At 41.0% G+C, this 72,089-nt stretch overlaps 1 protein-coding gene across 1 annotated transcript; it reads right to left on the bottom strand.

Annotated features, from left to right (window-relative positions):
• Positions 1 to 30,507: 30,507 nt before the first annotated feature.
• On the bottom strand, positions 30,508 to 69,317 carry LOC142152000 (hydroxylysine kinase-like). Its single transcript, XM_075208176.1, has 4 exons — positions 68,975 to 69,317; positions 54,893 to 55,035; positions 45,248 to 45,431; positions 30,508 to 31,370 (listed from the first exon to the last, which is right to left on the bottom strand). The coding sequence occupies exons 1-4, from the start codon at positions 69,315 to 69,317 to the stop codon at positions 30,901 to 30,903; spliced, it is 1,140 nt and encodes a 379-aa protein (XP_075064277.1). The 3' UTR covers positions 30,508 to 30,900.
• Positions 69,318 to 72,089: the final 2,772 nt, after the last annotated feature.

The following is a 72,089-nucleotide window of genomic DNA, read 5'->3' as shown; positions in this document are numbered from 1 at the left end:
TGGATGGGGAATGCACTCAGCACTCTATTTCGGCTGGCGGAATGGATGGGGAATGCACTAAGCACTCCATTCCTGCATACATGAAGTCAGTTTTAACAGATAACTGTAATCTATCGGAGTAATCTCCAATATATATATCTATGGAAGTATGTAGCAAAATTGGTCCCCATAATCCAGAGAACATAATTGTAGAGCCTACCAAAAGGCAGTATACAGGCCTAGAAAAGACAGGCATCTTTACTCAAGACCCAGCAAGCAGCACAGGGCGCTATATTAACACAAACGTACTAATGGAATTATATATATATATATATATATATATATATATATATATATATATATATCCAAATAAATGTTAAATTTAAAAAAAAAAAACCAAAATTTGTGTATGTATGTTGTGCGTATTTAGTTGTGCATTTTAAACGCGCACAATGCATTTAGAGCAGTTTAATAGTTGTTTAACTAACTGTTTTGGGCTTAAACATCACCCTGAGCTTCCATGATTTTGAGCAAGGAATTGAGACATGATTGACGTCAGTTTTCCGTAAATGGACAGAGGGAACGCCTACTCTTCTTAAGTTAAAATCCATAACGCCTACTCTTCTCAAGTGATATCTTATCTCCGCCCACTCCACGCCCACTCTCCTCCCATTTCCACCCCTTTCTTCTCAAGTGGTCAGCCAAGATCGCAAATGTATTTGCGATGGAGTTTGAGACACATATTCCTTTGTGCGACGGATATGCTCTGTTTGAGCAGCGTATCTGGTGTTTTACGCATCGTAAGTCCCTGTTTCGCGCATGCGCAGAGACGACTATCGGATTATCCGCATAAGAAGTCAGATCCGTACCTTGATGAATCGGGCCCCAGGTTTATTGCGACGCATTGGATGGAAGTGTCCAGTTAATCTAGAGACATGAACATTTTCTGCCAGTTTACAAGAATTTTCTCCCATATCCCCTCCATTTATTACATATTGTCGTCTATTTCTGTAGATTCTAGAGTCCAAGATCTTCTCAACAATAAATTCTTCTTCTCCTTCCACAATGAATGGTGGTGGGGCCAAAATTCTGCAAGGAAAGGGGCTATCATTAAAAGGTTTAAGGAAACATGAAATACCAGATGTATTTTCATAGAGACTGGAAGTGGAAAGCAACTTGGTTAATTGTGACAAAATGTTAAATAGTCAAATACAATTTTAACCCAATTACCAGAGAAGGTATCTGTAGTTTAACATTTTTAATGGACAGCCAGACTATGCCTCCAATCTGAAAATTGGGTACAGCTCTATGGTTTCTGCAGCTTGTTTATTATATGCTTGAGTTTCTCTCAGTCTCAATTAGCCTCTCTTGAGATTCCAGTAATATTGTAATTCCATCAGTCACAGTTGGAATTGGTGTGGAAACTGGAAGATTCAGAACAAATGTAAGATAGAATCCAAAGTCAGAATAGAATGGACTTTGGGAAGTTGTACTGTGTTCAGAGTTGTCATATGAAAATTTAACAGTGGCTAGAAAATCCATCCACTCGCCTTAGTTGTACCCAATAAAGCATCATAAGTGTTGTTCAAGTGTCTAATTAGTCCTTTAAATTTGACCATTAGATTGTGGATGAATAGAAGAGGACAAATTAACCTTCACACCAAGGACAGTGCAGAAACTCTTCCAAATCTTAGAAGTGAATTGAGAGAGGAAGGGCCAGATGCGGGCAATGTTGCGCAGTTGGAAGCGACAGGCTTTGACAAAGGATTGAATGTGGGGGGCAAAAGAGAGAGAGGAGACGAGGGTAACACGCATGCAGCGGAGTTGGGTGACAGAGGAGATGGTGGTGTTGTTAACAATGATAGAGAGGTCATGGTGGGAGAGGAGTCTAGGTGGAATAAGGACAATGAGTTCAGTTTTAGAGATGTTAATTTTGAGCAAGCACGAGGACATCCAGGAGGAGATGGCAGAGAGGCAGTCGGATACACAAGAGAGGAGGGTGGAGGAAAGATCGGGCGAGGAGATGTAGAGTGTAGAGTTGAATGTCGTCAGCATAAAGGTGATACTGAAGACGGAAGGAGGAGATGAGAGCACCAAGGGAGGAAGTATAGAGCGAAAAGAGTAGAGGGCCAAGAACATAGCCCTGAGGGACTTCTACAGGGAGAGGGGAGGGGATGGAGGAAGTTCCAGACATGGATACAGAGAAGGAGTGGTTAGCGAGGTATGAGGTGAACCAGGCGAGGACAGATCCAGAGAGGCCAAGAGAGAAGAGTTTGCAGCAGGAGGGGGTGGTCCACGGTGTCGAAGGCCACAGAGAGGTCGAGGAGGATGAGTAGGGAGAAGTGACCCCTGGACTAGGCTGATAGGAGATCATTAGTAACTATGGCCAGGGCAGTTTTGGTGGAGTGGAGGGGGCTGTAACCAGATTGGAGAGGGTCAAGGAGAGAATTGTCCGAGAGGTGTCTGGTGAGGCGGCTGCAGACAATCCGCTCAAGTAGCTTGGAGGCATAGGGGAGAAGTGAGATAGGGCGATAATTAGCAAGAGAGGTGGGGTCGAGATTAGGTTATTTGAGGATGGGGAGATAAGAGCATGTTTAAATGAGTAGGGGACTATGCCAGAGGAGAGTGATAGGTTGAAAATGTGTGCAAGGTAAGAGCAGGCAGTGGAGAGAGAGAGCAAAAAAGGGAGCGAGCTTCTTCACCCGATGTAGGGCAGAAAGAGCACCAGAGTTGGTGTTTGGAGGGAGGTGAAGTGTTGAGGGTGGCGGAAGAAGGATGAGAGGAGGAGATGTTCAGTCTGATGGCCTCAATTTTGGAAGAGAAAAAGGTGGCGAAGTCAGAAGCGGAGAGGGAAAAGCGGAACAGGAGGGGGGGAGAGAGGAGGGAGTTGAAGGTGGCAAAGAGGCTGCAGGGATTGGAGGACTGAGAAGAAATGAGGGACTTAAAGAAGGACTGTTTAGCAAGGGAGAGAGCAGAGCAGAATGAGGAGAGGATAAATTTAAAGTGAAGGAAATCAGCCAGGGAACAATATTTCCTCCAGAGGCGTACAGCAGTGCGAGAGCACATTTGGAGGAAGCGGGTGGGGGTGACAGCATCCAGGGCTGTAGTGAGGGAGTGGTTGTAGAGAGAGGACGCCTGGTCAGGGCAGACCAAGGAGGGAAGAGGTGATAGGAGAGTTTTGAGAGAGGAGGAGAAAGAGGTAGGGTCAATAGCATCAAGGTTGCGCCTAGTGAGGGTAGCTTTAGGTGAGGTGGGAGCAGGGGAGGAGAACAGAGTGAAGGAGAGGAGATGGTGGTCAGAAAGTGGGAAGGGAGAGTCGAAGAAGTCAGAGAGATTGCAGAGATGAGAGAAGACAAGGTCAAGCGAGTGACCAAGACAGTGGGTGGGGGAAGAGGTCCACTGAGTGAGGCATTGGGAGGTGGAAAGGGGGCGAGAAGTTTGATGGTGGCAGGGTCAGAGCAGAGTCACCAAGAATGATGTACGGAAGGTCAGAGGAAAGGTAATGGGGGAGCCAGACAGCGAAGTTGTCAAGGAAAAGGGAGGTGGGGCCAGGGAGACGGTAGATGACAGAGACACAGAGGTGGATGGGGGAGAAGAGACAGATGGATTGTACATCAAAGGAGGAGAAACAGAGGTAAAGTACAGTGGGAATGACCTGAAAGTGCAGCTAGGGGATAGGAGGAGGCCCACTCCACCTTGCGGAGGCTCATCCAGTCTGGTAGAGTGGGTAATAGAGAGGCCCCCATAGGAGAGAGCGGCAGGTGAGGTGGTATCAGAAGAAGTAAGCCAGGTTTCACTGATGGCAAAAAGGTTAAGAGAGTTGGAGATGAATAGGTCATGGATGGAGGAGAGTTTGTTACGGATGGACCTGGAGTTCCAAGGGCACATGAGAAGGGGAGATGTGGATGAGATTGTCAGGGTTTATGGAGCAAGGGGGAGGGTGAGAGATGAGGCAGTGAGAGTTGGGCCAATGAAAGTGGCGAGGGGAGAGGATGGGTATAGGAAATGAGCGGGGCGGCATGGTCAGAGACAGGGGAACAGGGAGCGAGAGAAAGGGGCAGAGGAGGGGTACAGGAGGAACACAGAGCTAAGGGCAGCAAACAGTGTCGGACTGGGACATAAAGGGCCCACCAGGGGAAGGCAGTGGTAGGGGCCCACTATAATGAGGTGTGGCCAACTGCAAGAGGGGGTGTGGTCAATTATTAAAGGGGATCTTGTCATCCCATGTACGACAACATATAGCATCATAGTGTGGTCTATAAAGAAAAAGCGGACCTTGCAAACAGGGCTGCCACCAGAAAATGCATTGCCCAGTACACAGAAACAGCAGGATTAGGATTAAGATTACTTTACTATTTATTATACACTATAAAATTCCAAACAAGACAAAACATTAAAATAAACCAGACAACAGTGCGTATATATGGAAACCCTGTCTTCTATTACATTGTAGTAATGTGATACATGAACACATACATATAAATATATATTAATATGTATGGCTATACAAAAAAAATCAGCTACCTTGCTTAGCAGGGTATGAAACTCTTAATATAAAACAGAACCAATCTCTTCAAAATAAATGCCAATATAATAACAGGTTTCAATTTAGAGCTCTTTGTTTATTGTAATTTAACCTATGGGCCCACAATTATTTCAATAATGAACACCCAATGATTGACCATGTGCACATTAAAATTATATTATTTTTAGAAATTATATAATTCTAGTACCAAGAATGGGTGTACTGGTAAATGGGAGCTTAAGATAAAAGTGAAAGTATTACTTATGTTTATAAAGGACCACAAACTACATAGGCATTATGACAGACAAGCTGCAGTAGTCCAATGATCACAGATTTTTCAGTGAGAAAGATAACAAGTTGATTGAGTTTTCACCCATAGTTGAAAAAATACTCTGTTCTATGTATAAATATCAGACTCTTCTGTGGTTAATGTCAAGATGCCTCTGTTCGATGGTAAATGAGGTTATTAACATCTTGTAGGATGTGCCCCATAAATGTCTCAAGATAATAACTCCTCACGCAACACGTGGGATTTTTTGTGTGAACTTCCCCTCACAGCTCATGTAGCAAATAGATAATGTTGTTCTTAGTGTTCGTGACAGCACTTCACAGGACTGGGGATTCTGCAGCTGCAACATTTCAGAACAGACTGCCGACAGTGCTCACCTGACAAGCTGGCAAACTCGCTGAGATTGATGCTGTAATGAAAATGGCACAGAAATATCCGATGTATGTTTAGTGGCTGCAGCCGACAAAATACTCAGCCGGATAACTCTGCCCCACCAATGAAGAGGGCGGGGCTATCAGGCACAGGGTCCCCCAGTGAATAGTCCGGTCCCCTGGCAGGCCAGTCCGACACTGGCAGCAAAAAGGGCAGACCATTGTGGACCAGAGCATATTTAGGACTAACAGAACAGAGTAAAACAGTAAATTAGGACTATGGAACAGAGTAAAACAGAGAGGCAGTGGCAAAAACAATATAAAGTGAAGTAAAAATTAAGATAAAAGTTAAGAGAAACTATGGTAAATTGAAATGAAACACATGGTAATAGCAGTAATGGAGGGCTGCAGAGAGTTGGTACCAGGTGTGGAGGAAGTGAAGCAACTGGGCCACAAACCAGCGGTGAGAAGGCAACAGCGTGGAGAGCCGCTTCCGTCGGGCGTGGAACAGCAGTAAAGGGGATGAAAAAAGTCCACAAGGGAATGTCAATGAAGTGCGATGAGATGAATGGAGAGACTGGGGGAGAAGTATGGATGACTGGGGGAGGGGGCGCTGAGGAGATTCTGGGTTGGGGGCCGGATGGTGAGGGATGGAGAGATCATGGGCTAAGTAGAAAATGAGTTGGGAGTCAGGAGGCAATGGTCATTAGAGGAGGGGGAATGGTGGAGGCACAAAAGTCAATAGTTCCAGGCACATCAGAGGAGGGTGAAAAGTCGGTGTAGGCATCAGAGTTGGCCAACAGCCAAGGGGAAGAACTTCAGGGCTCTTAGGGTAGGAGGGCAGGCAGACATGGTGCAGCAGAGAAGGCCTGTAGACCAAAGGACAGTAGCACAGGGTTGGCCACCTGGAGACCAGCGGTGGGGCGAAGATTTCTAGAACACGACTTGAAATCCAGTAAGCAGCCTGAGGTCCAGGGAGACTTCAGTAGTGAGTCCGCCTGAAGACCTGGGCTGTGAAGTGATGTGCGTCAGCCGAGACCTGGGGCAGCCGAGTGGGTCCGCCTGAAGTCCTGGGCTGTGAGGCGATGTGCGGCAGCCGAGACCTGGGACCCAACCAGAAGTAGGCCAAGGTGGGGAGGGGATCAGCACCCGAGACCAGGGATAGAGCCGGAAGTAGGCCGCAGTTACGGGCCTGGCAGTAAGACAAGAAGGAATCACCAGGCAGATGGAGAGGAGTCCTCTGGAGTTGGTAGTGCAGGGGCAAAGAACGCTGGAGGCCAACTCTGGATCGATGGAAGAGAGATTTAAAGACCTTTATCTTTTACGATCCATGCCATAAATTGGTATTGGGCACTCTACTGGAACTCTATATCCATAAATGCCTCTTGGGGCTAACATAAGAGTTTAGGACAATCAAAGAGATGCATTAATTTACCTCCCCTTTCAGGTTTTAACAAATGGCAGGACACAGAGTTCATCTGAGCCACACCAAGCTAATACTATGAATTAATTCACAAATACATATTTGCAGTTTTATATTATTAGAAATTGTCTAGCATATGACACCTTCCTCATCATGGGGGACTTTAATAGCCTTATAGACAATCCCTCTGGCCTTGCTGCCCTCAAACTTCTTTCCCTCTCCTCATTTATCTTGATAGACTTCCTCTCGCTTCCACTACAGTGTCCATTCCCATTATCGGGTATTTTCCAACCTTTGTATTGTCTCTGACTTCAATCATTCACCTTTCTCTCTCTCTCTCTCTCTGACCACCATCTCAGTACCTGCTACCATTGTTAACTTGGTTAACTCTCAAGATTTGCCATTACATACAAAGAAATTCATATACAATATCATACAAAACTCTTTCTTATATATTACTCTTGCTAAGTAACTGAACAGCTGTTCTTTGCAGATTGGATAATTACAGAACTTTGAGCCACTGAAAGCAATTTCTTAAGTCTTATACTGAATAAAGATCTGCTCTTCAGCTATGTTTGTATGTTTTTTTTTTATAAATACAATTTTTATGATTTTTTTATAATAATAAATGCATTTATATTAATGAGCCAGTTCTTGAATTTGATATCTCTGTCATAATAAGATCTATTGTTTTTAATTAGAAGGTTTAGCGTGGTTTCCGTATTTGTTAAAAAAAATTCTAGCGGGACTTGACAGTCTTTTTTACAGGTGCAATCACTTATGTACCTACCTACTACTTATTAGTAGCTCAGTGTCTGATTTCCCTAAAGAGTTGTCTGTAAAGCATTTCCTGACAAATGAGGGCTTCACCAATATAAGGAAGAAGGACCATAACCAACTTGCTATATTTGGGAGTGAGTCAATGTGGTCATACTCTTTAAAAAGATCTTCAACCACCAGTAATATTAAGCAACAATAGAGTAGAAATTTAGCAAAAAAGTTATAAAAATAGATGTTGTTTGCTTCCAGTTCATTTGAGGCCTTTCCCCTTGAATGATAGTACCAGTTATAGTGTTTCAAATAGGTCACAATGGGCTTGATTCATTAAGGAAAGTAAAGCAAAAAAATGAGTAACTTTGAACCTGAGCAAAACCATGTTGCACTGGAGGGGCAGGTAAATTTAAAATGTGAGAACAGATTTATAATTGGGGTAGAGCATGTCCTAGATCAACTTTTAATGCCAGTGTAAAAATAAAGCTATCAATTATTTGTGTCCTACATGAAAAAACAGCTATTATTTTCCTTTTGTGCAAAACAATAAACTCATTTGCATCCCTTGCACTGCAACATGGTTTTGCCAAGGTTCAAAGTGACTTATTTTTTTGCTTTACTTTCCTTAATGAATCAGGCCCATTATGTTTAAAAATTTATAAATTTGGTTAAAACCATATTTTAATATGTAATCTTGAAAATACTTTACATCATCAGCTACAAAAATAATACTAAATCTCACATTTTACAAAGTCCTTCACCACCTAATCTAAAATCTCTTTACATATTACTAAACCCTACACATTAGACATTATTTGTAAAAACACTGTTGCAGGACTATTCTTCAGATGCAGGGCATAGCACAGTGGTTTAGTGGTTAGCACCTCTAACTCACAGCACAGGGGTCATGAGTTTGATTCCCGACCATAGCCTTGTTGGTGTGGAGTTTGTATGTTCTCACAGTTTTTGCGTGAGTTTCTTCCCATAATTAAAAAATATAGGTTAATTGGCTGCTATCAAATTGACCCTAGTCTGTGTGTGATAGGAAATTTAAACTGTATGCTCTATTGGGGCAGGGACTGATGTGAGTGCATTCTCTGTACAGCGCTGCGGATTTAGTGGCGCTATATAAATAGCTGCTGATGATGGTAGTGCAGCAAGAGATAGTAATTTTGAAACTAAGATATTAAGGAGAAAGAGTGTGTCAAACCATAAAAACAAAGCCTTTTCAGTGGAACGCATTAGTATTGTGCTTTGTGATGCAGTTTACGGAAAAAGAAACAGTGAGCTGCGTTATCATACGAAAAAGGAGGGAATGTGTTTCTGCATCCATTTTGGAAAGAGAAGGAGTGTAATTTAATAGACCTACATGAGAAAAACATTATTCTACCAGGAAAATATACCAAACACTGCAATTCTTCAGGTGGATGTACTCTTGGATCCCAAATTTTTTCTTCAAACTCTGAGAGCCCCCTCGGAGTCCCAACAACAGAGTAAGTTAGTTAGACACATTCTTTCAGCAACTATCTGCCAAATAGCAGTGGGCAGGCTGCAGTTAACTTTCCCTTGCCTCCAGACTATAATTAATAGAGTCTGGCAGACGCAGCGATTGGAATTTGGAATATATTACCAGCATCATACTCGCAACTCATCTAGAGCTTTCGCCAAGATATGGGACCTGTGGCTTTCCTTTTTTCAGGCTCACTCATCATACACATAACTTAGTACTAGAGATGGGCGGGTCCGGTTCTCCGAGAACCGAACCCACCCGAACTTTGGGTATCCGAGTACCGAGCTGAGCAGCTCGGTACTCTCCCGCCCATTCCGAATCCAAATCGAGGCCGAACGTCATTGTGACGTCGTCGGATCTCGGGACTCGGTTCTCGCGATACTTCAACTTTATAAATACACGCCTCCACAGCAATCCATCGCCATTTGACAGAGGGAGAGAGCAGGGTGTAGTCATAGGCTAATTAGAGCAGGGACAGAGAATACCATATTGTTCTTGCAATTGCTCTAACCAAAATCGCTAGTGCAGAGAGGAGGATAGAGGTTTATTATTTTTTCTTCATATTTGGCACTCCCCAGCGCTTTTGGGGTGTCCCCCATAATTGTGCATTAATATTTCTGGCTGTCAAAAGTCATATCTGTCAGCAGTATCTACTAAATAATTTGTAGCACACCTCAGTGTTTTTGGGGTGTCCTCCCTAATTGTGCATTAATATTTCTGGCTGTCAAAAGTCATATCTGTCAGCAGTATCTACTCAATAATTTTTAGCACTCCTCAGTGTTTTTGGGGTGTCCTCCCTAATTGTGCATTAATATTTCTGGCTGTCAAAAGTCATATCTGTCAGCAGTATCTACTCAATAATTTTTAGCACTCCTCAGTGTTTTTGGGGTGTCCTCCCTAATTGTGCATTAATATTTCTGGCTGTCAAAAGTCATATCTGTCAGCAGTATCTACTCAATAATTTTTAGCACTCCTCAGTGTTTTTGGGGTGTCCTCCCTAATTGTGCATTAATATTTCTGGCTGTCAAAAGTCATATCTGTCAGCAGTATCTACTCAATAATTTTTAGCACTCCTCAGTGTTTTTGGGGTGTCCTCCCTAATTGTGCATTAATATTTCTGGCTGTCAAAAGTCATATCTGTCAGCAGTATCTACTCAATAATTTTTAGCACTCCTCAGTGTTTTTGGGGTGTCCTCCCTAATTGTGCATTAATATTTCTGGCTGTCAAAAGTCATATCTGTCAGCAGTATCTACTCAATAATTTTTAGCACTCCTCAGTGTTTTTGGGGTGTCCTCCCTAATTGTGCATTAATATTTCTGGCTGTCAAAAGTCATATCTGTCAGCAGTATCTACTCAATAATTTTTAGCACTCCTCAGTGTTTTTGGGGTGTCCTCCCTAATTGTGCATTAATATTTCTGGCTGTCAAAAGTCATATCTGTCAGCAGTATCTACTCAATAATTTTTAGCACTCCTCAGTGTTTTTGGGGTGTCCTCCCTAATTGTGCATTAATATTTCTGGCTGTCAAAAGTCATATCTGTCAGCAGTATCTACTCAATAATTTTTAGCACTCCTCAGTGTTTTTGGGGTGTCCTCCCTAATTGTGCATTAATATTTCTGGCTGTCAAAAGTCATATCTGTCAGCAGTATCTACTCAATAATTTTTAGCACTCCTCAGTGTTTTTGGGGTGTCCTCCCTAATTGTGCATTAATATTTCTGGCTGTCAAAAGTCATATCTGTCAGCAGTATCTACTCAATAATTTTTAGCACTCCCCAGTGGTTTGCGCTCAGAATGGATTCAAAGCAGTCCACATATGATCTAAATGAGCAACCAGGTTCTGTCACCAGTCCTGATGTTAGTGTTCCCAGTACGTCATCTGGCCAAGGCGATGTCAAACAACAGAGTGTTTTCAAATTAGTGCAAAAAACAAAAACCAAAAAAAAATTTACTGTATTGAAGCGAAAAAGAAGTGTAACTGAGCAAAAGTTAAGTGACGATAAAAAAAAAATTGCAAGCATGCCATTCTACACACGCAGTGGCAAAGAGAGAATGAGGCCTTCACCTTTGGCTATTAGTGGCAGATCCCAAAAAGTTACCCAGGCTACAATTGGTGCACAACTACTGTTACGCGTCAAAGCTGAGCTGCAAGATACCAGTGAGGCATTACAGGAGAATATTTGCTCTGATTCACAAATGACAACAATCCCTGTGGAGAGTCCATCCAACAGTGGGATGTCTAATCGTGAGCATTCTGCTGATGTGTGCCTTAATAGCCCGAGTGTAGCCGGTGATACCCAAATTGAGGATGCCACTTTGGAATTAGAAGAGGATGAGGGGGAGATTTGTGTAGGCGACGAGGGCGCTAATGAGGATGTTGATGAGGATGAGGTTGTTTGTGTAAGTCCTGCACCAGTGGCAGCAGTTCTGGCACGTGACAAGAAAAAGGCCATTGTCATGCCTGGGCATAAAACAAAAAAATCCACTTCTTATGTGTGGAATTATTTCTACCCAAATCCAGACAACAATTGTATAGCCATTTGTAGTGTATGTGAAGCCACAGTCAGTCGAGGGAGGGACCTTAACCATCTTGGAACCTCGTCTATGTTACGCCATTTAACGAGAGTTCATGGCAAAGTGTTGGGAAAAGCTGAAAGTTCTTCCCAAAAGAATACAAGCACTCCCTCATCAGCTAAGACCCTCCGCTCACCGACATACCGACGGCTACAAAATACACCCACCACACCATCCTCATCAATATCCTCAGTAGCGCTCGGAGTTAGCCCGGCATCCCACTTAAGGCTGGATGACTCCGGCACTATTATTGATTCCTCTGAAGAAAGCGTTAGTCCTGCTGCTGCTGTTGCTGCTGCTGGGGGTGAATCGTCATCCCAGAGGCAGGTGAATAAAATGAGCAGTCCTACATTTCAGCAATTAACTGTGAAACAATCATTTGCGAGGGGAAGCAAATATGACAGCAGTCACCCAGTCGCCAAGCGAATCACAGACGCCATGGCTGCAATGTTAGTGTTAGATCTGCGTCCAATCTCCACAATAAACGCAGCTGGTTTTTCACAGTTAATTGAGGTTTTGTGTCCGCGTTACAGAATTCCATCGCGACACCATTTCTCCCGTAAAGCTATTCCACAACTATACCAAAAAGTGTGTAAAAATGTAGAGATTGCGCTGAAAAATGCCATTCTGCCCACTGTTCACTTAACCACAGATATGTGGACAAGTGGAAGTGGCCAAACCAAAGACTATATGACTGTGACAGCCCACTGGGTTGGTCATTCACCTTCACCAGCAGGAACAGCAGCAGCATGTACACCACTACGTAACATTTGTCACAGGCAGGCCACTCTTTGTATCACCGGCTTCACTAACAGGCATACGGCTGACAATTTGTTACGCAAACTGAGAGATGTGATTGATGCATGGCTTATACCACTCGGACTCTCCCCAGGGTATGTCATTTCAGATAACGCCAACAATATAGTGCGAGCATTACAGCTGGGTGATTTCCAACATATTCCCTGTTTTGCTCACACCATCAACTTGGTGGTGCAGAGCTTCCTACGAAATAACCGTGAGGTGCAGGAGATGCTTTCGGTGGCCCGTAAAATTTCAGGCCATTTCAGGCATTCAGCCACAGCATGTAGGAGATTACAGCAGCTCCAAGAGCAGTTTAACTTGCCCTGCCACCAACTTAAGCAAGAGGTGGTAACTCGGTGGAATTCCACCCTGTACATGCTTCAGAGGATGGAGGAACAGCGCAAAGCCATCCAAGCATATTGCACAAGTCATGACATTGGGAAAGGAGGGGGGATGTATTTCACTCTTGCACAGTGGGGAATCCTTTCAGTGCTGTGCAAGGTGCTGAAACCATTTGAAGTTGTGACATGTGAGGTCAGTGCAGACTCTGCTAGTTTGAGCCAAGTCATTCCTTTAATTAGACTATTGGAAAAGCAGCTTGAGAAAATGAAGGAGGAGCTGAAAGCAAGCAATTCAGCAAAGTATGTTGGCCTTGTCGATCAAGTACTTAATTCGCTTCACAATGATCCTCGAGTTATTAAGATCTTGAACTCGGATCAGTACGTTTTGGCCACTGTGCTTGATCCAAGGTTTAAAACCTACATTGAGTCTTTACTTGTAAAGGAGCGAGATGTGAACTTTTGCAAGGAGCTATTGCTCAGCAAGTTGGCCGCTGAACTGGGCCTCGGCTTGACGACGTGTCCTCCTTCACTTTCTCAAGCTGTTGCTCGTAAAAAATTAAATTTCCAAAAAAGAAGCAGGGAAGACACAGGGGGCAGACGAGAACAATTTAACATCTGGGCTGGTTTGAAGGATTTTTCAAAAAAATGTGTCACTTTGCCCATAACTCCATCCAATATGAGTATAAACATGCAAAGGATGGTGGAGGATTACTTTCAAGAGGTAGTTGATATGGAAATGTCAGACAGTCCCTTTCCTTACTGGGAAGAAAAGCAGGCCATTTGGAAACCCATGTACAAACTTGCTTTGCAATACCTAAGCTGCCCACCCTCCAGTGTGTACTCTGAACGAGTGTTCAGCACAGCAGGGAACTTAGTCAGTGATCGCCGTAGAAGGTTACTTCCCAAAAATGTGGAGAAAATGATGTTTATAAAAATGAACTACATCTTCCACGAGGAAGGCCTTCACCATCCAAGACATCCAAGCACTGACTGTTCTCTAATGGCGGATTCAAGCGGCGATGAATTGATAGTCTGTGATGATGACGTACACACTGATGAGGGTGAGGATGAAGCTGAAGATGATGCCGATAACATCTTTTTAAAACTTTCTATGTAAGTGTAGGGTGCAATCTACCCCCAAAGAGGAAAGGGACTTGTGGCATTTCCATATCACATACCATCTTGAAAGGCTGCTGTTAGGGCAATTTATCCTTAAGGGTAGGGTGTCATAGACAGAGTGACCCTAAACTGGCTTTGTCCATTTTTCATAATATTGTACAGTCTATAATAGCTGAATTTTTTAGTATTTTATACAAGTGGAGGGGGGCCTAGAGAGACAGAAACCAAACTGGCTTTCTCCATGTCAATTAATATTGTACAGTCTATAATGGCTGAATTTTTTGGTATTTTATACAAGTGGAGGGGGGCCTAGAGAGACAGAGTGACCCCAAACTGTCTTTCTCCATGTCAATTAATATTGTACAGTCTATAATGGCTGAATTTTTTAGTATTTTATACAAGTGGAGGGGGGCCTAGAGAGACAGAAACCAAACTGGCTTTCTCCATGTTAATTAATATTGTACAGTCTATAATGGCTGAATTTTTTGGTATTTTATACAAGTGGAGGGGGGCCTAGAGAGACAGAGTGACCCCAAACTGTCTTTCTCCATGTCAATTAATATTGTACAGTCTATAATGGCTGAATTTTTTAGTATTTTATACAAGTGGAGGGGGGCCTAGAGAGACAGAAACCAAACTGGCTTTCTCCATGTCAATTAATATTGTACAGTCTATAATGGCTGAATATTTTGGTATTTTATACAAGTGGAGGGGGGCCTTGAGAGACAGAAACCAAACTGGCTTTTTCCATTTCTTTACATATTTAACTATAAGTGTAGGGTGTAATATACATTCAAAGACGATGGCTGCATTGCCAATATGCATAGATGGAGAGGAAGACAATCTGTTTTGTGTGTAGAATAGGCCTACCAACGAAGAATTAAACTGTTTTTTTGGATGATTTATTACCTCAACAATTAGATTACTTGTCTCTAAAACAGTTGGAGCACTAAATTGGGTTAATTTAGGCCCAAAAACATGGATTTTCCCAAAAAATAGCAAAACAAAACCAAACAAAACCAAAACCAAAACCAAAACACGCAATGGCGGTTTTGCAAAACCAAAACCAAAACCAAAACACGACGGTAATCCAGATCCAAAACCGAATCCAAAACCAAAACACGGGGGTCAGTGACCATCTCTACTTAGTACTGCCTTCTGTCTATTCCTCCCCCCACCCCTTTTTTTCTGCTAGCTTTCTGCATCTGCTAATGTGGATTTAGTCACCCTCCTCTTTATCTTTACCTTTCCTTTCTTTTCTCTACTTTGTCTTCTTCTTTTCTCCTCCCTCTTTTACTCTATATGAAAAAATCTGGGTCATTTCATCTATAAATTTTCTCACTTGACCTTGCAAAAAAAAAACTATAAAAAATTGCTGATGATCTTTTATGTATTGTGAGTCCAGCGATTAAGAGGGACTGTGATATTAATTCAATCCTTCATATTGTATTTGTGCACATCAAGGTCCGGAGCAAATATCAAGAACCAACATCTTTGCCAATTTCTGACATCAAGGATTTGACCATTTGTACATGTTTCTAAGTTGTATTGCATGATTTATATTGCTCTGCTCAAACTTAGGTTGAATGTGATAACAGTTTGCTATCAAAAGACGCTATTAATGTGACTAGATTATTGTGCATGTTTTGACAAGTTTATAGATAAGGGGGTCAGAAATACCTCTTAGTGCGATAGAGTATAGAAAGTTGGGAAACGTACAAAATATGTTTAAGTATTCATATACATTTTTCTTGTGTCTTAGAATTGCTCTGCTAATTCTTAACCAGGGTTTAAAGTGTTTTCATTGGTACATATATACCTCGAAATTAACTTTTTCTACGGTGAAGTATATTTTTGAACAACAATAAAAAACTTAGTGGCCCACACCTCCACAAATAAGTGTACCTGTGTGGCTTCTAAAGACCAGTTTGGAGTATTGAGATTTCACTTGTGTATCTGAGGCCGTAAGTAGGTGGGCAGAGGGTTCCTTAGTCTCCCTCTGGTGTTGCAGAATTATTCAACATTAGCCAACAAATTTACTACTGAATCATGATTAAGCTGGAGGCACTGCACAGAAGATATTAAGTTGAAAATTGATATTCGGTAAATGTAAAAGTACACACACTTCATCCCAAAGATGTGCTGGGGAAAGTGGTGTTACACATCATTTACTGAACCACCCTCACCTCTCACTCACCCAGGCTGTTGTGCTGCTCCAGAGTAGAACTGATTAGTTACATTTTGAGTTTGACTTTCATGCCCCAAAATACACAGCATACTTTCAGGCGCTCAGTTTAATGAAAATAAAAAAGTTAGGACAAGGGTCTGGGACCTAATCGGGTGTATCTTCTGAATTATGTTCCTGGAATTCCCTCTTCACACCCACTAAAGACTGTGTACCTTGTGTGTAGGGCTGATACCATTTGCTAAACCAAAAACCAGACAGATGTCAAAAATTAGCTAATACAATTAGCTAGTATAAAATCAAAAATCTTGTATTGCTATTGTGTGACAGAGTATAAGTGTTCTCCTTCACTCCAATGTGTTTATCCAGGAGCAATTTTAGTCTTCTAAATGCTGTGCTTATTACCTGGAAAAAATGAAGGCTAGAAATGCTGCCTTATTTCACTAGCCATTGGGTACCATCACAGTAGAGCCCCTGAATGCTGCATTTTGCCCACCTCTGTACATGCTGCTTGCATATAAACAATGCTTATCACACCATACAAATAACTGATGAGTATTCCATTTATTTTTTATTCTAATGACAATCCTACATACAAACAAAGGGAAATATATATCAAGCTGCATTTTCTTGGTGGTTCAGAAACTGTCGGACATCACTGGCAATTTTCACCTCCAAACGCCAGAAATATTATCCAGTTGTTTGAAAGGTCAGAACTTAGCGGCAATGTGTGGTGATTTCAAAACACCTAAACCACACACGATTTGGTCAAAATGCACAGAAAGTGGTGTAGCCTGGATGGTTGCTGGAAAGTAGCTACTTCGCTGTGCTCCTGGGCCTATCTAATAAAACCTTAAAGGACAGAGGGCAACGGGTTTACCTATAATACCCTTAAATATACCTCCATAGGTGCCAGTGCTTGCTTTGGTACTATCTGAGAGGAAGTTTAAACCTCCTAGTGACAGATTTAATTTAAGGCCTAATTCCTTCCACACATGCCAGGCATGATTTTCCGGCTCTATGTTTATATTATAAAAACAGTTGTCAGTCCTCCGCCTGGTCACCGTTCCTATTCTGTCCTGCAGGATCTGCTTCAAAATGTGGAGCCATTGCTTCTTTAGGTGCCTAAACTTGTCCTGGAGCTGTTTGAGAGGAAAATGAGATCCTGCCGAACTGCTCCACATCGGAGTCCTTGACCTCACTATGCACATATGATTAACCAACGGCCCATGGATCAAAGACCTCACCAATGGTTTGACTGGTGCTTTGACCATTGCAAGTGGAGAACCAGTGCCTACCTCTCATGGGAATGAACAGACATCTTGCTGTTCTTGCAGCTGCATCGCTCTCCGACTCCAGGGCCCTTTCCTTTAAATGTATGCTGATAGCCAACAGGGATGCCTCCACACCTGTCCAAGCCTCGGACAGCTCCACAGCTTTGTGCAAAGTAATGGACACATCACGTTCTTGTACCTGACTTGTGGCTAGTTGATAGCTTCATTTACAGGACCAGAGGCAGTGCATTCTCCGATAAGACCTCTTCACATTTTGGTGTGCTGGGAACACTTAACCCAATAAAAACCCTATTAAAAAGGGTATAGCGTTGGGAGCAAATTGTGATAGCTACCATCCTTGTTAAGCTACATTAGGAAGAATCTCATTCCCTCCGCAATATACATACTGAACCTCACTACCCCTTTTTGAAGTACAACTACAAACATACCAGTTTAAACCTAAATATATTATCCCTCTGCTGAAGCCAGGGACCCATTCACTCTGAAGTCCTTATTTAACATTTGAGAAGTGCTTGTACTACAAAATAATTGCATTTACTTAGAGTGCTGCAGACCAGTTTCTATGCTGTTGTTCTGCTTCTTTATCCAACTTGTTTCATCTATGCTGACTTCCTCAGGGATGTGTTAGCAAGTTCTTTTGGAAAGTTTATATGGAGACTCTGTGGAGGGGGCCAATGGGATTAGATGGGAGTGTTGTGGGATAAGGTGTTGGTTGGTGGGTTGGAATGTGGGTGGCTGTTAATAAATTATGGTTTGAAATACTGCTGGGCAGTGGAGGAATATATGTGTGGAAATTAAGTTGATTATGGATTGGAATATGGATTAAAATTAATCTTTTAATAGGATTTTATTAGGGTAGTCATGGCTTTCTTTGTAGGTTAGCGATTGTAAGTAATATATAGGAGGTATAATTTAAGGGAATTAAATGTATGTAGGTAGTTTAATTATTTCTGTAATAAGGGATAGGGTGCCCATGTCATGGACACATCTAGCTTCTTCCCTGGAAATTTGTTCCAAGTAGTCCCTCTCGAGGCTCTCTTTATGTGCTTAATGCCAGTGAAGGATAGTCCTGATGGGTCATGGTTGTGGTGAAGCCTAAGTGTTCAGAAACACTACGGGTCTGTATTTCGTTGTTTATGTTTCTGACCTGTACTACAATTCAGGTTTTGATGCTTATGATTGTTTGTTCTATGTACTGCAGTCCACAGGAACATTATAGAAGAAAGATTGCTCTTATACATCACAATCTGCCAACATTTGCAGCAGCATCTCCCCTATGGATGCTGCTTTGCCTTCTTCTGATCAATGTGAGCATTCTCACCAATTAATCAATCTAATTATTTTACCTTCTTGTATTCACTCCAAGAGAGATTGTTCAATGTGCTCTGCACTCTTGTAGAGCTTGATTGCAATATTGTCAGTTTCAATTAGATTCTGATGTATTATTTGTACTTGTCAATGTGTATAGATATGTGTATTTTTTTTTAATGTGATAAGATATTAAATTGTTTATCTATTTATAACTGTTGGTTTACAGTTTTTGCACTCAACTTTTTCTTCATTCTCCTGATCCTGCCTACCAGCGCTTAAGCTTTCATCGTTAGATCTGGATCATACTCACCTGTCTCTGACCTTTAAAAGACTTCATCTCCCAGCAATCTGGACCAGTTCATCAATTGTCTTTGCTGGTGCTGATTCCTCAGTGTAACTACTGTGTGCTGATAATGACTGACTTCCTGGTATTGAATACTGCTTGTCCCTCCCGTTTTGCATTTCGTCTTATGACCCAGACCTGGCTTGGTATTGATTTTGCTCCTGCTTTCTCCTTACTATCTGTCACAAGCCGCGGTGGTACGCCGCATCCTGGCGTGAGGTAGCAGCCGAGCACGTACATTAGTTACAATGCACTGTTATCTTTGTGGCATAGAGTAGGAGAGTGTAGGGACATCCTCCTACTCCAGGGGGAGCTCTTGCATGATTCTAATCTGTCATCTATATTTTCATACATGTTCCTGGTTTGTGACATAACCTATGCTAGTTCTAAGCTAGTAAATAATTAGCAGCCTCCCGAGGCCCTGTCCTCCTCCTTTCTGATTTGTCCATCAAAGTATAGAAGGCAGTGAGGACTGGGCCTCACTGCCGGTTATAGTCCCAGCTTGCTAGCATACTTCTCCTGCTGTTGTTGTACTTCTGTCTTTTGTGTTACCGTTGCTGACCCCTGGCCTGGATTTTTACATTTCTGATTTGCCTGTGACCCTGACCTCTTGCTTGGATATTGATGCTGCTGATTTGCCTGTGACCCTAACCCCTGGTTTGAATACTGACTTTGCCGATTTACTCGTGACCCTGAAACCTTTGCCTAGATACCTGAGTCCTCTTTGTAATACCTGCACTACAATCTCAGGTTATCAGCTCCTACTACTAGATAACAAGACCTGGGGGCATTCGAGTACCTGTGAGCGTGTCTAGCTCTACAAGAAAGGCAGCTGCTATAGGTGAAGACCTCTGAAGCAGTTCTAGGAGTTGAAACCTGGGGCGTGAGCCGTAATAGTATCGTTGTGGACGTTCTGGCTTCTGACCCCTAGCTTTTCTGACTCTCCTTTTGTCTGATTCCCCTGTGAGCCTCTCTGTGCCTACAGATCATCATGCATGCCTGGCATCCAGTTCACAAGCTTCCCAGATTAATCTGGACACCCGTACGCTCTGTGGCTGCAGCTCATTTCACTTGTTTGGTATCCAGCTCACAAGTTTCCTAACTTACTTGGCTCCCTGTGCCTGCAAACTATCACTACTAGTTGGTAAACCAGTCACTTTGTGCCTGTACTCACTTGTAATATCTGCAATCCACTGTTTAACTTGGAAATCCAGTGTCTCAGATCACAGTATAATTTGGAAAACCAGTCTCCAGCTTCTCTGCTCTATCTGGAAAACCAGATATCCAGTATCTACAATCATCACTATAACTTGGATTACTAGAGTTTCCAGCTCACCAGCATAACCTCCTTATTCTGTCTAAGGCTGAGTACACATTACAGTATTTTCAGCCGATCATGGATCCAATCAGACGATAAATGTCCAGTTGGCTCGATATCACAGTAGTATGCACCCTGCAATGATGAACGATTATTGTTCCAAAGCATTTGTATCGGTTTGTAAATTGAACTAAAAATCTCGTTTAACAATGGAACAATGTCGTTCCACTTCTGCAGTGTGTATGCACTCATGACTGCCTTTGTCCTTGATAGTGTCAGTTCATGTTCTCTATGCCTGGAATACCTCTAACCTCTTTTAACCCAGTCTTGCCCACACCTGTGGCAGGGAAAGTGTTACTGCTTGTTCAGTCTGCGTCATATAGCGGAGCAGTGGCGTCCTGTATGCGCCATGTAGTTAATAGCTTATTCAGCAGCCTGAACTGTGATTAATGATCGGGGCTGTGCATTGGAAGCAGAGCAACCAAGGACCTCGCACCCTCCAAGCAGCCAGGGGAACTGAGATTGAGTCATCATGGAGGGGAGGGGACAAGTCCCTGCCTGGACCAGTACCAGCAGTAACGGGACACGTGGGGAGTAGAGTAGCAAAGCAACATATCACTTTGCCTTGCTTGGACTACCTTTTTTGGATGAATCCTCTGAGTTGCAGTCGATGGTTATGACAGATGAAGAGCACAGATCTGAAGGTAATCATGTACAACATGTATAGTGTGTACACATGCTTCTTTTTATTTGTCCTGTCTTTGGAACAATTGCTAAAGCTATAGCATCGTCAGAATTTTCCTGTAGTCTGTACCCATCCTAACTCGTACCTGCTGTTAAACTGTTCGGCCAGGTATCCAGTACTCCTGTCCCTTCGCTACCTCGGTATCCTGGGATCCTGTTTTCAATGTTTCTATGACTTTAGTTATTTGCCTTATCATTTATTGTATCTCAGTTTTATCTAGAAAATAAACCACTTTTTTTCCATTTCACATTAATCTCCTTGGTGATACATACTGGGAATACTGCCACTATAGTTTTGCATGTTATCTTTTCATTGACCTTGTAGGTTTTTTTCTTTATGTTTAATGTGATCTCTGTAGCTGGTTTTTTGGAATTTAGTTTGCTGGTTTTACAGGCTACGCATCTATTGCAATAGGAGAACCCATTTTTGTTTTCGTTAAGCTCGGTAGTGGTTGTGGGAATTTCTTTTGAAATGTAGCATGTGCTAAGTTTGTTTTTCAATTTCTTTGCTTTTTAATTCAGATTGTGAGCTTGGTCTTCAAGGTTTTGGAGGGTTGAGCAGTTTCTTTCGAGTCTTTTAAAATGGACTCCCAGTATGTTATGTAGTTACAGTTTGTGGTGGTTGCAGTCTGCTGGGATGTAGCTGTTACAATCTACTTCTTTTATGAAAATGTTGGTGCTCAGGGTCCCATCTTCCATATAGATTGTAAGGTCCAAGAAGTCCTCTTTGTTCGTGCTGATGTTGGTGGTGAATTTCAGGTTAAGATCATTGTCGTTAATGTACTCAATGTACTGTGACAATGTGAATCCTACCATAATGTTGCCATAGGAGTAACTAGGTATAACATAGTTTTTACAAATCGCCAGTATGTCTTCAGATATTTTGGGCAATAAGTATATAAAGTTCAGGTGGCGACAAAGGCAGGAACTAAACTAAAAATTGATGAAAGACTTAGTGCCTGATTCTTTAAGGATCTTAATTTCAGAAACTTCTGACTGTTTTTTCATGTAGCACACAAATATCAACTTTACATTTCAGTGTACATATAAACTATCAAGTATTTTTGTGATACATGAAAAAACAGTCAGTATTTAAGTTATGTGCAAAACAGAATACTAGTTTGCACCCTTTGCATTGTAACATGGTTTTGTCCAGGAGACTGAAATAAGAAGTTTCTGAAGTTAAGATGCTTAATGAATCAGGCCCTTAATTAGGAAAGACTGTGTCCTACAGTATACACTCCTGTTGAATTTGGACTCAGTATGTTTCATGTATCAGTTTCTAGAGTTATGTTACTGAATTTATCAACCATAAAAATACAAAATTACATTCAGAGACTTAGAAAATCACATTTTAGACGTACACTATAGGATTTTACCACACATGACACAATCTTTAATTCTATGTCACCCTTATCATGAAAGATAAAATGCTTCAACATTTTGCTTAAAAGAAACAATATATATATATATATATATATATATATAAATATATATATATATATATATATATATATATAAACATTATTGTTTGGCACAAAGAAGGACAATGTAAGGGCCCTTGCACATATGCAAGAAAACTTAGAATACAGCTTAAATCCATATTATAAGGATGTGTTAGTCATGTGTGAATGGGTTGATACTCATATTTAAAGCTGCTACATATGCACATTTTTTAAATCAGGAATGTTAAGCACCAAAATCCTACTTATATAAAGATCGGCCTTAACAACCTACATTTTACATTAAAATGCATTTATAAATGTACATAAAACTTCATGTGAGACTGTTGATTCATCAATACAAATGGTGCATATTTTTAAAATACAGTTTTTTGTGCACGTGTAAAAGGGCTCTATTGTACATCTTTTTTTTTTTTACAGTGGGAAATTCCACCTAGAGTTTTTTTAGAATCCAGGTTGAGAGGTGTGTCTGGATTCTCTGAATACCGATGACAAAGATATCCTATGTAGTTTATGTCTGTGTGTAAAAAAAATAGTATCTGTAATTTAAATGTGAAATCTAAACAATACTTTATTTGTATTTGGGGTGTTTGTTCCATGGCCAGACAATAACATTTGCGCCACTATGACAAAAAAAGTGAAATCTTCATATGTACTTAAGATTTTACTTTCAGGCTTGTCCAAATGTGCCTCTAAAAGGCTTTTGCTATAATACAACTCCCAAATTTGAAGCTCGAGAATCGGGACAGGAGTCATGGCCACAGCTTAGGCTGCCCTAACCTTCATTGCTATGCAGAGCAACATTGAAATAGACATACCCCCAAAATGTCTGGATAAAGCTGTCTGAATGATGGGACAGAGTCCTCAAATCACCACTGTCCCACAAAAATCGGGACAGTTGTAGTAGCTATGTATCATTCCAATCTTTCCCTAGAAACTCCATAGAGTACTGTCTAACATATATAAAAAATAGAATACAGAGGGTCAGAGTCATTAAGGAGAGCAAAGCATTAAAAAGGAGTAACTCTGCACCTGGGCAAAACCATTTTGCATTGGAGGGGGAGGTAAATTTAAAATGTGGGGATGGATTTATAGTTGGGGTAGGGCTTGTTCTAGATAAACTTTAAATTTCAGTGTAAACCTAAAGCTATCAAGTATTTGTGTGCTAGATGAAAAAACAGCCAGTATTTAACTTAAGTGCAAAATAATAAACTAATTTGAACCCCTTGCATTGTAACATGGTTTGTCCTGGAGAACATTTACTCCTTTGTTTTGCCTTGCTTTCCTTAAGGACTCAGGCCCAGAGTGTAGATAAGTACATATAAAATACAAGTTAACCCGTGCATGATACTCATGCATTCTAGTCAAATCAAGATACTTAAGGTCTTAAAAAGGTTCTTGTCATGCATTTGGGCCTAGCCCAGGCCTCCTCAGGGGAGGATCGTTACTTCCCGACGCAAGCGCCCTTTTTAATGTGTGTTCATGAGGTAAAATTACCTCACGAAAATGAGTTTGACCCCTCAACTCGTAAATTTAGCTTTTACTACCCCTCCCACGGGGGGAAGGGGGGATGATGGAAGTTAACTGACTTGACTATTCTAATTTTTTTGTCAAATAATGTCAGTATACCAAATTTCAGGTCAATTGGATGAGCCCTTTCTGAGAAAATAGTTTTTTCCACACACACACTAACGCACGCCTCTACACATGTGTGTTCATGAGGTAAAATTACCTCACGAAAATGAGTTAGAGCCCTACCAAATTTCAGCCTTTTTTGAAATTTTTTTCCCACACACACTAAGAATTTAATAAGTCAGTGTATAACTCTGCCCAGCAGGTGGCGCTGCAACTTGGTTTTTATTTTCCACACACACACAGACGCCACTAAGCATTTATATATTAGATACATTTATCACCAGTTTATAAAGAACACATAGATTTCAATTTATATTATATGTGCAGACAATGATATTAAAAGCTGGCTGGCAAATCATGTTTAGTGACTTTGAAAGTGCTGTTGTAGTGGGCACCAGACCCACTGACATGAATGTATCTGAAATAGCAGCACAGTGGTCATGTGGTCATAAACAGGCAGGTAATGTAATGGCCTCCCAGTCACCAGATGACAACTCAACCAAGATTTTGTGGGATGTAGTGGAATAAGGTTTTCAGAGTACAGACCCACCACTGGTACATCTTTGGCCCAAGCTTTCAAAAATGTTTCTTGAGCCAATATCCCAACAAAAGTATGTGGTGTTATGAGTGGCAAGTGGAGCACAACCTGCTGTTAGGTAGATGATCCTAAGAAAGTAAGTACAATTGAGGCCTCATTTAAAGTTAGGAGTAAATCTAGCAAAAAGATACAAAACTATGTTCCACTGCAGTGGAGAGGCAAGTAAAAAATGTCCTAGCTCAACTGTAAATTACAGTATAAAAATAGAGCTGCCCAGTATTTGTGTGGTACATGTAAAATTAGATTTTACTTTTCATTATATGCAAAAGAAATGCATTTGCACCCTTGCCTAACTTAAAATGGGGCCCTTAGTGTGATTGGCTCCCTCCTGGGCTCTATATTCTGTGAGAACCACTGAATGAAACAGGCCAAAATACCTGCTGCTCTACATGGGGCAGTGTGGGGTCAGAGTAATTAACTCCCCCAATATGATATGACTAAGAAAATCCTCTTATGTCCAACTGCACCACTAAGCACACTCTACTATTTTATCATAATTCATGTTAGACAGGATATAAGTCTAGAGAGTAACAGTTGGCTTTATTTAAATGTATAAATATTTTTATGTATATTTATTGATGATATTGTTTTACGTCTGCATATCTAAGCACATATTACCAGGGACATTGCTAAACTTTCTGGAAAAGTACTTCTTTTATTGAGTTTCTGGTTATTTTATGTGGCTTAAAAGCCTGGCAGTGCCAAGTAAATTCAGCAATATTTTCATGTATATGCAGTCTCCACTCCTGTAAGCTCATTTAAATATTTTAAAACTGAATCTTGTTTTTACATATTTTGCATATAATAAAATGCAGCAATATCCTTATACAGTCACAGTCTGTATTACCCTGGTCAGTCCTTTGTGGTGTAAAAAACATATTTATATCATATTTGCGTAGCACACATCCATGCACAGTTATGTAGGAATAGAAGCACATGCTGCAAATAAGAAAGAAAATATTTTGGCGCTATATATGGCAGTGAACATGAGGACCAATGCACACGGTCTGCATTCTAGATATCACTAAATAAAATAACAAGATATATACCTGTTATTGCACTGTAGATATTTGATTCAATAAACATTTATTAAAACAATATATACTAATTAAAAATTATAATATCACTGCTCAATATGCAATGAGTAAACAATACAAGTTAGCGATGTATGATAATGTTCCTTCTCAGGCTCCGTTAATATGACTCTGCAACACTTGCCAAATATCTTTAATCAGCTACTATTGTAGCGATATATTCAATTCGGGACCTCACGGCAATAGTACAAAGGCTATAGCAATTCCTTAAATAGCCGAACAGTTAAACCAGCATATTGAATATCCGATTACAATGAGACATGTATAACCACTAACGCGTTTCATTGCCAGCGGGCAACTTCATCAGAGAAATGATCCAGTTTTCTGCTAGAGGAAATACTATATAGTTCAACCTCCTCTAATTAAAATACCATATACCTGTTGTTAATCCAGCAGGAAATCCACAGTGCAAAAAACAGTTTAAGAAGTCAAAAAAGGACCTTATTTGATCTTAAAGATCTATCCCAATCCATATGTTATTTATTTATTTTGTTATAGAGTTTCTTTTTGTATATTCAAAAGTTATTAATATGATATATTTTTATCTCTATTTCTCTCTTTATCCTTAATTCCATCGTAGTCAATAAATCTCATTATTTAACATTAATTTATTGTACAATGGTGCCCAAAAGCCAAAATAATTTACCAAAAGCATCCAATTATAATAAATTGTCACAAAGGACTTCAATACCAATATTTTACTCTATACAGAAAACACTAAAATTAATCAATCACATAAGGTATCTCCCATGATCTATTTTAGAAAATTATATAATAAGAATAATCATCTTATCAATCATCATAAAATTCCTACTAGGAGACAAAGAAATAAAAAACAAAAAACAAATTACCTATAATAATTATATTAAATAATTCCAATCCACAATCATACACTAAACCATTTGACTAAGTTTAATAGATTCATTAAGACACGCAGGGGACAGTGTTTTTAAAAGATAGATCCAGAAAAACCTCCTATTTACAGAGGCTTATTAAATGATCTCTTCCCCTAGGTGCAGGTTTAATGAACCCCAAACCCATAATCGTGAGACAGTCAGGATTACACTTATGCTTCTCCGAAAAATGTCTTGATACACTGTGGGTTCTCAACCCTTTCAAAATATTTCTTCTATGTTCATTAAATCTTATTTTAAGTTTTCTTGTAGTACGCCCCACATAGTACATATTACAACTACACCTAAGTAGGTAAATTCCAAAAACTGAATTACAATTAATAAATCCAAGAATCTTAAACATCTTTTCACCATCCCTAGTGTCAACAGAATATATTCTGTTCTGCATATGTTTGCAAATAATACAACGTTGTCCTCCGCATCTAAAGGAACCATCTGGAATTTATGGCATCCACTCCAGATTAACCTTTCTCAAGGACCCAAATTCACCCATCTCAGGTTTCTTTTGGAATTTTTTACCCTGTGGATTCAAGAAACTAGTAGCAAGCATATTTTTCAGATTACTGGCTCTTTTAAAACCACAATTGTTTTTTTTTGGTAAGAGTGACTTCAATACTGGGTCTTGTTTCAAAATAGGGTAATTAGAGTGAATGATTTTTTGAATAGTCAAAGATGCTTTATTATACTTAGAAATAAATGCTCATTCTATATCCACACCTTGATTCTTCCTTTTTTCTTTCCTACATTTACTAACATCAATTTTATCTGATTGAAACCCACCAACATCAATATCCAAATCTGCCCCAACCACATTGGGAGTCAAAAAAGTCTTTCTATCTAGTTTCTTAACCTCTGTGGACATTTTTTAAAGAAAATATGTTGTAGACTTGCCAGCTTATCTAAAGGACACTACCTCTTTATTGACAGATTTTGGAAACTATACATTGGAAGTAGAGTTATAGATGGGTGACAGTTGACGTCCAAGCCCTATAATCAGCGATAGATCATGTCAATGGAATAAAAGCGATTAGTTATTTCTTAGTTCTGACACAGCAATGGGCACAATATTTGCACCCAGCTTTGCCAACTTGTATATGGGAAAATGGGAACTTGATTTTTTTATATAGTGAAAAAAACCCTCTTTGAAATCTATAGTCTTTTATTGTAGACACATCAACAATATTATAATGATTTGGGATGGCCCACTAGATGTATTAGAAGAATTTCTTAAATGTCTGGATATAAATGATTTAAATTTGCGACTCACTTCAAAGTCTAATGGCATTAGTGTAGAGTTTCTGGACTTGGTCCTGGAAATAAAAGATGGTGTGATTACGACTAAGACATTTATTAAAAAGCTTGATACTAAAAGTTATTTACATTACGGAAGTTGTCACCTTATGAAATGTAAAAATAATATTCCTCTCTCACAATTTAATCATGTTAAAAGAAATTGTACAGATAAAGAGACATGTGATGAGCAGATACAAATCTATGTGGACACAATTAAAGATAGGGGATCACCTGGTCAGGTAATTAATAAGGGCTTAGTAAAAACAAAAGCGCTTATAGCACCTAGTATGCTAAAGTGTAAGCAGTGCAAAAGTAACTTTTCTAGATAAGGTTGCCTGTGGTATTTATAGATGTTACAAAAAATGATGAACTGTCTAACCACGTATGTGATCTATATAATAAAATAATAAGGCTCTAAAATTGAGGATTCAAGAGCATGTTAGAGCTTTCAAAAATAAGTCTGAATTGCATTCTGTTTCGCCTAACTTTTTATAACTTATCACAATGCGGATTATAGTGGCCTCAAGTTCAAGGCAATAAAACATGTAACCTTGGGGGCTAGAGGTGGTAGCCTGAGTAATAAGCTTGCATGCTGTGAAATGCATTGGGCTTTCAAACGTGATACTTTAAGACTTATGGAATAAATGAAGCCTTTGAGATTGCTCCCTTTATCAACTAATGAAGCTTTTCTCAGTTTTTTTCCCCTTTTTTCCATTTTAGTATATAGATTATTGTCTTTATGTGCTCCTCATAATATTTTATGTGATATACTACACTGGATTACCTTGGGATGCATGTGCTTTCCTGCTCATGCATTAAGAGAAAAATTGTTGTACAGGAAATAGTGGAATTTTTTTCTTTGTGTCTTTTATTATTTTGTATTGTATGCTGTAATCATTGTAATCATCGTTGTTTTATATTATATATATATATTATATATATATATATATATATATATATATATATATATAACCCACCCATTTAACATAAGTTAAATTTCATTCAGAATTGATCCAAAACAAGTTTTAGTTGTATTGTTAATGGCACTTACAATTCACATTTTAATCTTAGATAAAGTGACACTGCCATCTACTGTTCAAAGTTAGTATTGTTATTTCTGAAACACAATGCGATCAATTATTTCTATTGAGACTTAAGAAGACCTTGACTACTCCTATGTCAATTACTTGATAAGTCAGTAAGCACCAATATTGTCACCAGCACACAACACTTGGGGAAGAGATGCCTTATAATTACTGCAAAGTGTGATAACACATGAATACACCCGTACATCCACTCTCAAAATCACCTCCCACAATAAGGTCATGATATCATGAAATTAAGACAGCAATATTAATTTATAATAAAATTATGGGGGAAACATTATTTGACTGTTAAATTAATTAATTATGACAGTGTTATCATTATGAAGGGGCAATTACTTTATAACGAGGCACCATTTATTCTGCACACTTGTGGCCCTACATGCAAGTGTATGGAATCTGCTGATCTGGCTGTGCTGCCGTATACTTAGCAAGTACTTTTTTTACATGCAGTATTTGCATTAAACATTAAATAGTGTATGGCAACACAATAAGAAGCTTTACAAAAACAGCAAAAACATAAAACTAATTCTTAAAGATATTTCTTTCCTGGAGGCCGATCTGTGCAGCAGTTATAGCCAGGGCTCTGTGGTTTGTGTCACAAACTCAACTGAAAACCATAGCCATATGGAGGGGGGTGGTTGATCCATAGAGCCAATGAGAATCACAGACGTTATGGCCACTGTCAGAAGCATAACCCTGTCTAGTACTAGAACTCAGGACAAATTCTTTCCTGGAGACACCCTTGTTTCATCTCCATAGAATAAGTGTTTCCTTCAGCTCCAGTACCTTCTTAGAGGTAGATGCTTCAACAGATTAGGAGCAGTATTATGTAACTGTTATAATTCTGGGGAAAAATCATCTTTGTTGCTTCTATTCTAGAAAAATGGCTGCAGAAAAAAAATGCATCAGTGAAAACAGGGACAAAGTTGTTAGGATAGGACTACAAGAATCCTCAATACCTCCAAACAGAACAATATCTGAAAAGCACAACAAGCATGCTAGACACTTCTTTTCTCAGTTTGGTATTTTGCTAGTTTTTTTGTCCTGGGTCCAAAAACTTTAAATCAGATGCCTTTTCTCTTTTAGTTTTAATTTATTTGACATTAAATATTCTAAATCACAGGAAGAAATATAACTCATTATTGACCCATCCCAGCATCTTGCCTTTAGCTCTATATCCTCATTAAAGATTGCCCAAGACAAATGCACTGTCGGAGGAAGAATTTCAGATTAAATTATTCTCTTGGTCTAGGAAATTTACCTAGTACCTACCGCTCAAAGAGACACCAACTTCTTCTCTAAACTCCTTCTGGTGGAGAAACATTAGCCTTCTAAACAGTTCTTGATCTGAGAAAACTCATTCAACTTGTGTATGCAAGAAATATCCACATGGGGTCAGTAAACTCTATTCTCAAGATCATGTAAATTGTTTCTACCTAAATGTAGAGCTAATAGAGTGTATTTACAATGTACCGTACAACAGCTCTGGAAGAAGACACATCAGCATAAGTAGGAAATTTCTTTATTATGAAAACAAATCTTTTTGGTCTGAGGACTATGATTTTGTGGCTCTGTTAAGGATGGATTGGGACATGTATTTTCTTGTTGATTTTATTTTGAAAAACAGCTTGTTGTACCCTCCTGACTCAGTCTAGAAGGAATATATTATACATTGTAGCTTATGCACAAGGGTGTCATCTTATGTGATTCATTTTACCCAAATATAGAAACATTATTCCCAAGATTTTCTTAGGCATATGACATACAACATTGTTCCAATATTAATCCTGATATGCTTTGTCTTGGTCTATGTTTCTTCAGGTCATCTCTTGCTCCTTTTAATTTCTCTGCATTATTGTACTTTCTATTTTGCTCCAATTATCATCCACAATATAACAATTAATTCTGGTTTATTTTATCCCTGTATGATCTTGCAATTTTTTCCCAGATCTTCTCCACAGCTTCTTTGCCCGTATCAAGCAGTGTTGTTAAATGCTTCCATCCGTTTTTTGCAGTCATCAAGAGATACTCTTCATTCTCTGAGCAAAGTAGGACACTGTACCTGGCAATTACTAGAGACTGTGCAAACCTACAGCACACTAAAGTGAATAGAGCATTTTTTTCCTCTCTTGTCAATGGAACAATGCTTTCAAATCCTGCCAGTACATATCCCCCTACAGAAATAGGGTCAGCATTTTCCAGCATCATGTACATTATAATGATTGCTACTTCAAAAACATAATAACCATAGCTCAAGTCACAAAAATCTAGAATTCCTGAAACTTTGTACAGTTCCTTAGTGCATCCATCTGATAAGTTAGTCTTTTGTAATAAGATATTGTAGTCATTCAGGTCTCCGTGATTTATGCCTAGAAGGAGGAAAAACAATTGGCATGAAATTTATTTTTAATTTAAAACAGCTCAAATTTTCATTTACATTTTACCAAAATGTAATACCTTGCAAATCACTAGTATATTACTGTATGCACTCATTCATAAAACTACAGTTCCCCAGAGTGCCTCTGGGAAGGTAAATGCAAATTGCATCTGCTATTTTGGGATGGGCATACTGCAGTGAATGAACTAGAAAGATTCAGGAAATTCTTGGGGGGAAAAGGGAGGAGCCAAAAAACAGACTGGCTACGGAGAGAAGTGATGTGTGACTGTTGGCTAAGCTTATAGAGGATCTTCCCACAAAGAGCCACTGAATTCCATGGCTGAATTGATGTCCTGAGGGATGTTTGCAGCCAGCTCAGAAAGAAGCACCTTTGCAGTATAGGAAAAGACCTAACTTGCCACTGCCCATGAGATGTCAGCAGGACTCAAATGAATACAGATACGTTTATTTTGCTTTGCTATGTTCAAGTTATTTAAGTGAGACATCAAACTATGATATTAAAACCACTGACCAGGACTGTAGTATTGCTATTGAGAGGTGTTATATCACTGTCTAAAGGAAGAATTTGTTCCAATCAAATCTGCTGCATTTAAAGTTATCTGCAAGCTGGGACATAGAGAGCAATCACTCATTAGTAGTTTGTCTATATTGTATTAGAAGTTTGATTCTGTTGTTAAACTGCTTAAAATGGTTGCTGATAAGAGAATTGCAAAATATTTAACCCTACAGTTGCTTAGAGAGAGCTGCTTATTCCATTAGACAGATTGCTAAGTGGACACTGAGTCCTTTATACTGGAAATCATTTATGGTACAGAATTGCCATTGTTTACGGAGCTCAGGATTCACGCATGCATCAAGGTTACTGATTTCAACTTTCACAAGTAAATAAGGTTCATGTGTCAGCTGAAACTTTGCTTAAACCTGTGGATTACAATTTACTCCCTTGGGTTTTGTATATCATAAAGTGACCCTAATGTACAGTCATTTCTTCTAAAGCACCTAACCTGAACCAGCTGGATTAATCCTTGTTGCATCTCTACTGATTTTTGTGTGATAAGTATAATCTGTATAATTGCACTAAAAGATTGTGATTGATTGGTCTATATTATCTGCTGCCGCAGCATTTGGTGTAATGGTCTATTTAACTCGTAGCAACCGGTTGTCTCCTAAAGTATCTATCCAGTGAAATCCATTTCACTAAAGCACAGTGCCTAAATGTAAAGTGGGATATATTTATTCAGTGATCTATGTATGGTGTTAATTTATGTATGCATATTGGTGAACCAAGATTCCTAAAATGCTATTTATTTTGTGACATGTTGAATAACATTGAATGTTGATGGTATTGTGGTATTACTTCCCTACACTATCGCTACTTATCTGCTGCTGTGGTAAAACCTTATGCCACAAGCAAAGAGAATAAACCCATTACTTTATGCAGTTTTATCCCTGTGTTCCTTGTTTTTTTCCAACACTACTGGGGGGAGCAATTTTTTGCAGGAAGCTCCAACTAGCAACGGCAGGTCTAACCAGTCCTCATAGTAGGCTATTTCTGTCAAAAGACATCCGAGGAGACTTGGCAATCTGGTCAGAATTCCTCTCGACATTTAACGGTGTGTGTATCTGGCCTTCTGAAGCACTATCCTCTGTCTCACTAGACTTGCATACCAACGCTTCCGGGTCGTGGGGTTTCGGCACTTATTTCCAGGGTTCATGGTGTGTGGCTCCTTGGCCTGAGTCCTGGATTGCGAGCGGTTTGATTAAAAACCTGTTGGTGTTAGAGCTTTTCCCTATTATAGTCGCAATAGAATTGTGGGTCACGAAACTGAAAGGGAGAGACATTGTTTGCTGGTGCGATAACTTTGGGGATAGTGGAATGTATAAACAGACAGAGTGCATATTCACCACAAGCTATCAGTCTGCTGAGACACATGGTACTCAGATGCCTGGCACATGACATTTCATTCAGAGTATTGCATGTCCCAGGGGTTGACAACAAAATAGCGGACGCCCTACCATGTCGTCAATGGCAATGGTTCCGAGAGCTGCCCCCACAGACTCAGTTGAAAGGTACGACATGTCCGGCTTATGTTTGGGAGATCATCGAGCCGACATAAGGGAATTAGCGGAAACATCATTAGCCCCTCGTACCAGGAGAATGTACCGGTCAGCATGGCTTCAATGGCTCAGTTTCGTGAAAGCAAGAGGAAGGGCAGAGCAGCCAGAGGCAGATAACATTCTGGCTTTCATATGGGCTAAGTGCCAAGCAGGTGCCACCAAGTCCTTAGTCTCCCTGCTGTTGACAGGCATATCCTTTTCGGCCCGTATCTTAGGTACAGAGGACATAAAGAATTTCCTTATTGGTAGAGCTCTTAGGGGATGCCGCAAGTTACAACCTAGAGAGGATGATGTCAGACAGCCGGTATCTGCAGACATTTTGAAGCAGCTAATAGGGACCTTGAGTCAGGTAACAGACAGCGACTATGAAACAGTCCTATTTAGTACGGCATTCTCGATGGCCTTTTTTTGGGCATTCAGGGTAAGCGAGCTAGTAGCGAAATCGCAGCACAAGGTAGGCAGCGCGTTACTCTGCAAGGCTGTCAAAATTGTTTCCTCGCAGGTGGCATATAAAATACTGCAGTCCAAAACTGATCAGTTGGGCAAGGGCCACTGGTTGTTAATGAAGTCAGCAGAAGACACTGAGATATGCCCCGTAGCATGGTGTAATCGTTTTTCAGCAGTATGCCCCCCGGAGGGAGTGCCTTTGTTAGTGCATGCAGGTGGTGCATCATTGAGTAAATATCAATTCAATGCGCTGTTTAAGAAAGCCTTGCAACGATCCGTTCTGGATCCTACACTGTTTGGCACACATTTGTTCAGAATCGGGGCGGCTACTGCTGCTGCTCAGTCTTGGAGCCTCCATTGACAACATTAAGGCACTAGGTCGTTGGAAGTCGAAAATGTATAAATGGTATATACGTATGCTGGGTCCCACAAAATGATGACAATGTGGGGCAAGGAAGGGTGTAAAATGTTTGTCTGCAAGTCATTTATTGTACTGCATCAAATCCGTTCTACCTCTTTCTTCCTTGTCCTGGGACCAGTGGTTAGTGCCGAACGGCCATACACTGTTTGGTAAATTTGACATAGTTTGGGTCGCCTCACCATCCTTGCCTTCTCCTCCACCAATTTAAATTAAGCAAATTCTAATTGAAATCTAATAAATTGCAACTTAAGTTAGTCAAATTTAACAGTTGTCCGGTGTCGTTATTCTTTGTGTTAAGTTTGGTTCTGGTTAAGCGTGTTTATAAGGGTAAGGTAACAGAGGTTAGGAACTCTTCAGTCTGCAGTTTATGACAAGTGCAGCAATAAGCAAAACATCCCTAAACTCAGAAATGGTACCTGCAGCTTAAGGGTTAACTCCTCTCCAGTTTCCAGCCAATGGGATGGAGGTGGGTGTTGACTCGCTGGAGAGGATGTACGCCGGGTAAGTCATGTTCATTTTTTTTACTCGGCTGGAAATCCCACCACACCCTCCCTATATGTTTGGTATTTATTATGTGTCATTAACCGTTTGCTTTGCGGAACAGATTTGTTGCAGGAAGGCACACGGTGCTATCGCTGATTGGCCAAAGGGCACTACCCTCTACGAAGCACCTTGGCTCTTGGTTCTTTAAATAGGACTCCTTGGCCTGCTCTGTATGGGCAGGTCATTGTGAGCCCAGAGGGTGGTAGGCAAGCTGACGCCAGATTTAGGACCGGCCAATTGTAAAGGGTTTGACCTGGGACCAGTGGTTAGTGCTGAATGGCCATACACTGTTTGGTAGTGCGGACGCAAGAATTAGCACCAACCAATCGTAAAGAACTTGTCCTGGGACCAGTGTTAGTTCCGGACGGCCATACACTGTTTGGTAAGTTTGACATAGTTTGGATCGCCTCACCATCCTTGTCTTCTCCACCACCGATTTAAATTAAGTAAATTCTAATTGAAATCTAATAAATTGCAACTTAGTTAGACAAATTTAACAGTTGTCCGGTGTCATTATTCTTAGTGTTAGCTTGGTTCTGGTTAAGCTTGTTTATAAGGGTAAGGTGATAGAGTTTAGAAACTCTTCAGTCTGCAGTTTATAAATTAGTGTTTGCTACATATGTCTGATGTGCTTCCTATTATAGCACATCATTATTGCCACATGTAGGCAACAGACACTCAAATGTTGAGAAATCAATATTGTACCATGACCTACAGTAGGTGCAGTGCAATAATGCTGCCACCTAGTGGGTGCTGCTGATCTGCATGTGTGAATATATATGGTACAATATGAGAAGTAAAATAGAAAGTGGGGGGGGTGAGGGGCAGGTCACATAAAATAAATTAGAAGGGGGAAATAAGGTAAGAAAATAATATGAACTGAAGGTACATTGAAAGGTAAGGACTAATTACCTTGGCTAAAATTAAAAACTATAGTCAAATATATTGTGGGAGGGTCCCTAATCAAAATAAACAAGGAGTGAAATTAAACTGAAACATGTTATATTCAACAGTGATAATAATATAGTGAATTAATCCCCAAAGCTCTACTTAACCAACCAAGTATATAGCAATAGGGCCTGACGATTACACAGAAAAAATTGGATTATACTGCGTGAAGTGTAAAGGGTTAAGCTTGATTCTCAAGTGCAACAAACAAAAAATTTTCCTGCAGACACCAGCACAATTGGGAATCTTTTAGTCACACTTGAGGACCAATGCGGGACAATGTTATTGGTAGTTGTAGTTGATGGTCATATTGGTTCTGCTTTATTAACCGATCAGGTTCAGCATGGTGGCCTATTTGCCAGTGGTTTGGCCTAAATAAGTCAATAGTGTCTCCAAAACTTTGCTGGACTATACAATGTTTCCTAAGAATCACTGGGATAGAGATTCAGAGAAGATACTTTTGAGTCAGAGTTGTGTCTAATTGTAACAAAAAAACATATTACTAACACATTTAAGTCATTCATTGTTTTGAACCCCGCCTCTGGGGACTTTATCAAGATGACACCTTAAAGTACATAAGGCGCATTTCAACCCCGCCTCGTGTTTCAATCCCGCCTCTGGGATCTTTATCAAGGTGACACCTTGATAAAGACCCCAGAGGCGGGGTTGAAACGCAACCGGTCAACACGGGACATTCTGTTTTCTACAGCGCAAGTACGCTATCTGGAGGAGAGCCGTTTGTTCAGCTGACTGTGCCTGGGATCATACACTGACACGCTGACTCATCTCTTACTATCTGGTAGGAGTGCATTAGCTGTTTTAAATCAGGATTTGCCGCTGAAATTGTTTATTTGGATGTTCTTTTATAGTTTATGTATTTTAATAAATCTTTGAGGTAATACACCAGGGGGTAAATGTATCATAGTCCGGTTTTTGCATCCCGCGCGAGATTGGCGAGTTGACAGCTAAAATTTAAAGCAGCGCTGCCTTGTAAAGGCAAGTTTCCCTTTACAAGGCAGCGTCGATTTACATTTTAGCTGTCATCTCGCGGATCTCGCGCGGGATGCAAAAACCGGACTATGATACATTTACCCCCAGATGTGATTTTGTCTCTCCTATACATATTGATTGAATAACGGATCAAAGGGAGACATTTATACGGATGAACAGTATACCATCAGAGTGGATTTCTCTATGTTTATGTAAGTCTGATGCTAACGACTATGTGTGGTTTTGATTCTATATCCACTTATGGGTGTTCCTTATAATTGCTGACACTAATGAATAGCGGTTTTTCTGGGTGTATATAATTGGTGATTAGTCAACCACTTACCCATTATTTCTTTATTTTTCCATATTAAACAACATCTTATATATCGCTTGGAGAAATTAATAAGAATTTTGTCAGCTGGGACATTTGATTATCAAGAGACAACTGCTTGAAGGAACATTTATGATTGATGGAACATTGAAAGTATAAGAAAGAAAAAGAAAATAACTCTATGATGGACTTAATATACACCAATTCTAGGTGTTGAGAATTGAGACCATTTTGTTTGATGCGCCTTATGTACTTTATTGTTTTATGTTTGTTTTAAATGCAGTGGCATTTTATTGTGTATTTAGGCTGCTATCAAATAGGGAGCGTTGTTGTTTTGGGATACCTTTTTTGGTCTTAAGTTTTCGCAGCCAAACCTGTTTACCCAGACCCACCTGTACTGTCAGTTAACCTATTGTGACAGGAATTCAGTGCTCCTGTCCCTTAGTTACTTGGTATCCTGGGGTTCTGTTTCACAGTTTCTATGGACTTGTGTAATCTGCCTTATCATTTACAACTTCTCACTTTTACCTGAGTGACCTGTTTTTAAAATAAACCACTTTGTTTCATTCACATTATGTTCTGTGATGTTCATACTAATAATCCTGACACAAACATTAATTATGAAGAAGATCTTGATCTTATCATTATTGCATTGTTTAGGCTGCATCTGAAAAGAAATGTTGCACTGATTTAAGAAACCTCTGTATAAGCGACGATCACCACTGAATTTTGAAGGCAATAGTGGAGGCGAAATCTGTCATTATTTTTTTAATGTTCCTGCAATTTAGTTATTTATTTTTGCTGAGTGTTAACAAGGGTTTCTAGTTCTCTGATCTTGTTCAGAGAAATACAAGCAAACTCCTGCAACTCTTTTATTTGGTTCTTTAGAGTAATTAGCAGAGTTCCTCCTGCGGACTCTATATTTTGGCCAGATTATTCTGCAACAGTCCAGACTGAATTGGCATCCAGTGGCAAGAAGGAAGGAAGAACTCTAGATGATGTAAAGAATGGTCAATGGCAGCAGGATTTGGTACACAGTCAAGTAAATAAGGCAAAGGTTTGAGGCAGAGGCATAGTTAAGGACAATCTCGGATTGGTACACAAATAGTGGATAATTGGAGGCAGAAATTCAGCAACAGCAACAGATACTAGATTACAGGCAGGAGCACAATATTCACACATTAAAGACAGGAACAAACAAGGCATTAATAGGAGCTAAAACATACTGGAACATCAGGAGAACAGGAGCTATAACACAGAGTAAAGGCAGGGAGCTGTCCAGCAGCCAGAATTGCTCAGTCAGCAGAGCAGCAGTCTCCAGCAACAGAAGCTCCAAGTTAAGTTTGAATTTTGAAAGTAAGTTTAGGGTATGGGGGAGGTGAGAGGTGTGTGGAAATGCTAAAAGAGAGGAGATGGTGGTCAGAGAGAGAGAGAAAGGTGAATTGTTAAAGTCAGAGACAATATAGAGGTGGGAAAAGACCAGATCAAGACTCAGTTGATCTGCTGTGTACCGACCCGGCTTGTCAGTTGGCCCTTCTCCTGCTGAATCCCTGGCTTAACTGCATCAACTGCATATAAAACATTATTTTATATGCCATTATTTTGTTTTTCCTGATTGTACATTTACAAGTAACTACTTTTTGCCTGTTATTATTCTACTATTTATATGCCTTTATCTTGTTTTTCCTGATTTTATATTTACCAGCAACTACTTTTACCTGTTATTATTCTTGCCTATTTCCATTGTCCTTATTACCTCTCCTTCTATTATTCCTTGCCTTCCATGCCCTAATTGGTTATTGTCCTCCATCTTGCAATTGTCTCCCTGCTTATTCTTACCTGTTATCCGCTGTCCTTATTATCTTACTGTTCTGCTATCATTCTTACCTGATTTCATTGTCCTTATTATCTCACTGTACTGTTGTTCCATGCCCTCCACGCCCTAATTCGTTATTGTCTTCCACCTTTTCATTGTCTTCCTGCCATTGTTCTCACCTGTTTTTCACTGTCCCCACTATCTCCCAGTTCTGTTACTCTCTCTTCCTACTATGTCTCCCTGCTCTCACTCCATACCCATACTCTCCCCCGCCCTACCTCTCCCATTCCTCCCCGCCCTCCCCCGCGCGCTGCTCATCTTGCTAACCTCATCCCCATTTACCCCCTCTCCTCTCCCCCTTTCTTCTGTGCCCTCTGGAATGCCAGATCCGTCCGCAACAAGCTGACTACTATACCCAACCTCTTTCTATCCAACTCCTTTAACCTTCTTGCCGTTACTGAAACCTGGCTCTCCGATTCTGATACTACTTCCCCCGCTGCCCTCTTCTATGGTGGCCTCTCCTTCACCCACTCCGCCAGACCTGGTGCCCGCCTAGGCGGTGGAGTTGGCCTCCTCCTCTCCTCCACCTGTACTTTTCGTGTCATTCCCCCTGAACCCTCCCTCTCCTTCTCCTCCTTTGAAGCTCACTCCATCCGCCTCTTCTACCCCATCCACCTCTGCGTCACTGTCATCTACCGCCCCCCTAGCCCCACCTCCCTCTTCCTTGACAACTTTGCTAGCTGGCTTCCTCACCACCTCTCCTCCGATCTCCCCTCGATCATTCTCGGTGACTTTAACATCCCCATCGACAACCCCACCTACCCTGCTTCCAGCAAACTGCTCATCCTCTCTTCCTCCTTTGGTCTCACCCAATGGACATCCTCCTCTACCCACTGCCTTGGTCACTCCCTTGATCTTGTCTTCTCCTACCTATGTAGTCTCTCGTATCCCCCATTCTTAAGAAACCTAATCTCGACCCCACTTCTCTCTCGAACTATCGCCCCATATCTCTTCTCCCTTTTGCCTCCAAAATTCTCGAGAGGCTCATCTGCAGCCGTCTCACATCCTACCTTTCTGAATACTCCCTCCTTGATCCTCTCCAGTCTGGTTTCCGCCCCCTCCACTCCACTGAAACTGCCCTGGCTAAAGTCACCAATGACCTCCTCTCTGCTAAAGCCAGGGGCCACTTCTCTCTTCTCATCCTCCTTGACCTCTCTGCAGCCTTCGACACCGTTGACCACCCCCTCCTCCTTCACACCCTCCAGTCTTTCGGCCTCTCCGGCCCAGTTCTGTCCTGGTTCACCTCTTACCTTACTCACCGATCCTTCTCTGTCACCACCTCTGGGTCTCTCTCCCCCCCGTCCACCCTTTGAGTCGGGGTCCGTCAGAGCTCTGTTCTGGGACCCTTACTCTTCTCTCTATACACCTCCTCCCTGAGTGAACTCATCAGCTCCTTCGGCTTCAGCTACCACCTTTACGCTGAAGACACTCAACTATACCTCTCCTCTCCTGATCTCTCTCCCTCCCTCCTCTCTAGGGTGTCCGCCTGCCTCTCTGCCATCTCCTCCTGGATGTCCTCTTGATTCCTCAAACTTTACCTTGCCAAAACTGAGCTCATAGTTTTTCCTCCCTCTCATACCTAATCCCCTTCTGACCTCTCCATCAATGTCGACAACACCTCTATCTCCCCTGTTCCCCAACTTCGCTGCCTTGGTGTCATCCTCGACTCCTCTCTCTCCTTTGGCCCCCACATCCTCTCTCTTGCTAAATCCAGCCGCTTCCAGCTGTGTAACATCGCTCCCATCCGGCCCTTCCTCTCCCAAGATGCCACCAAATGCCATATCCACTCTATGATCATCTCCCGCCTGGACTACTGCAACCTCCTCCTCACTGGCCTCCCCCATTCTCATCTCGATCCCCTTCGATCAGCTCTTAACACTGCCGCTAGGCTTATTTTCCTTTCTTGCCGCTCCTCTTCTGTCTCCCCCCTCTACCTAGCCCTTCACTGGCTCCCATTCCCCTTCAGAATCCTCTTTAAGCTCCTCACACTCACCTACAAGGCCCTCGCCAACTCCACTGTGCCCTACATCTCCACTCTCCTCTCTATTCATGCTCCATCCCGCCCTCTCCGTTCTGCCTCTGACCGTCGCCTCTCTTCCCCCCTTATAACCTCCTTCCATGCGCGTATCCAAGACTTCGCCCGCACTGCCCCCCTCCACTGGAACAAGCTCCCTCCCTACATCAGAACTTCCCCTAATCTGTCTAGTTTCAAACGGGCCCTAAAAACCCACCTTTTTCTTAAAGCCTTTCTGTCTCCCACTTAACTTCCTACCTTATCTTCTGCCTCCATCCCCCTACTCTCCCTCTCTCCCCTGCGTCTCTCTGTCTGTCCACCCCTCCCCCTAGATTGTACGCTCCTCTGAGCAGGGCCATCTCTCCTCCTGTTTCCACCACTTTTAACTCTGCTCTCAAGCTACTTAGCCCTCCTCCTCGAAAGTCCGCCACCCCTAGTCCATTCTCGCTCCCTCCCCCCCCCCTGGGGGTCCCCCTGTCTTCTGCGCCCTCCTTCTTGGGCCCCGTCGTTTGCGGATCCTCCCTCCCCCTTCCCCGCCCTCTCTAGCTGTGCATTGAGCTTACTGAGTTACTGTGCTTACTGTTTACTGTACTGTGCTGTCTTCCATTGTATTGTAATTAGTTTGTCCCTGTACGGCGCTGCGGACGCCTTGTGGCGTCTTATAAATAAAAATTAATAATAATAATAATCAAGGGAATGGACACTGTGGTGGGAGGAAGAGGAGGTCCATTGAGATAAAGGAGGAGAGGGAAAGAAGTTTGGAGGCAGCAGGACCAGAGAGATTGTCTATAAGGCTATTAAAGTCCTCCATGATGAGGAAGGTGTCATATGCAAGCCAATTTCTAATCATATAAAACTGCAAATATGTGTTTGTGAATTAATTCATAGTATTAGCTTGGTGTGGCTCATATAAACTCTGTGTTCAGCCATGGGTTAAAACCTGAAAGGAGGAGGCTAAATTAATGCACCTCTTTGATTGTGCTAAACTCTTCATTTAGCTCCAAGAGGTATTTGTATTTTTGGATATAGAGTTCCAGATGAGTGGCCAATACCAATTTTTGGCATGGATCTTAACAGATAAATATCTTTAAATCTCTCTTCAAGGTTACATCAACAACATCAGCAAAATCCGACTAACAGACCCATCCCATTCTTGTTGATATCTGTGATATCTCCGCACATTTTAATGTGAGGGGGGGCAGAGCAGCAAGGATAAGTATGAATGAAGGGAAATAAGGACACATAATAACAGGAGTTATGTATAGTATGTAAATGAAGGGAAACGTACCTCCTGGTGTGTGGAGGTAATAGCATCTTGTTAGGACATTCTGGTAGGAAGTTAGGCCAGTGTAAACAAACCCTGACTTAATAGATGTTTGCAGAGAGGTCATAAACAACTAATTTGCATCTACACAGACTTGGTCCTGACATTACACTGTAAGCATGTTTAAAATGTCCTGTAAATCTAACAATTTTGTTCACTTTTGGGAGTGTACCATTCCTGTTGTTTTATTACCTTTTATTTTACACAAAACTATTGTATTATATCTTTGAATGCCATTTTTTAATTGTTGTTCATCTTAAGCATATTAAATTACACTTAATAATGTCTCTGTGTTCTTATGAATTCAGACTTAGCTTGATTTTAGAACTCTACATAGTTGAAATGGAGGAGATCATTTGGTTTATGTTAACTCTGTGTCAGGGGACTTCATTTTGGTTTATAAAAGGAAATTGTGATTTAGTTTAAAGGTATAAAAAAAGTTTATGGGATTTGTGGATGGCGTGAGAACGTTACTTGCCTGACTGCATTATGCCAAACTGTGAAGTTTGGTTGAGGTGGGATAATGGTATAGGGCTGTGTTTCAGAATTTGGTCTAGGCCCCTTATCTCCAGTGAAGGGCAATCTAAATGTTTCAGCATAACAAGTCATTTTGGACAATGCTAAGCTTCCAACTTTGTGGCAACAGTCTGGGGAAGGCCCTTTTCTATTCCAACATGACTGTGCCCCAGTGTACAAAGCAAAGACTACAAAGACATGGTTTGATGAGTTTGGTGTGGAAGAACTTGACTGGCTCACACAGAGCCCTGACCTCAACCCCATTGAAAACCTTTGGGGTGAACTGGAACTGAGATTGCGAGCCAGGCCTTCTTGTCCAACATTAGTGCCTGACCTCATAGAATGAATGGGCACAAACTCCCACAGAAAGACTCCAACATCTTGTGGAAAGTCTTCCGAGAAGAGTGGAAGCTGTTATCGCTGTAAAAGGGGAACTAGCTCCATATTAAAATAGATGTATTTGAATACAATGCCATTACAGTCCCTGTTGGTGAAATGGTCAAGTGTCCGAATGCTTTTGTCCATATAGTGTATGTCTTTATTTGATAAATATACCTCTTGATCTATCTCTGGGCTGTTGTATGAATGCAAGTTTTTTTATATTGCTAGAGGATTCATGTGTGCAATTGTATCACATGTGTACAAGTGTGTTTATCCCACAAAATAGGTTGTCTGGTATATATGCAGAGAATACCATTCCCTATGTTTACCTGAAAGCATGGAAGAATGCATTACTGTGCATTTGTGTGGTCTCTAGCCTTGTGATCCATGTATATTATAGTGAATTTATGACAGTGTATTGTTTTTGCAAAAAGTACATCCATGTACATTTTTTATAATATATGTATGTTATATTTGTATGTAATGATGCACATTCTGTGATCTAGTGCATGATTGGAGACTCAATTCTCAAGAATCTTGATTCAACTTCAAATGTAAGACTACATGATATCAGTACAGTGTTGTATTTGATTTTGTGCCGGTCATTTAATGGTATTATTATTATTATTATTATTATATTGAATTTATAAAGCACCACAAATAGTTCACAGGGCCATATAGGATATGTTTTTAGACTTTACTAAACAGATGTAGTAAGAAAAGTTGTAACTTTGGATTTAGGGAATGTGTTGCAGTGTAGAGAAGTTTTGTTATCATGTGTGTGTGTGGAGTAAATTTACCTATAGGTGGTTCTGCTTTTCTGGAGATAAGTTGAAGTCCAAAGGGTCTTTTTAAGTACTTTCAGAAAGTTTGCCTGTTAATTAACATCTTTTACCATCGCGATCCGCAGCGATAAGAGATGCAATAACGGAGAAATGATCGCAACAGTGAAAGAGTGTACTTCCAGGTACTGTGCCAGTCTGTTCTCTACACATGCGTGGCTATTGAACTTAGAGGAAGGTGTGGAGGAGTGTCAAGCAGAACTTCCCTCTCTGGCAAGGCTTTTACTATTGGGAGAGAGTTGCTAACGCCATCTGAAGGGGACGTTAGCTATGAGAGACAAGCTCCACAAAGCTAAGCTTTTCAGAGCTCGCTAAATTGCACAAGTTCACTGTTCCCATAGAGAACTAAAGGAACAGCGTAAAGAGTGATACTTTACTGAACACCAGAGATATCTGTGATATATCTGGCATTACACTGTTGTTGAATAGCTCCGATACTAACATGTGCCTTGATTTGGCAAAATGATATTTAATAAAGAAACCATGAATATTGTGAATAAATTTATTTTCCCCTAAGGTGCATGTTATACAATGTTCTTTACAAGCTCTTAATAGTCTCCTTGACAAGATATTCACATTTTTACTTGATATGTTTAACAAGTAGTAATATAAATATAAATATTGTGTTTAGGACAATATTATTTTCAATAGGAAACCCCTAGGTGAGACTACTTTTCTAATTTTTTTCCTAGCTATCTCATCCACATTCATCTGATACCATATGTAGGCAATGTCATTCCTTAGACATTTAAATTTATTATAAAATATTTAGAATCCTTTTTACATAGCCGTTATTTTCACCAACAAATAAAGAGACACTTGCATATAGTGCGCCCAGGTACATTTGCAGTTACAAAGTTATCTTTCCATATTTCTGACATTGTGCATTGTTACACATTAATTGCAGCAGAATTTGGCCTAGAGGTGATCAGATAATTATAGCCCTATATATCAGTGAATCTGACCCTTTGTGTCAGGGAACTATACATCTTATGCAGTAGGTGCAGCCAAACCAGGACTAGGGTAGGAAACACATATAGTACACTGTGTAACTCATTGATTGCAAAATATGTAAAGGTCAAGAACATAATACTTACATCTACGAAAGGTTTTCAAATTTTGCTGCACAGAAGCTTCATATTGATTGATGACTACTTCAATTTTTTCACGCAAACTCTCTTCCTTAACAGCATAAGTGTACTTTCTCAGCAATGGGGTGTTTGACAAGTTCCAAATAAAATCACCACGATGAAAATGTTCCTTAAATGGATGCTGGAATTTCTGAAATGGGCAATATATTGTTTTCAGTAAAAAAAATAAAAAAAAATCATCAATGATCTTGTTGTTTAAATTGTTATTCAGAGCGCCAATAAAACATAGTTTATTATCTATTAGTAGTGAAGACATTAGGAAGGGCGGGTATTCGGTACATGTTTTACAATAAACTCTCCTGTAGTTTATGCTTGAACTCCATTCACTACAACACGAAAAACATGGAAATAAGAACATTTGACAGAGTGGGCTGCATAAGTTTTGTCAAGAAAGGAAACAGAGCTGAATAATACATGGTGTCCTTTATGTTATGTGTGATCAGGGACGGATTTACCGCTAGGCAACCTAGGCACCTGCCTAGGGCCTAGCGGCTCTCGAGGGGCCCAGCTGGGGGGGACAAGAGAAAATTAAAATAAATAAATAAATAAAAAATTGTGGCCCCCTTCCCCCGACTCATGCGGAGGGGGGGGGGGGGGGGTTGTGCCCCGAGTTGGAGGAGGGGCCACACGGGGCTAGTGTAGTGACTGGTCTCCTCCCTCCCTCCTCTGTGTGGCCTGCTGTGTCACATGGGACGTGCACCACAAGACAGGTGCCGTCCCATGTGTGAAGGGGATGAAGACTCCACGGCTCCTAGATGGAAAAAGGTAAGTTGGCGGAGGGGTAGGGTAGTATATTAATAGTGTGTGTGTGTGTATTTGTGTGTGAGGGGCCACTGTCTGTGTGTATTATGTGTGTGTGAGGGGCCACTGTGTGCGTGTATTATGTGTGTGTGAGGGGCCACTGTGTGCGTGTATTATGTGTGTGTGAGGGGCCACTGTGTGTGTGTGTGTGTATTATGTGTATTGTGTGTATGTGAGGGGCCACTGTGTGTGTGTATTATGTGTGTATGTGAGGGGCCGCTGTGTGCGTGTATTATGTGTGTGTGAGGGGCCACTGTGTGTGTGTATTATGTGTATTGTGTGTATGTGAGGGGCCACTGTGTGTGTGTATTATGTGTGTGTGTGAGGGGCCACTGTGTGCGTGTATTATGTTTGTGTGTGAGGGGCCACTGTGTGCGTGTATTATGTGTGTGTGAGGGGCCACTGTGCATGTGTATTATGTGTGTGTGAGGGGCCACTGTGTGTGTGAAGGAGGGGGGGCAAACCGATATCTTGCCTAGGGCCCCATGAGGTGTAAATCCGGCTCTGTGTGTGATCACGTCTAAACTTAAAAAACCTGCTTAGTAGTGATGATTGTGGAACCGAATGAAGCCTATATCATCTTGTGACACAAGTGTCTAATGTGCTTATATCAGAACCTGCACTCATTGTTAACTGCTCTCTCCAGACCAAGTACGTTTATTTGGATTTGCCGTTACATAGAGAGGAATTCATATACAATATCATACAAAACTCTTTCTCATATATTACTCTTGCTAAGTAACTGAACAGCTGTTCTTTGCAGTTTGGGTAATTATAGAATTTTTAGCCACTGAAGGCCTATACAGAATATAAATCTGCTCTTCAGCTATTTTCAATGTATGTTTTTTTATAAATAAAATTTTTATGATTTGATTTTTTTTTAATAATAATAAATGCATTTATATTAATGAGAACAGTTCTTGAATGTTAAATCTCTGTCATAATTAGATCTAATGTTTTCTATTAGAAGGTACTGTATATGGTAGTGTTTAGCGCTGTTTCCTTGCGTGTTAAATTTTTTTGTAGTGGGACTTGCCATTGTCCTTTTAACAGCTGCAATCACTTATGAACCTACTACTTATTAGTAGCTCAGTGCCGGATCTTTTCCTAAAGAGTTGTCTGTAAAGTATTTCCTGACAAATGAGGGCTTCCCCAATATAAGGAAGAAGGATCATAACTAACTTGCTATATTTGGGAGTGAGTCAGTATGGCCATGCCCTTTAAGAAGATCTTCAACCACCAGTAATATTAAGCAGTAAGGCTCCGTGTCCATCAGCTAGCACATAGGCAGGGTCTAATGTCCGGGACTCCCGCTGTTTATTTGGTACTCTGTCTGGTGCTTCAACAGCACTCCTCCTGCACTGGAAAAATCAGAATTTCAGATCTATTGTTATTTCTGTGTGTACTTTCATGAGCCCTACATCCTGGATAGGATAATTAAACATCCATTGAGGTGTGATTTTGAAAATATTCACCATCAAACAGAATTTGACCATGCTTATCAACTTTTGGAGCCTGCTGTCCGGGAGGGGGCTCCATCATGGAAGCATGGCCACGTGAATCACACCATTAGTTCACACCCCCCTTCCAGTGGCGCACTGAAACCCCCCCCTCCGCTAACTAAGTGCCCACCATAGCGGCACTGTCCTATACAGCAGCAGCGGCGCCGTCAAAGAAGCGTCCGCGGCGATGCGGTATACACCGCTGCGGACGCTTCTATGACAGCGTTGCGCTAGCTGTATAGGACAGCGCTGCCGAAACGGAGCTGCGGGCGCATGCGCAGCAGCTCTCTCGCAGGTTTTTTTTTGGGGGGGGGGGGGACAATCCTGCGTGCGCCCCTGCTGTCAATATTTACCCTATCAGTGGGTGGGGGCGGGCCAGGATGACGCATTTAGCCCTGCCCCGACCCACTTCATAAACAAGGTGAGCTGGACCCGGAAGGTTGCCCTGCACTCCCAGGAGTCTGGGAGTACTCCCAAAAATTAGGGAGTCTCCCGGACATTATAAAAAGTTATAAAAATAGATGTTGTTTGCTTCCAGGTTATTTGAGGCCTGTCCCCTTGAATGATGGTATCAGTTATAGTGTTTCAAAGATGTCACAATGAGCCTTGTTCATTAAGGAAAGGAAAGGAAAAAATTAGTAACTTTGAACCTTGGCAAAACCATGTTGCACTGGAGGGGCAGGTAAATTTAAAATGTGAGGACAGATTTAGAATTGGGGTAGAACATGTCCTAGAACAACTTTTAATGTAAGTGTACAAATAAAGCTATCAAGTATTTGCATCCTACATGAAAAAAAAGCCAATATTTTCCTTATGTGCAAAACAATAAACTCATTTGCACCCCTTGCTCTGCAACATGGTTTTGCCAAGGTTCAAAGTTACTAATTTTTTGCTTTACTTTTCTTAATGAATCAGGCCCAATGCGTTCAAAAATTGATAAATTCGGCTAAAAATATATTTTAAAATGTAATCTTGAAAATACTTTATTTCATCAGCTTTAAAATAATACTAACCCCCACATTTTGCACAGTTCTCCACCACCTAATCTAAAACCTCTTTACATACCACTAAACCCTACACTTTCACTTACACTGTGCACTAATATTGCTATTCTTAACCAGTAGGCCTTACCCAACCTTCATTCCTTAAAAATATTATAGTAAATACATAAGTAAATGTTAAAATTAGAGATGAGCGCACTCGGATTTCGTGAATCCGAGCCCACCCAAACATTTCCGATCCGAGTCGGATCCGAGACAGATCCGGGTATTGGCGCCAAATGAAAACCTGAAACCGAGGCTCAGAGTCATAATCCCGCTGTCGGATCTCGCGATACTCGGATCCTATAAATTACCCGCTAGTCGCCGCCATCTTCACTCGGACTTTGATCAGGGTAGAGGGAGGGTGTGTTAGGTGGTCCTCTGTCCTGGTAAATCTCATGCTGTGTAGTTCAGTTCTGTGCTGTGCTGTGCTGTGTACTGCAGTATCAGTCCAGTGGTGCTGTGTCCTGTGCTATGTGCTTCTAAGGGCATAGGTATTTCCCCATTATTCCCAAGTGTTTAAATTTTTTTAAAAAAGTTATAAAAAAAAATACAAAAAAATAATGAAAAATTTTTTTAATTACAACAAAATTTGCAAAACCAATCCTGCAGTATAAGCCCATTGGTACTGCAATATTACCAAGTTCGCACATTCAGCAGTAATAGTCCAGTGGTACTGCAATATTACAAAGTTCACACATTCTGCAGTATCAGTCCAGTGGTGCTGTGTCCTGTGCTCTGTCCTTCTGAGTTTAGTGGTGCTGCTGGGTCCTGTGCTGTGTCCTGTTCAGTCCAGTGGTGCTGTGTCCTGTGCTCTGTGCTTCTAAGGGCATAGTTATTTCCCCATTATTCCCAAGTGTTTAAAAAATTAAAAAAAACTTATAAAACAAGATAAAAAAAAATAATAAAAAAAAAAAGTAATTATAACCAAATTTGCAAAACCAATCCAGCAGTATAAGTCCATTGGTACTGCAATATTACCAAGTTCACACATTCTGCAGTATCTTGTGCTACATATAATGGAGACCAAAAATTTGGAGGATAAAGTAGGGAAAGATCAAGACCCACTTCCTCCTAATGCTGAAGCTGCTGCCACTAGTCATGACATAGACGATGAAATGCCATCAACGTCATCTTCCAAGCCCGATGCCAAATCTCCTAGTACAGGGCATGTAAAATTCAAAAAGCCCAAGTTAAGTAAAAGTAGCAAAAAGAGAAACTTAAAATCATCTGCGGAGAAACGTAAAGTTGCCAATATGCCATTTACGACACGGAGTGGCAAGTAACGGCTTAGGCCCTGGCCCGTGTTCATGACTAGTGGTTCAGCTTCACCCAAGGATCTTAGCCCTCCTCCTCCTCACCCCCCTACAAAAAATTGAAGAGAGTTATGCTGTCAGCAACAAAACAGCAAACAACTCTGCCTTCTAAAGAGAAATTATCACAAATCCCCAAGGCGAGTCCAAGGGTGTTGGTGGTTGTCAAGCCTGACCTTCCCATCACTGCACGGGAAGAGGTGGCTCAGGAGGAGGCTATTGATGATGTAGCTGGCGCTGTGGAGGAACTTGATGATGAGGATGGTGATGTGGTTATTGAAAATGAGGCACCAGGGGGGGAAACAGCTGATGTCCATGGGATGAAAAAGCCCATCGTCATGCCTGGTCAGAAGACCCAAAAATGCACCTCTTCGGTCTGGAGTTATTTATATCCAAATCCGGACAACCAATGTATGGCCATATGTAGCTTATGTAAAGCTCAAATAAGCAGGGGTAAGGATCTTGCCCACCTAGGGACATCCTCCCTTATACATCACCTGAATAACCTTCATAGTTCAGTGGTTAGTTGAGGAACTGGGGCTAGGACCGTCATCAGTACAGGGACACCTAAATCCCGTGGTCCAGTTGGATACACACCAGCAACACCCTCCTCGTCAACTTCCTCCACGATCTCCATCAGATTCAGTCCTGCAGCTCAAGTCAGCAGCCAGACTGAGTCCTCTTCAATACGGGATTCATCCGAGGAATCCTGCAGCGGTACGCCTACTACTGCCACTGCTGCTGTTGCTGCTGTTAGTCGGTCATCTTCCCAGAGGGGAAGTCGTAAGACCGCTAAGTCTTTCACAAAACAATTGACCGTCCAACAGTCGTTTGCCATGACCACAAAATACGATAGTAGTCACCCTATTGCAAAGCATATAACTGCGGCTGTAACTGCAATGTTGGTGTTAGACGTGCGCCCGGTGTCCGCCATCAGTGGAGTGGGATTTAGAGGGTTGATGGAGGTATTGTGTCCCTGGTACCAAATCCCGTCGAGATTCCACTTCACTAGGCAGGCGATACCAAAATAGTACAGAGAAGTACTATCAAGTGTCCTCAGTGCTCTAAAAAATGCGGTTGTACCCACCGTCCACTTAACCACGGACATGTGGACAAGTGGTTCTGGGCAAACGAAGGACTATATGACTGTGATAGCCCACTGGGTAGATGCATCCCCTTCCGCAGCAACAGCAACAGCTGCATCAGTAGCAGCATCTACAAAATGGCTGCTCGTGCAAAGGCAGGCAACATTGTGTATTACAGGCTTTAATAAGAGGCACAACGCTGACAACATATTAGAGAAAATGAGGAAAATTATCTCCCAGTGGCTTACCCCACTTAGACTCTCATGGGGATTTGTGGTGTCAGACAATGCTAGTAATTTGGTGGTGCAGCATTACCTCAAGAGTGACAGGGGTGTGCAGGAGATGCTTACGGTGGCGCGCAAAATTGCTGGACACTTTGGGCATTCAGCCAGTGCCTACCGCAGACTAGAGGCACATCAAAAAACCATGAACCTGCCCTGCATCACCTCAAACAAGAGGTTGTGATGTGCTGGAACTCCACCCTCTATATGCTGCAGAGGATGGAGGAGCAGCAAAAGGCCATTCAGGCCTACACAGCCACCTACGACATAGGCAAAGGAATGGGGATGCGCCTGAGTCAAGCGCAGTGGAGACTGATTTCCGTGTTGTGCAAGGTTCTCCAGCCGTTTGAACTTGCCACACAAGAAGTCAGTTCCGACACTGCCAATTTGAGTCAGGTCATTCCCCTGATCAGGCTGTTGCAGAAGCAGCTGGAGAAAGCGAGGGAGGAGCTGGTAAACCATTGCGATTACACCAAGCATGTAGCTCCTGTGGATGTAGCCCTTCGTACGCTTTGCCCTCCAGATAGTACAGAGGGACCTGTGGTTGTGGAGTCCAGCGGGGACGAATTGATAATGTGTGAGGAGGAGGAAGTACACACTGTAGGGGGAGAGGAATCAGAGGTTGAGGATGAGGACGACATCTTTCCTCAGTAGAGCCTGTTTAGTTTGTAATTTGTACAGGGAGAGATGAATTGTTTTTTTGGTGTGGGGGCCCAAACAAACCAATCATTTCAGCCACAGTTGTTTGGTAGGCCCTGTCGCTGAAATGATTGGTTTGTTATAGTGTGCATGTCCTATTTCAACAACATAAGGGTGGGTGGGAGGGCCCAAGGACAATTCCATCTTGCTACTCTTTTTTTGGCATTATGTGACCATTCAACAGTCATTTGCCATGTTCAAAAAGTAAAACAAAATGTCAACAAATTCAAAAAATTAAACCAAAAGTAAAATGCCCTGTCATTATTTAAAACAAGAGGTATTGACGTGCTAGAATTAGTGTAGTGTTGATATGTTATAAACACTACACTTGGAAGTTGTAGGAGGTATTGTGGCCCCGGTACCAAATTTAGTACCGGGGCCACTCCACTATGCAGTCCAGATAGAGGTGTATCAGATATTAAACAACGTTGACTGTTGCTGCAAAATTTTTAAATAATATTGTGGGGAACACTAAACTATGCAGTCCATAAACTTTTTTGGTGGAATTCAGACCCCTGGAGGGTTTTTTAATTATATTGTGGCCCCGGTAAAAAATTGTGTACCGGGGCCACCCCACTACGCAGTCAAGAAACTTTTTTTTTGGAATTCAGACCCGTGGAGGGTTTTTTAATTATATTGTAGGGACCACTCCTCTACGCAGTCCAGATACATTTTTGGGTGCAATTCAGACCCGTGAAGGGTTTTTTAATTATATTGTAGGGACCACTCCTCTACGCAGTCCAGATAAATTTTTTGGTGCGATTCAGACCAGTTGATGGTTTTCTTATTATATTGTGGTGACCACTCCTCTACGCAGTCCAGGTACATTTTTTGGTGCGATTCAGACCAGTTCAGGGTTTTTAAATTATATTGTGGTGACCACTCCTCTACGCAGTCCAGGTACAATTTTTGGTGTAATTAAGACCAGTTGATGGTTTTCTTATTATATTGTGGTGACCACTCCTCTACGCAGTCCAGGTACATTTTTTGGTGCGATTCAGACCAGTTGATGGTTTTCTTATTATATTGTGGTGACCACTTCTCTACGCAGTCCAGGTACAATTTTTGGTGTAATTAAGACCAGTTGATGGTTTTCTTATTATATTGTGGTGACCACTCCTCTACGCAGTCCAGGTACATTTTTTGGTGCGATTCAGACCAGTTGATGGTTTTCTTATTATATTGTGGTGACCACTCCTCTACGCAGTCCAGGTACATTTTTTGGTGCGATTCAGACCAGTTGATGGTTTTCTTATTATATTGTGGTGACCACTCCTCTACGCAGTCCAGGTACATTTTTTGGTGCGATTCAGACCAGTTGATGGTTTTCTTATTATATTGTGGTGACCACTTCTCTACGCAGTCCAGGTACAATTTTTGGTGTAATTAAGACCAGTTGATGGTTTTCTTATTATATTGTGGTGACCACTCCTCTACGCAGTCCAGGTACATTTTTTGGTGCGATTCAGACCAGTTGATGGTTTTCTTATTATATTGTGGTGACCACTCCTCTACGCAGTCCAGGTACATTTTTTGGTGCGATTCAGACCAGTTGATGGTTTTCTTATTATATTGTGGTGACCACTCCTCTATGCAGTCCAGGTACAATTTTTGGTGTAATTAAGACCAGTTGATGGTTTTCTTATTATATTGTGGGGACCACTCCACTACGCAGTCCAGAAAGATACCTCGTTGCAACGTTTTGGACTAATAACAATATTGTGAGGTGTTCAGAATACACTGTAAATTAGTGGAAATGATTGTTATTTAATGTTATTGAGGTTAATAATAGCGTAGGAATGAAAATAAGCCCAAAAACTTGATTTTTGAACTTTTATGCTTTTTTCAAAAAAAATCCGAATGCAAAACACAAAACAGGAGACACCAAAAGTCGCCGGTGCACATCCCTAGTTAAAATGAAATCAAATTTTCCCAACTCTTCACTAAAACAATGATTGTACACAGTAAATGAATTATGATTATCATTAAACATTAAATAGAATCTATAAAAATACTGTGAAAACAGCTAATTTCATCAAATTCTATTTGTTCTACCTTAAGTATACTGTAGAATCATAAATCTTATTCCATTTCAAGATATACCAACATTTATCTTTGTTTTTATCTCTGTAGCTGAATTCTTGAATTTGATCCCCAGTTATGTTATAGAACTTTTGCTCACTCATGACCATACCCACTCTCTACGATCTTCAGGAACTTTACAGCTTGATTATTTTGCCATGTTACACCCATACTTTACACTATTCTACCCTGAATAATCCAAATCACATACTTTAAAGGCAAATTAAGTGAATTAGTATAAAATATATCAGAAATCAGGACATAAAGATTTAAATCCAACTATGACCAGATGCTTAAGTGGGCTTTTTTTCAGGGCATTCCCTGGTTGGCAGAGAGCCAAGAGCTTCTCTCCTGTTCACAAAAGACATGATTTTAAATGTCATCAGAGGTGGTGGATATCAAGCATTTGTGTGTTCTTTCAATGATATGTCATATGCACTTTACAGGTAATTAATATGCACATGAACATTTTTATATGCACAAATCCCAATGTAATAAAACATTAAAACATACAAATGTGAGATATTAAATGAACAAAGTCTTGATGTCCCCTTGCCCTCATGAGTTATCAAAACTATTATTATTGCTCGATCTAGCACTATTTTAGGAGAAAAATGTAAGTTTAAATTAAATAAGGAGGTAATACTAAAGTATTTTAAGAAGAACTTCAGCACACAATCTCCACACAGTCATCAGATTCTACAGGCAAATATTGTTTACCAGGACATTAAAAAGTGAGTAACTACTGAGATACACACAGAGCTAGTTTTTCTACAAGTACAATTTACCTTGGTTAATTTTTCATCAAGAATTGCTGCCGTTTTACCAATGTCAAATAAAATTTCAGATGTTGGTACAATTTCAGCTGCGGGTGTACCGGGAAGGTAGGTCAGAAGTCTCACCATGTGATATTGTACAACAGCTCCATAGTCTACAAAATAAGTAAAAATTATATTAACATTTTGGGACTTATAGACTATCTAAGAAACCAATTATGGTTTGCTGTTTTTTTTATATTGTGATACTGTGCTCTGTGCCAGCTGCCTCTCTTTAGGTACCAAAATGCAGAGAAAATGCTGATGGATCAATGAACACCTCCTCTATCAGCAAGGGTACTTGTACGCACCAGATTGTGAGTCCACTACTACCCAGAGTCAGCTGTGTGGAATACAGTTGAGAAGTACCCTTAAGCTTTTTTGGTCGACCTCATATCTATAGTGGGGTACAATAAGGCTGGGTACACACTACAGAAAATTTCTGCCTATGCAATATCATTAATGATTTTACCAACGACTGAAAGTCACGATCAGCATGCTGATTCATGTGTACACACTTTACATGTTTAATCAACATAATTTATTTATGTTGCGCCACTAATTCCACAGAGCTGTACAGAAAACTCACTCACATCAGTCCCTGCCCCATTGGAGCTTATAGTCTTAATTCTATAACACACACACACACATAAAGGTCAATTTAATAGCAGCCAATTAACCTACTAGTATGTTTTTGGATGGAAACCGGAGCACCCGGAGGAAACTCACGCAAACACAGGGAGAACATACAAACACCATACAGATAAGGCCATGGTTTGGAATTGAACTCGTGACCTCAGTGCTGTGCGACAGAAGTGCTACCCACTAAGTCACCTTCAGATCTGTTATCTTTATCTGTCATAACCATCAGCTGAAAAGATCTTGACTCTGTAAACTCTATGGAGATGTTGTCATGAGTGCATACACAAGATTTTGAGTCTGTTAATAAAAAAAAATCAAGCGATCTTTTTATGATTTAAGTGTCTCCTACATAAATTTCTACTACCTCAAAAACATTGCAACATTTTTACACTAAAAGGCTAATGCCTCTGGTTTGAATGCTATACTTTTATTATTATTATATTTTATTTATCAGCAGTACAAATTATCTGGCCTATAAATAGGTGGTGAACAGAGTAGACATTATACAGACAGCAGTGAAAAATAAATAATTATATTATACATAATTATATTAAAATCAGTCAATAATGAAATAACAAAGTACAGAGATAGAGCATAGTGTTGCAGATCACATTACTGGTCAGACAGTGACTGAGCAGATGTGATAAGTAATACCCGCATGAAGTAGGCCTGTGCCCAGGAGAATGGGCTTCAGAAAATGGCCTAGAGGTGCAGAGATCTGGGCAGAGGGTGCAATGGTCGAAGGAGAAAACAAGGAAAGAGGGCCCTGTGCGTGAGAGCTTACAGTGTTTTCATTGAAATCAATAAACAACACAGGTCATTAAGGTGTGCCCAAATTATTAATTTTTTTTTTAAGGCAAATATTGAGCCAATCATTAATCCCCTCATCTTCCATCATTAACCCTCTTTAATCCTCCATTAACGCTTCAGCCTCCATCAGTCCCTTCAGCATTACCTTCACCATTTACCCCCCTTCTCATCCTTCTCTCTTATCCCCCTCAACCTTGCAATATCTTTAGCTCTGGAGTGCAAGATGGGCCACGCATACACAACTGACCAGGTCCTGGATGTCACAGAACTATATCACTAAGCATGCCTGGGGATGAGATCTGACATTCAGAGTCACACAGAGGAGGTGCAGAGTGGGAAGGTGGACAAGGTACAAGTAGAAACCGATTGTTATATTACTTGAGACAGGGGACTGGTTGGGAGACCTGAAGATTTTTTTGTAAAACCCTGTTGCAGGACTATTATTTACTCTCCAGGGCATAGCATGGTGGTTTAGTGGTTAACACTTCTACCTTACAACATGGGGGCCATGAGTTTGATTCCCAACCATGGTCTTATCTGTGTGGAGTTTGCATGTTCTCCCAGTGTTTACGTGGGTTTCCTCCCATAATTCAAAAATATACTAGTAGGTTAAATGGCTGCTATCAAATTGACTCTAGTCTGTGTGTATGTGATAGGGAATTTAAACTGTAAGCTCTATTGGGGCAGGGACTGATGTGAGTGTGTTCTCTGCACAGCATTGCTGATTTAGTGGTGCTATATAAATAGCTGCTGATGATGATAGTGCAGGGAGAGATAGTAATTTTGGAACTAAGATATTAAGGAGAAAGAGTGTGTAAAACCATGAAAACAAAGCCTTTTCAGTGGAACGCATTAGTATTGTGCTTTGTGATGCAGTTTACAGAAAGAGAAACAGTGAGCTGCGTTATCATACGAAAAAGGAGGGAATGTGTTTCTGCATCTATTTTGAATAGAGAAGGAGTGCAATTTAATAGACTCACATGAGAAAAACATTATTCTACCAGGAAAAGATACCAAACAGTGCAATTATTCAAGTGGATATGCCCCTGGAGACAAACATTTTTTCTTCATCCTCTGAGAGCCCCCTCGGCATCCCGACATCAGAGTAAGTTAGTTAGACACATTCTTTCAGCAGCTACCTGCCAAATAGCAGCGGTCTAGCAGCAGCAAACTTTCCCATGCCTCCAGACTTAATTAATAGAGTCTGGCAGACGCAGCAATTTATAGATAAGTGGGTCAGACATTTCTCTTAGTGCGGTAGAGTATAGAACGTGGGGAAACATACAAATTGTGTTTAAAGTATTCAAATACATTTTTTTCGTGTCTTAGAATTGCTCTGTTAATTCTTGCCCAAGGTTAAACGTATTTTCATTGTTACATATCTACCTCGAAATTAACTTTTTCTATGGTGCAGTATATTTTTGATAACAATAAAAAACTTTAGTGGCCCATGACTCTACAAATAAGTGTGCCTGTGTGGCTTCTAAAGACCAGTTTTGAGCATTGAGATTTCACTTGTGTATCTGAGGCCGTAAGTAGGTGGGCAGAGGGTTCCTTTGTCTCCCTCTGGTGTTGCAGAATCACTCAACATTACCCAACAAATTTACTACTGAATCCTGATAAAGCTGGAGGCACTGCACAGAAGATATTAAGTTGAAGATTGACATTCAGTTAATGTAAAAGTACACACACTTCATCCCAAAGACATGCTGGGGAAAGTGGTGTTACACATCATTTACTGAACCACCCTCACCTCTCACTCACCCAGGTTGTTGTAGTGCTCCAGAGGAGAACTGATCAGTTACATTTTGAGCAAGTTTAAATTTCATGCCCCAAAATACACAGCATTCTCGGGCGTCAATTAGATGCCATGATAGCAGCCTCCTTTCAGGCGCTCAGTTTAATGAAAATAGAAAAGTTAGGACAAGGGTCTGGGACCTAATCGGGTGTATCTTCTGAATTATGTTCCTGGAATTCCCTCTTCACACCCACTAAAGACTGTGTACCTTGTGTGTAGGGCTGCTACCATCTACTAAACCAAAAACCAGACAGATGTAAAAAATAAGCTAACTGCATGGTACAACATCAAAAAGCTTGTATTGCTTTTGTGTGACAGAGTAGAAGTGTTTCTCCTTCACTCCAATGTGTTTATCCAGGAGAATTTTACTCTAAATTCTAATCTTATTCTAAATGCTGTGCTTATTACCAGGAAAACTGAAGGCTAGACATGCTGCCTTATTACACTAGCCATTGCATGGCGTCACAGTAGAGCTCCTGAATGCTGAATTTTGCCCATCTCTGTAGATGCTGCTTGCATGTAAACAATGCTTATCGCCCCATACAAATAACCGATGAATATTCCATTTATATTGTATTCTAATCACAGCCCTACATACAAAATAATGGAGAATATATATCAAGCTGCATTTTCTTGGTGGTTCTGAAACTGTCGCACATCACTGGCGATTTTCAATTCCCAACGCCAGAAGTATTATCTAGTTGTTTGGAAGGTCAAAACTTAAATTACTGGCAATGTGTGGTGATTTCAAAACACCTAAACTACTGGCGATTTATTCAAAATCCCCAGAAAGTGGTGTGGCCTCGACGGAGACTGGAAAGGAGCTAAGTCGCTGTTCTCCTGGGCCTATCTAATAAAACCTTAAAGTAGAGGCGACAATAAGTTTGACTATAATACCCTTAAATATACCTCCATAGGTGCCAGTGCTTGCTTTGCTGCTGAGAGGAAGTTTTAACCTCCCCGTGACAGATTTATTTGAGGCCTAATTCCTTCCACACATGCCAGGCATGATTTTCCGGCTCCATGTTTATAATATAAAAACAGTTGCCAGTCCTCTGCCTGGTCACAATTCCTATTCTGTCCTGCAGGATCTAATTCGAAATGTGGGGCCATTGCGTCTTTAGGTGCCTAGACTTCTCCTGGAGCTGTTGGTGAGGAAAACCCTGAGGTGATACTCGACATCGGAGACCTTGACCTCACTATGCACATATAATTAACCAACGACACATTAATCAAAGCCCTCACCAATGGTTCGACTGGTGCTTTGACAATTGCAAGTGGAGACCCAGCGCATACCTCTCATGGGAGTGAAGATACAGCTTGCGTTCTTGCAGCTGCATCGCTCTTCAACTCCATGGCCTTTTCCTTTAAATGTATGCTGATAGACAACAGGGGAGCCTCGATACCTGTCCAAGCCTCGGACAGCTCCACAGCTTTGTGCAAAGTAATGGACACATCAAGTTCCTGTACCTGACTTGTGGCTAGTTGAGGGCTTCATTTACAGGACCAGAGGCAGTGCATTCTTCAGTAAGACCTCTTCACATTTTGGTGTGCTGGGAACACTTAACCCTTTTAAAAAAAGGGTATAGCGTTGGGAGCAAATTGTGATAGCTACCATGTTAAGCTACATTAGGAAGATTCTTATTTCCCCTGCAATATACATACTGAACTTCACTACCCCTTTTTGAAGTTCAACTACAAACATACCAGTTTTAATATATTATCCCTCTGCTGAGGCCAGGGACCCATTCATACTGAAGTCCCTATTGAACATTTGAGAAGTGCGTGTACTACAAAATATTTGTCTTTACTTAGAGTGCTGCAGACCCTTCTTTAGTTGATATTGATAAGGCTTTACCCAGTCCCCTAACTTTCCAATTAACCTTACTTATCAAGCTCCAAGAGCTAAGGGTGTCTTGATACATGCCCTAACCAGAATGGCAAACTTTGTAGGAGTGGACGGTTATCTAACTACACCTATTCAGTTTAATCTTTTAAAAATAAGTGGGTCCCTTCTTTTCTACCTGCCGTGTCATAAACAATATTATACACTCTTCAAAATTTGTACAGGCTGCTCTAATACTTTTTTTTCTGACATAAACAACGAAAGGGAAAAAAATTACATATTAAAAGTCTCCTTTACTTTTTTGCAGTAGTAGTCTCTCTCAGAACCTTGCCCAACAAGGCCTGCTTCACCTCAATGCCCTGAGGATACAGATTCAGATGAAGAAGACTAAACTTTCTTTTATGATTCCTAGCAAATTCAGGAAGTGGCAACAGAAGTATAGAAATCAAGTATCTTTATTTAGGCAACATATGCGAACAAGAATTAATTTCATGGAGCATGCAGATTTTCAGGTAGCAGCATAAACAGGTATAACTCCAATACACAAATATGAACAGGTGTGATGAATGGCAGGAAAGCCCACATAGCAACGGGTTCCAAGCAATGACAAATACAGGTAAAATGCAGGAAGAAGTATATTGAGTTACCCTATTGCCAGGACACATGAGTCTGTCCAGGGAAGCAAACAGAGTAGCTGAGTCCGGTGACCAGGCAGAGGTCTGGGCAACAAGAGTTCAGAAAGAGTTCAGGGTCACAAGCAAACAAGCATAAACCGGTAATCAGGCCGAGGTCACAAGGGGGAGATCAAACAGCAATAGAGCAATCACTGGAACAAGCAGCAGCCAGGGATTAAAGATGAACTGCACAGAGGACAGATTGAGGCATGTATTCAAAACTGTGAGACAGGTGCAGTTCTAATCAGGTAAGGAGATTAACTCCTACAGGCAAGATGTAAGGTTCAGGAGCAGAACAGCAGCACCTCTGGTAGATTTGAGGTACTGCTGCCACATACAAAGTATAGGCAGAGTCGTAACACTTTCATTTACCAGGAGAAACAACCTTTCACTAATATCAGAAATGTAATTGTTTCGTGAATCTATCCATGCAGTAGTGCAAGATGCCCTCCATACTTATAAAACAGACGTAAAAGCACTTGAAAATCTTACTGACCATGTTGGGGGAAGAGTGGAAGGCACATTCACCTATGAGACCACTGCAGAAGAGGTCAGAATTAGAACTACAGGTCATCCTGGAACATCAGGAGGACATGGATAAACATCCTACGTATCAAAAGCGTTCCTGAGGCTGTGGAACCAATCCACTTGGACCCTTACATATAAAAGCTCTTTGCCCAATTATCTCCAGAAATCCTGGAGGAACACTTCCTACTCCATATGGCTCACAGAGCACCTTAGCTGCGATCCCCAAATCAGTCCCTTTGTTGAGATGTCATGCTACGTTTTCATTACTTTACATCTAAGAAGATTATCCTGAGGGAATCCAGGAAACTCCAAAATCCCCAATATTTATATACTTTCTTTCAGGTTAGTTCCCCTAGGAGACACAAAATTCCAAAGCTTTGCAGTAATTTTTAAAATTGCATCATCTGTTTGACACCTAGAGAGTCAAGGACTCCTTATCTAGACACTATTATTCCTTTTCTCCGCCCCATAAAGCATGATCCTGCTGAGCCACAAGCTCACATTAAAATTATGTAACACCCATATATTCCCCATGACCTTGTCAGATACTGGACCTATTGCTGCTGATCTTTGCAACCTGGCTCTTAAATCCACTAGGTCCACCTGGAAGATTAATGACCCTCTCCTCCATGTTTCTACCCTCATCACAAAACACCATACAATTATTTTAATTTACCTTGAAATTAGCAACAGTCCTTAAATATCCCTAATACTACTCTGGGATGCCCACAAAGCTGTGCTAAGAGGCCTTCTGATTTCCATGTCTTCCAGAACAAAAATTATAGATTGGCTAAAACAATACAATTAACTACGGCTTTACATATGATGGGGCATAACTTAAACTCTCCCCTGGTCTGTCCACCCTTCAGAATATTAAGAACAAGAAATTAACTTAACCTTCTTCTTTCTCAATAAGCAGCCAATAAGCTGAAATGGCTAAGACAGGCTTACTATGAGAAAGGTGATAAGGCAGACAAGCTCCTAGTCATTAAATCGTATGCCAAAATCTCATCCCGCAAGCTCTTAGCTGTTAAAATCTCAGGAGGCTCCTGTAACAGCTCCCACTGGTGCCTAGACAAATCTTTAGTTATGAGAGAGAGGTTTTCACCTATAGCAGTCACCTTTCCCTTAGACAGCGATATTCTCTCAGGTACTCAGATGCCCCGAGAACTTAAGCTCAGCATATTAAAGATGTATCTTTGGTGTCAGGCAGCCAGGAGGTATAGAGACTGGTAGTAACTGATGGTAGCAATAGTACACCAGGCAGTATACAGAGTATAATCAGTTTTGAAGCAAATGTTCAAGAGCAGACAGCAAACAGAAATGGCAAAGTCAAGCCAGGAACAAGCAGGGCAAGGCATCAGGTAGTCAATTAGAAGGTACTGGATACAGCAACACAGCAGGCTTCACAAAATTGCAGGGCAAGAACATTAGAACCAGCAGGGAGGCTAAGCCCTCCCTGCTATTTAATGTACTGTTGGTCAATTCTAAGGGCTGTACAGAGGTAAACCCCTCTGCAGCGACATGCTGATGTAACACAGCTGACCCCACAAGTATTTGGAAGAAGAGTCCCGGGTGCTAGGCAACTAACCCAGGCATACAGTGCAAGTCAGAAGAACAGCATCCCAGCTGCAACTGCCAGGAAGGTAGATTCAGAGTGATTAGAGTGGCAGCTTGCAACAGGTCCCTACTCTATGACAGATCAGAGATCTAAAAATAATATATTGACCTTGGGGAGGGACCAGCTGTACTAATGTTTGCAGCTGCAGATCAGAATGATCCGATTTGCCCCTGCTTTCCTCTTCTCTCTTCTGCTCACCTCAACACAATACGGTGTGCACCACATGATATGTGTGCTATCCCACGTGTTCAGAAGGGAAGAGAAGAAGACGGAATACTCTGTCTCTGCAGTGCCAAATGAAAGAAGGTATGGTTTCATAATACTTTAAGATATTATTATATTTACTTCTATCCACATTTGAAATGTTAGGAGATATGCATATATGTGTTTTTAATGAAGCCAAATGTAATGGTTGCTAAAGGCAAGCTAAAGATAAAAAGAAACTTTTACTAGAACTAGCACATGAATAGAGCCACTGTCACTATCTATTAGAGATGGTCGGGCTCGGTTCCCCGAGATCCGAATCCATCCGAATTTTGCCTATCCGAGTACCGAGCCAGCCGAGCAGGCTCGGTACTCTCCCGCCCATTCGGAATGGAAATCGAGGCAAAACGTCATTGTGAAGTATTCGTATTTCTGAGCTTGGTTCTCACGAGATTTGAAAAGCATAAATACCCGCCTCCACAGCAATCCATCGCCATTTGACAGAGGGAGAGAGCAGGGTTAGGTCAGAGGCTGTATTAGCGCAGGGACAGAGCAATAATTGTACACCTTATTGTTTCTATTATTCTTTCATTTCGAATCTATTCAATTCTATTATTAAATCAAATTCTATTTGCAATTGTTAGAGCAGCAAGACAGGAGGATAGAGGAGGCTTATTTTTCAATTTGTTTGCACTACAAGTGCTTTGGAGTCTCCCATATTCCCAGTGTTTTAGACTAATTTTTCTGGCTGTCAAAAGTTATATTTGTCAGCAGTATCTATATAAGACAATATTTTGCACTACAAGTGATTTGGGGTGTCCAATATTCCCCAGTGTTTTACAATAATTTTTCTGGCAGTCAAAAAAAGACATATTTGTTACCAGTAACTATCTAATACAATTTTTGGCACTACAAGTGCTTTGGGCTCATTAAAATGGATTCAAAGCAGTCCACATATGTGCAGAATTAGCAGCCAGGTTCTGTCACCAGTCCTGATGGTAGTGTTCCCAGTATGTCATCTGGGAAAGGCAATATAAAAGTACATAGTCTTTTTAAATCAGGGGAAAAAAACACACACACCCCAAAAATTTTTACAGTGTTGAAGGGAAAGAGAAGTGTAACTGAGGAAAAGTTAAGTGCCGATAAAAAAAAATTGCCAACATGCCATTCTACACACACAGTGGCAAAGAAAGAATGAGGCCTTCCCCTTTCTCTATTAGTGGCAGATCAAAAAATGTTACTGAGCCTTCTTCTTGTATGGTCACTCATGACCAAGCGAGACCAAGTAATTTGGAGTCTAAAAGTGGTGCACAACTACTGTTATGCTAGAAAGCCGAGCTGCAGGAAAACAGTAAGGCATTAGAGGATAATCTATGCTCTGAATCAGAAATGACACCAATTCCTGTGGAGAGTCCATCCACCAGTGGTATGTCTAGTCGTGAGCATTCTGTAAGTGACAGTGTACCCATAAAGAAGGGTCCTTTCAGCAGTTCTGCTGATGTGTGCCTGAACAGCCCGAGTGTAGCTGGTGATACACCAATTGAGGATGCCACTTTGGAATTAGAAGAAGATGAGGGGGAGATTTGTGTAGGCGACGAGGGCACTAATGATGATGTTGATGATTATGATGCAGACAGATACCAAATTGCCTTTCTCAATTTCTATTTATATTCTAATTCTACAGTCTACGCAGGCTGCTTCTTTTCTATTCAACTACAAGTGGAGGGCGGGGGTGGGGGGTCATAGACAGTCACCAAACTACCTTGGTCCATTTATTTTTTATATTGTTCAGTCTATGCAGGCTGCTTTTTTTCTATTTAACTACAAGTGGAGGGGGGGGGGGGGCTATAGAGACAGAAACCAAACTGCCTTTGTCCATTTCAATTTATATTGTACAGTCTATAACGGCTGAATTTTTTGTATTTACAACAAGTGGAGGGGGGCCTAAAGAGCCAGAAACCAAACTGCCTTTGTCCATTTCTTTATATATTTAACTATAAGTGTAGGGTGTAACATACACCCAAAGACGATGGCTGCATTGCCAATAGGCTAAGATGGAGAGGAAGACAATCAGGTTTGTGTGCAGAATTAAGGACGGCCTACCAGGGATTAAACGGTTTTCTTTCTAATTTATTAGCTTAAGAATTACCTTACTATTCCAAGAAACAGGTGGAGCACTAAATTAGGTTATTTTATGCCCAAAAACATTGATTTTTAATGAAAATTGCAAAACAAAACCAACCAAAACCAAAACCAAAACATGACAGTAATCCAGATCCAAATCCAAAACCAAAGCCAAAACACGGGGGTTAGTGAGCAACTCTACTATCTATGCTAGCCTCATGTGTTTAAAATTGTATGCACAGTCCTTTTATTATTAGTTTAATAAAGTGTCAAGAGTGTAAAAGTTCTACTTCACAAATACTGTATTACTACAGAGTAACAGATCACACTCGGACATAGAAATGTCCAAATTGGTTGTTGTCACTATTTAGCAATATATTATGCACTAGTATAGTCATTTTTTACTCAATAAACAATTATGACCATCATAATATATCCATATTACTGCGGTGCTTATTGTGCAAGCTACATTTCCTTCTATATTTTTGCATCTTCATTTTTGTATGTATCTATAGCTTAATAATATGAACTAAAGTGCAATGTGTACAACATTTCAGTATACACACTGGCCATTTACAGAGTATTTGTATATAAGTTTCCATTTGAGCATGCTAGGGTAAAAAGTGAAAATTAAAATTCGCTGTCTCAGTGTACTGACTGTTGGGGAGCAAGATGTATTACACTAGAGATACTTCAAAGGGATTCTAAAGTTCAAAAATTGTCGAACTCTAGGCTGAAAAAATGTAAGCTACATTTGAGCAAGGTGAAAAGGTTTGATCATTTTCAAGCCAGTTCAAACAAATTTCAAACGCTAAACTGTATAGTTTCCAAAGTTTTTAATCAAATTCAAACACAGTAATGGCGACATTAAAATTAAAATAAACTTGAAAATTTATAAAATGTAGCAATTTAAGCTTGAACAGACTGAAAGGGCAACATTTTAAAGCTATAGCCCCTTTGCCCATATAGTGGTGTGAGCAATTAGTGCAGAGGTGGTGTCGGGAAAGACTAGTTGGGTCCTGGTGTTAAATCAATAGCACCCACGTTTTATAATTAGGCCTCCTTCCAGCCACAACATTAAAATAATAATATTCACATTTGCTAAATAGATCTCTTTCCCTCCAACCAACTCTGACATTAGATAGCAAACACATTTAGGGGCATATTCAATTCTCGGCGGGATTGGCGAAAATCCCATGGTCCGCATGATTACCGTTATTACGGTAACCGTGCGCGGAAAAACCATTAATATGGTAATTTACTCGCTAGATTTCAGCTCCCAGCTCCTAGAGATTACCGTATCAACGGTATTATTATTATTATTATTATTATTATTTATTTATAAGGCGCCACAAGGTTTCCGCAGCGCCAAACACTGTACAAACAATGGACAGTACATGGAATAACAGTACAGAACAATAAACGAGTAATACCGAGACTTCAGATGCTCCAGAAAAATCAAGAATATTGAGGTTGGAGCAGAAGAGAAGGTAGAGAGACAGGAGGGAGAAGGGCCCTCCTCATTAGAGCTTACATCCTAAAGAGAGGGCAACAGACAATCGGCACAGAGGGAGTCAGAGGAGGGGAGCAAGTGCACCCTTTTCAAAGGAGGATCCAGGAGATGAGAGCGAGCATGGAAAGAGGGTTAAGTGGAGGGCTGGTAAGCCTTGAGGAAGAGATGAGTTTTGAGTGCCCGTTTGAAGGAGCACAAGTTAGGGGATAGACGGATGGAGTAAGGGAGGTCATTCCAGTGCAAGGGGGCAGCTCGGGAGAAGTCTTGAATTCTGGACTGGGATGAGGTTATTAGAGTGGAGGAGAGGCGACGGTCATTGGCCGAGTGCAGGGAACGGGCGGGAGTGTGGATGGAGAGGAGATTGGAGATATAAGGGGCAGTAGACTGGGAGAGGGCCTTGTAGGTGAGGGTAAGAAGTTTGAAAAGAATTCGATAGCGGAAGGGGAGCCAGTGAAGGGCAAGGCAGAGAGGGGAGGCAGAAGAGGACGGTATTAGTTTTTCCACGGCGGAACCCGCCAACAATTGAATATGCCCCTTAATATATAAACCTATTTCCCTCCCTCCAAAAAGACCCAGCAATAAATTAAATTGCCCAACAAAAACAAAATGGAACCCATTAAATAACTAGCCACCTCCTCCATTAAATAGCCTACTCCCACACTAAATTAAGACGCCCCCTTCCCTCACACATTATACTGGCATGCTGCCCATCACACACACACACACATTATACTGACATGCTGCCCATCACACACACACACACACACACACACACACACACATTATACTGACATGTTGCCCATCACACACACACACACACATTATATTGACATGTTGCCCATCACACACACACACACACATTATATTGACATGTTGGCCATCACGCACACACATTATACTGACATGCTGCCCATCACACACACACATTTTACTGACATGCTGCCCATCACACACACACATTTTACTGACATTCTGCCCATCACACACACACATTTTACTGACATGCTACCCATCACACACACACACACATTATACTGACATGCTGCCCATTACACACACACACACATTTTACTGACATGTTGCCCATCACACACACACATTAAACTGACATGCTGCCCATCACACACACACATTTTACTGACATGCTGCCCATCACACACACACACACATTATACCGACATGCTGCCCATCACACACACACATTATACCGACATGCTGCCCATCACACACACACATTATACTAACATGCTGCCCATCACACACACACATTATACTAACATGCTGCCCATCACACACACACATTATACTAACATGCTGCCCATCACACACACACACATTTTACTGGCATGCTGCCCATCACACACACACACACATTTTACTGACATGCTGCCCATCACACACACACACATTTTACTGACATGCTGCCCATCACACACACACACATTTTACTGACATGCTGCCCATCACACACACATTTTACTGAAATGCTGCCCATCACTTACCTTATTCATCCGCATGCTGCTCCTCACACATGGAACGGCACCTGTCACGTCGTGCGCGTCCCATGTGACACAGGGGCTCTAAAAGAGAGAGGAGAGGGAAGGAGAGGGAGGGAGGGAGAGAGAGGGAGGGATAGAGAGGTGAGGGAGGGTATAAGGATCGGAAGGATCCGTGGCCAATGATAGTAGGTGGCTGGTCCCAGAGGACGAGCCAGCAACCAAGCAATAGAGACTGTCTGTCTTCTGCATATGCCCCCCTGCCCTCTGGCCCAGCCCGCCCCTTAGTAGTAGAGTGATAGGGTCAGAGAGATTTGCAGGTTGGTTGAACAGATATGGAGGAATAGTTATACCAAGCAAATTTTATGAACCTTTTTTTTTTGGGTTCAACAGAGCAAATTAGTATCGCACAATCTGGGGCATCCTGCAAACTTGAAAGGCCCTGGATCTAATCATTTGTCTAAGCTATTTGTGCTGTTTAAATATTAGGTGTACCAAGTGGATGGCTGTACACAGATTGGATGGCCATACTGGTGTACGACAATACTTGATGTGAAAAATGGTAAGTTTCCTGTGTGTGATTCTTGCTTGATTAAGGTATGTGTGGAAATGAAGATCTGAACACAAGTATTAGTCAATATTTACATTTTCTATTTTATTTCTTTCTAGTGGCTAAGTAAAAGTATGGCTCTCCACACCCAAGAAGTTAAACAGCACTATAATACTACATAAAACGAAAATATTATTTTATATGAACACTCACTATTTACAGATGAATGATGTTTATATGATATCTTACCTATAGCCTCTATAGACATGATTTTACCAGATTTTGTGAATACTGGATTAGGTATAGGAAGTCCTTCATCGTACAAGAACTTCATGACATATGTTTGCACTTCATTTAGCTCCATATTCTTACTGTCTTCGCCATTCATGATCTTTAGAACATACTCCATTTGTGCAGTGGTCCCTTTATTCCAAGCCTGGATATAAAAATTCTGATCATCATAACTTGGCAGAGACTTCACAGCAGTTACTTCTAAGCCAAACACCATCTTCACAAGCTTAATGGCCTGTGCTTCACTAAGTGCTGGCTTACTGGCAATGCATGGTTTTCCAGCCTCATTTTCAGAAGTCATTCTCTAGTAGTCCAGTAAAGAAAAATGAATATGTTTTATTATACATTAGAACAGTGACAGGCAACCTGGGGGTAAATGTATGAATCTCCGGATTCTTCATCTCCGGCGTGTTCAGCCTCTTCAGCGCTTAAATTTAAAGCGGCGCTGCATTGTAAAGGGAAACTTCCCTTTACAATGCAGCGCCGCTATAAAATTTAAGCGCTGAAGAGGCTGAACACGCCGGAGATGAAGAATCCGGAGTTTCATACATTTAACCAGTGATACATTTCAGGGGCCACCTAATGCAGCCCTCCAATATTCAAATGGGTTGAACATAGCCCTTAATTTCAGTAATAAGTTAAAACAATACATTTAATCAAAGACAGGAACAACATTTATACATTTGCATCAAATAAATGTAACAAGTAATAACTGTAACTGTATCCAGGAACTTGAAAAGTTACTTTATAGATTCTGTCAAGTGTTTTATCTTGGTGTGAATTTTAACAGTTCCAAAAGGAAATGTCTCTTGTAGTATAACGTTCAGAAAAGTGTGTAAAAGATTTTCTTGATGCATGAGTTTGACTTTTCTGTTAAATGATTCCCTTTGTTAGTTCTTTCATAATGTCAAATATCATAAGAATAGGAATAACAACTTGAAATAAGGGGTAGTCCTTAACGTCTTCAGTGGTCTTTGATTGGCTCTTCTGATCCCCTTCTCTGCCCCTCTTCTTGTCGTCCACATGCACGTTGGAATTCTTGTGTTTAAGTTTCCTGGATGATGAGTCTTTGCTGCAGTTTTGGCTGTTCTTTTACCACACTAATAGCGGCTTTGCCTGTTGTATGTTCGATTAACCTGTACTTCCAGGTATGAACACTGAATATGTGTAATAAATGAATTATCTATGTGGTTCACTTTATCATAGGTTTCTTTAGGGATGAGTGTGAGTTTCTGTGTAACATTTGTTTATGAAAATACGGTCGTGGCCAAAAGTTTTGAGAATGACACAAATATTATGTTTCACAAAGTCTGCTGCCTCAGTTTTTATGATGGCAATTTGCATATACTCCAGAATGTCATGAAGAGTGATCAGATGAATTGCAATTAATTTCAAAGTCCCTCTTTGCCATGACAATGACCATTATACCAAAAACAACATTTCCACTGCATTTCAGCCCTGCCACAAAAGGACCAGCTGACAACAGGTCAGTGATACTCTTGCTAACACAGGTGAGAGTGTTGACAAGGACAAGGCTGGATATCACTCTGTCATGCTGATTGAGTTAGAATAATAAACTGGAAGCCTTAAAAGGAGGGTGGTACTTGAAATCATTGTTCTTCCTCTGTTAAATAGGGTTTCCTGTAAGGAAACACGTTCAGTCATCATTGCTTTGCACAAAAAGGGCTTCACAGGCAAGGATATTGCTGCTAGTAAGAATGCACCCAAACCAACCATTTATTAGATCATCAAGAAATTCAAGGAGAGAGGTTCAATAGTTGTGAAGAAGGCTTCAGGGCACCCAAAAACGTCCTGTAAGCGCCAGGACCGTCTCCTAAAGTTGATTCAGCTTCGGGATTGAGCACCACCAGTGCAGAACTTGCACAGGTATGGCAGCAGGCAGGTGTGAGTGCATCTGCATACATAGTGAAGACTTTTGGAGGATGGATTGGTGTCAAGAAGGCCAGCAAAGAAGTCACTTCTCTCCAGGAAAAACATCAGAAACAGACTGATATTCTGCAAAAGGTACAGGGATTGGATTTTTAGAAATAAAGTCATTTTCTCTGATGAATTCCCTTTCAGATTGTTTGCGGAATCTGGAAAAACGCTTGTCCAGAGCAGTAAAGCTGAGCGCTACCATCAGTCCTGTGTTGTGCCAGCAGTAAAGCATCCTGAGACCATTCATGTGTGGGGTTGCTTCTCAGCCAAGGGAGTGGGCTCACTCACAATTTTGCCTAAGAACACAGCCATGAATAAAGAATGTGTCACGGGCACTAGGAGTTCTGCCCAGGATTCACCAGTTGACTATGCTTACCAGAGGGGCGGAGTTTGCACAGCGGTCCTCTGGCAGTAGGGTGAATAGTGGAACGTATATAACAGCAGATGGAGAGAGGATGCCAATGGAATTGATGATAGTCAGTGACTTGCAGCTATTCTGGTAGATGAGTCAGCGACTTACAGCTATAGTGGAAAGGCAGGTTTCAACCACGGAGAGCAGGGTGGACGTGAGCAGGTGAAGGAAGGTAATGGGAGAGTCAGTGGTCTGCGTATAGCAAGTTGTACCACTGCTGTGATGAGAAGACTTGTCCAAGTGCAGGTAGGTAGTGGGAAAGTCAGTGGTCTGCGTATAGAAATTTGTACCACTGCTGTGATGAGAAGACTTGTCCAGGTGCAGGTAGGTAGCGGGGAAGTCAGTGGTCTGCGGATAGCAAGTTGTACCACTGCGAGTAAGTGAGGACTTGTTCAGGTGCGGATAAGTGGAGGCATGAAAAGAGTCAATAACTGTATGAAGACAATGAGAGCACAGAGGAACTTGTTCCAAACAGATATGCAGCGTTACTGCTAATAGTCTATAACGGTATGTATACTGCTGCTGAGTAGAGAGACTTGTACAAAGCGGATATGCGAGATAATAACTGATAGTCAATCACAGGTATGCATATCGCTGCTGAGTGGGGAAGCTTATTTCAAACAGATATGCAGCGTAACAACTAATAGTCTATAGCGGGTATGGATACCGCTGCTGAGTAGAGAAGCTTGTCCTAAGCGGATATGCCAGGTAACAGCTGATAGT

Source organism: Mixophyes fleayi, chromosome 4 (genome assembly GCF_038048845.1).
Source record: "Mixophyes fleayi isolate aMixFle1 chromosome 4, aMixFle1.hap1, whole genome shotgun sequence".
Lineage (NCBI taxonomy): Eukaryota > Metazoa > Chordata > Amphibia > Anura > Limnodynastidae > Mixophyes > Mixophyes fleayi.
This window is presented reverse-complemented; position numbering and strand designations above follow the sequence as displayed.

What these genes read in the sequence shown, in the direction of transcription:
- LOC142152000 (XM_075208176.1), bottom strand. Translation starts at nt 69,317, where the DNA reads ATGACTTCTGAAAATGAGGCTGGAAAACCATGCATTGCCAGTAAGCCA. An exon ending in CATGTCTATAGAGGCTATAG is followed by an intron (nt 55,036 to 68,974) that starts GTAAGATATCAT and finishes CTTATTTTGTAG; the next exon opens with ACTATGGAGCTGTTGTACAA. An exon ending in TTGATGAAAAATTAACCAAG is followed by an intron (nt 45,432 to 54,892) that starts GTAAATTGTACT and finishes TGCCCATTTCAG; the next exon opens with AAATTCCAGCATCCATTTAA.